A 69831-nucleotide genomic window follows, 5' to 3' on the forward strand; every position below is an offset into this window, starting at 1 on the left:
GACAATTGTGCCAGATGATCGAAATCATCCGATAATCCCAGGAGCCAATGAGAACGCGGCGAAACACTACTCCACCCTGACCACGAACAGACGAGCGGGAAAATTTATACACGCTACAAAAATGTCACACATGTGTGCTGAATCAATCTAGCTCTTTTCCATTTCCATATAAAACTCGGCTTTATTGATTTAAAAACTTCTCAAATCTAAATAACGAAATGAATAGTAATGAACTTAAGATATATGATCCATATCAGCATTCATGAATGTTGCCCGCTAAGTCTAACCCGCTGTGTATAAACCAGTTCTTCAGTATGAAATGCCACAATCAGCGAGTTGAGTTCCACCACGAACGGCGCGCGCTCAATCACTCTCCCGAAGGATGATGTTGATGGCCTCTATTTCCGCGCTTCATCTTCCTGCTTTCGGCTGAGTTGGGCTGCGCGCGGTGCGAATGTTCACTCCAAAATTTCTAACGCCGCCGTTACATAATCATGCTGGGAATTGTCTTACATCATACGATTGTGTTGCGAACCAGATTAAACCCACCGCGCGGATGGCTTCCATAGTCTGGTTGTTATGCGATGGAGCGCGATTTTGTCAGCTGAAATTTTTACTGACCGGTTAGCAGGTTGGTAGAGGATGTCTTATCTTCACAGTGTTCGGAATCAGTCGCAGGTGATAACAACCGGCAGAAAGCAAATTGTATCGGTGAAACAAATACGATTGTTCGAATTAGAATGTGATTCATTTTATATCTAGTTGACTATATTTTGTTATCTTTCAACTAAGAAATCCGCATTAAGTTGCTAATACATGCTTAATCACTAAAGTGGATGATTATACTAACTTGTTATCTATATACTTGGAATTGGAACACGTAGTAGGATGTCCAATGTCCAAAAATTATGGTGTTCAACTTGGATCGAACTTGAAACAAGAGATAAATATTATCTGACTGATGAACTTCCGCATACATTTCTTTACCATTTGTACTGATAAATCGCGAAACAAGTTTAGACGAGGCTGCACTTTTGATAATCCTTAAAGACTACATTTTATTCATTCAAAACCAGCCATTAGTTCTCTAACCGATTTTCCGTATACATAGGGTAATTCGTCAAATATTGAACGCCTGTTTATTTCTTTCTAGATGTTCAACTATAAGCATGAGTTTAAGCCGTTCAACAGCTATCTCTCCTTGTACAACTACTGTCGACAGTGTGTAAGTTTGAAGAAAAAATCAGATCATTTATTGAGAAGTAATAAGAGTACATTTATTTTTAATTTATTTTTTGGTTTCTATTGTTCTAATAATTTTAAATTATACTTCATATTCATTTCTTACGGTTTTATAATGATGTCTGGGATATGAGGAACCTATTTTGAACTACTTTAACTTTTATTCGTTATATTTTACCATGGGGGATGGTAAATATGTAATATTAGACAGCAAGCTTATATCTCAAGGCAATGGCGATCTACGGTTGACAGTAATTTCAGCAAAACATTACACTTAGTCACTGTTTTTTGTCAATCTATTTCCTGGAAATAGGCTTGCTGTCTAGAGTCAAGTCGGTGTAGTCATCCTCGTTAGCCATTAAGGGAGAATTTTTAATCATCAACCGAAGCAAGTATGGAAGTAGGGGAGTAGGGGAAGATTCTGGCCGGAGACTTAGCCGCGTTGTTAAAGATCTTCCAGCTTGTGGGGTATTCAGTCAGAACTCGTAGAAGTTTGTCCACAATCGCTCTGATCACTCTATCTTTGTAGACAAGAAAGGTGTCTGCAAACAGAAACAAGAAACCACCAGAACCTTAATCTGGCATTTCGGCTGTGGCTAGACAATATTGCGATGTTTTGATGTTTCGGATAGAAATTTATTCCGAATTTTGGTAAATCAGGTCAATAAGGGACCGACTGTTTACTTCGATGTAATTTACTTCCAGGGTGCAGCAGCCGTAAAAAGTGTAGACAACAACCTTCCGTGCACCATGTTTACGGTACTCGTCACTGAGTGGCGATACCGGCGTTTCTATCTGTTTTGTTAAACCCGCTACTCTATGTTTTGAGATTTTCACAATTTTCACCATGAGCTCATGGAAGAATGGTAGTTGGAAATCGATAAAATGTATGGAAAAATGAGGTATTTCGCAAATTTATGGAAAATGGAAGTGTTTTAGAAGAAAGTAGTGATAAGGAATGAAGTATGAGGTGAAAAGATTATATTCTGCACTTAGTTTGCACTGATTAGCAGTTTTATAGTGATGAAATTTCGATTTTACTACCATTGAAAAAACGCCATCTCTTGCATTAATCGTTTTGACTGGTACCTTATTGGTATAATCAGGCACATCCATAATCCAACTGTGCTTGGAGCAAGATGTTCATGCTTGGCAGGCTTGAAAAGCCTGTGGTAAATTGCCTTTTGGGAAGATCCACAAAGTACGTCACGCAAAAATTGATGATTTGCATACGATTCAAGTCCGTGGGGAAACAACGGCAGTGGCAACGGGTGGCAACTAAAAAATGGAATGAAAATAATGGCTCAGGATAGAAGTACAAAGAATTACAGTTCAATCTGATATATGTTATACAAAGAGTTGTCCTTAGTCTTCAAACTTAAACTAATGAATATTGGCATATGGTCCGTGATTCGCCGTGCGGCACAGCTTAGTCTTGCTCTATGGTTCTACCACATTGATTTTCGGAATTCTGCCTCTGATCCTGCTTATGAGTTGCTTTGTGTCTTTGGCCTTACAATCACCTTTGTATACAAATACAATGGAGCTGAGTGGAACAAATAATGCTATGATAATTTTTGAAACATTTTCCCGCTTAAAATGTTTGACCGTGTAGTTTTCCCATGATCTTTTTTCGCTTGAAAAATTTACAATGCACGCCGCAGTATTTCTTGTTTATACGGCATGTTGTGAGCCATGTTGAAGTGAAAGTGTGTGTGTGACCATTCTAAGGATTTATTCACATAAAGTAATATTTCCGTGAAAGCATGATTATTCTGAAAGAAAAGTATTGAAGTCATTCCAATTTTTTAGTTGCCATGCCACCCGTTAATGTGCATGTCAGCAGCAGGGCAACATCATCTAATATTTGCCTGTATGTGGATGCACGATCCTTTGAAAAAAAAAAGTCCATCAAGTGGAAGCAAATTTGCGTGCAATTTTTCGACTTATATGACTGTGCATTAGGGCAGTTCAAATTTAAAAAATGTTCGAAAATTCCAACTCCCATATGTCAAGTAGCATCATTTTGATAATATAGAAGTCCTGGCAAAATTTCAGGCAATTCGGTGGCCATTTAGGGGTGGCGCGAAGTCAATTTATGTTTATATGGAAATTTGTATGGGAAAAACTTTTATATAGATTCCATTTATATAGATTCCAAAAATGGAGGTTGGGGATGTTTACTTGAATTCATCACGATTTGACAGTTGTAGGGAGACTTGAAATTTTTTTTAAGTTTTTCCCATACAAATTTCCATATAAACATAAATTGACTTCGCGCCACGCCTAAATGATCACCGAATTGCCTGAAATTTTGCCAGGACTCCTATATTATCAAAATGATGCTAATAGACATATGGCAGTTGGAATTTTCAAACATTTTTGAAATGTGAACTACCCTACTGTGCATATCTTCAATGACTTGATCGTTCTTGGAACACGTGCAGTAGAGTGATTCAAATTTTGACTTTTTCGCTCCTCTATGCTTAAACGATGACATTTGCTGTTTTATTAATCCTCCTAAATTTTTAGTTAATTTGGATGTAACTAGACTGAGCACGAGTAGTTTGAAGTTTGTATGGAAATTACTATAGAAATCGTCACTAAAGCAAAAAACCGTTCCGTGTTGCAACCCATCAAATATTCAAATGTAATCGGCCTGATGACTTCATAGAATACTTTCTTGGTAATAGGACAGTTGTTGTTGCGAAGTGATCTGACTTTTGTAAACAAAGTTATGAAGAAAACAAAAATGCTCATTATTGATATTGATGTTATTCTTTTACGTGTTAAATTGAATTTACCACGATTCAGTATTTCCCCAATTACTTTTCTTACAAGCACAGAATCGTTTCGCAACAAAGACGACCAGTTTCATTGCAACATTTTCTATGTTGCCAATAAAGTCGTATATTTTTAGAACTTAATGAGTAACGTTACGGAACGGTTTTCCCCAAAAGTGACTGTTTTCATAGTAATTTTCATACAAACTTCAAACTGCTCGTGCTCAGTCTAGTTACATCCAAATCAGCTAAAAATTTAGGAGGATTAATGAAACAGCAAATGTCATCGTTTAAGCATAGAGGAGCAAAAAAGTCAAAATTTGAATCACTCTAACGTGCAGCCATCTTATGATAAACCGGCCTTGCTCATTATAGACGGACATTCTTCCGTCACTAAGAACTTAGCATTTACTTAGATTTTATTTATTTATTTACTACCAGACTAAGGCCGGAGTGGCCTGTGCTGCACATAAAAGTCTTCTTCATTCAGCTCGGTCCATGGCTGCACTTCGCCAACCACGCAGTTTGCGGAGGGTCCGCAAATCGTCCTCCACCTGATCGATCCACCTTGCCCGCTGTGCACCTCGCCTTCTTGTTCTCGTCCTGTTGTCGAGAATCATTTTCACCGGATTACTGTCCGACATTCTGGCTACGTGCCCGGCCCACCGCAGTCTTCCGATTTTCGCGATGTGAACGATGGATGGTTCTCCCAACAGCTGATGCAACTCGTGGTTCATTCGCTTCCTCCACGTACCGTCCGCCATCTGCACCCCACCATAGATGGTACGCAACACTTTCCTTTCAAAAACTCACAGTGCGCGTTGGTCCTCCACGAGCATCGTCCAGGTCTCGTGTCCGTAGAGAACTACCAGTCTTATAAGCGTTTTGTAGATAGTCAGTTTGGTACGGCGGCGAACTCTATTCGATCGGACCATCTTACGGAGTCCAAAGCACGTACGATTTCCTGCCACTATGCGCCTCCGAATTTCTCTGCTGGTATCGTTATCGGCGGTCACCAGTGAGCCCAAGTACACGAATTCTTTAACCACCTCGATTTCATCACCACCTCTTCCTATCATGTACTTCGACGTGTTGATGACTAGTCCAATCCTTCGCTTTTCAGTCTGATGTATGCTTCATCCATCCTCTCAAAGTTACGTGCCATGATATCAATGTCGTCGGCGAAACCAAATAACTGGACGGACTTCGTGAAAATCGTACCACTCGTGTCAATCCCTGCCCTTCGTATTACTCCCTCCAAAGCGATGTTGAATAGCAGATACGAGAGACCATCACCTTGCCGTAACCCTCTACGCGTTTCGAAGGGACTCGAGAATGCCCCTGAAACTCGAACTACGCACATCACCCGATCCATCGTCGCCTTTATCAACCGTATCAGTTTATCCGGAAATCCGTTTTCGTGCATTAGCTGCCATAGCTGGTCCCGATCGATTGTATCATATTCTGCTTTGAAGTCGATAAATAGATGATGTGTGGGCACGTGGTATTCGCGGCATTTCTGCAATACCTGACGTATGGCGAACATCTGGTCTGTGGTAGAGCGTTCACCCATAAATCCCGCCTGGTACTGCCCCACGAACTCTTTTGCAATTGGTGTTAGTCGGCGGCATAAAATTTGGGAGAGTACCTTGTAGACGGTGTTCAGCAATGTGATTGCGCGGTAGTTGCTACAATCCAGCTTATCGCCATTTGGGATACACGACACCTTCCATCCACTCCTGCGGCTGAACCTCATCCTCCCAAACCCTGGTAATCAACCAGTGCAGCGCTCTAGCCAGTGCCTCACCACCGTGTTTAAACAGCTCTCCTGGTAGTTGGTCAACTCCAGGGGCTTTGTTGTTTTTCAGCCGGCCGATCTCCTCCTGGATTTCCTGGAGATTCGGAGCCGAAAGTCGCATGTCCTGCGTGCGTGCTCCTAGGTTCATTACCATACCGCCACCGTTGTCTGACATATCGCCATTCAGGTGCTCTTCGTGGTGCTGCCGCCACCTTTGGATCACCTCACGCTCGTTTGTAAGAAGGTTCCCGTTTATGTCCTTACACATATCGGGCTGTGGCACGTGGCCCTCACGTGAACGGTTCCACTTCTCATAGAACTTTCGTGCGTTCTTAGCGCGGTACAGTTCCTCCGTCTCTTCACGGTCTCGATCTTCCTGCTGGCGCTTTTTCCTCCGGAAAATCGAGTTTTGTCTGTTCCGCGCCCGTTTGTATCGTGCCTCGTTCGCCCTCGTGCCGTGTTACAGCAATCTTGCTCATGCTGCATTCTTCTTCTCAACTAACTGCTCACATTCGCCGTCATACCAGTCGTTCCTCTGATTCGGAGCTACCGTGCCTAGTGCTGCGGTCGCGGTGCTTCCAATGGCGGATCAAATATCTCTCCAGCCATCTTCAAGAGATGCTGCGCCTAGCTGCTCTTCCGTTGGAAGTGCCACTTCCAGCTGCTGCGCGTAGTCTTTAGCTAGTCTACCGTCTTGTAGCCGCCCAATGTTTAGCCGCGGCGAACGACTCCGACGCGTGTTGATCACCGTCGAGAGTTTTGAGCGCAAACATACTGCAATGAGGTAGTGGTCGGATTCAATATTCGCACAGCGGTAAGTGCGTACGTTCGTGATGTCGGAGAAGAATTTACCGTCGATTAGAACGTGGTCGATTTGGTTTTCCGTTACTTGATTAGGTGATTTCCATGTGGCCTTGTGGATATTCTTGCGGGGGAAGAAAGTGCTTCGGACTACCATTCCGCGGGTGGCTGCAAAGTTTATGCATCGTTGGCCGTTGTCGTTCGATACGGTATGCAGACTATCCGGTCCGATTACCGGTCTATACATTTCCTCCCTTCCTACCTGAGCGTTCATGTCACCGATGACGATTTTGACGTCCCGCAGTAGACTTCCATCGTATGTCTGCTCCAGCTGCGCATAGAACGCTTCTTTCTCGTCGTCGGATCTCCCTTCGTGTGGGCAGTTCACGTTGATGATGCTATAGTTGAAGAAACCTTTAAACCGGCCTTTAATCCTCAGCTTGCACATCCTTGCGTTGATTGGCTGCCACCCAATCACGCGTTAGCGCATTTTTCCTAGCACTATGAAGCCGGTTCCCAGCTCGTTGGTGGTGCCACAGCTTTGGTAGAAGGTAGCCGCTCGATGCCCGCTTTTCCACACTTTCTGTCCTGTCCAGCAGATTTCCTGCAGCGCTACTACATCGAAGTTGCGGGGATGTAATTCATCGTAGATTATCCTGTCGCAACCTGCGAAGCCTAGCGACTTGCAGTTCCATGTTCCAAGCTTCCAATCGTGATCCTTCATTCGGCGCTTAGGTCGTTGCCGATTGTATCGAGTCGTATTATCTTCTATGTCGCTCGTAATAGTTGTTTTTAAGGCGGCTTATTGGGCCTGCGCAAACCTCCTGTCTCGTCGGTGGGCCGTCGTGTCAGGGCTGTTTAGCGTCCCACCTAACACCAGGACTTGGACTTGTGCGCTTTGAGCAGCACACGGTCGCTTTGGCGGAGCCTGCTTGCGGATTCATGCAGCTTTTTATAAAGGTTTAACAGGGCCCACTGACAAACTCCACCACATCCTAGGCAGGCGCCACAACTCGCAGATGGCCTGGGGAGGGATCGTCAAGCCCTTGGACATAGTCCCTCTTCTCGAAATCAACTCAATTGAAAATTGGAAAAATAACAGCACGCAAAATTGTGTTTTATTCGTTGCATCTAAAACAGTAAGATACTTAGCCATTTCTGCACAGTTAGAATAACTGACACCAATATCGCTTATCCGTATAACAAACGTCCATATTCAATGCAAACAAAAAATACCATGGAAATTCGCGAAAAAAAAATCTGTGGTAAGAGAAAACTTCACCGTACGCGCGCGAAGCTTACTTCGATCTCCTAAAGATCAGCGAAAGGTGCTCGAAAACTAAGCGCTAAGGATTTTGATTCCAAGATTCACGATACGGTCAGAGATTGTGTGTTTTTTTTGTGATTTGATATTTATTGACAGTTCGTAAGCTGAGAACTCCGATTCCTCGGAAACATCTCAGCCAGCGGAATCTCAGCCATCTTGATGATAATTTCGCCAGGATAGCTAGCGCCAATTCTCTTAACTTCGGCCATTACTAGATAGTGATCTGAATCTGAGCTGAGCTACTGGGTAAAACGACTAGCTGGGAGATGTAGTCGTCCATGTTGGTGATGAAGATGTCGAGTCTTGCGTTGGACCCGGGCCATGCAAACTGGGTAGGACCGTCAGGTCTTAAGATGGATGCTTTCCCTGCCACTTATATGGCTTGCGTGGGACAATAAATCACGATGAATGTAATGACGCCGATGGAGGAAGTAACTTTCACTAGGTTTACGCTTGGTCACAGATGGTAGGCGAAATTGATTCTTTTAAACTTAATGCAAAGCAGGTATGGGAAAAATCGGTTCATTTAGCGCTAATCTTTCACTCACTTCTCCACACAATCGCAAATTAGGCAACTGTACACGAGCCCTTCCAAAATTTTCAATTTCGATTGTCTGCCGTTTGAGCATAGCATAGCATAGCATAGCATAGCAGCATAGCATAGTTACGGTGTACTTCGTAGATTGGACACTAGTGATACTCATGTTTTTCTTTTGAAATCCTTATCCAGATTGCTATCAGAAATCAAGGTGGGTGTGGTCCTTGATTTCAATCTAGGGTAAAAATCCCAAAAGCATGAGGATTACTACTCCTGGCCACGCCCATCTTCACTGTAACTTGGGAGGGGAAGGAAGTGTTGATGTAGTACTTACTTAACGAGAGGCCCCCGACTCAGCGACACCCTCATAAGTACCACGGAGTTGGATATTGGGGAAGGTATTCGTTGGGTCAGGATTTGCCTGTAGCTGACAATATGACCGTGGTAGATCTTACACCGTAACACACCACGCAAAGGTGTCTACCCAGCGTTACGGGGGTAATTTCGATTGTCTGCCGTTTGACTTCAGTTAGTGACGAATCATGCCAAAAAAAACTGACAAAATTTACCACCGAATCTTTTCCACAGACAGCAAATGATGCATAGCCGAGTATTTGTTTACATTCGGTTCGTAAACGAATGGAATCGCAATTGAGTGGTGAGTGAGGATTCGGCAGAAAGAATCAGGCTGCATAACGAATCATTGAGTCTAAATTGAATTAATCTTCTGAGTCCAACTCAGTGTTTTCTGCTGCACTCACTACCCATCGGGTCATTCTCATCTCTCGATTTCTTGACGCACTATCTGTGGTTCCACTTATTCCTGCTGGGGGGCACTCAGTAGATATGAATCGTTTGTTGGTTCGCTGTTGGATTGAGTAAAAAGATATTTTAGTTACTAGATAAAGATTGTCGCTGTCGTCGATGTCCGGAACATCTTTTGCCGACGATGATAGGGGAGCTAAATGTCAAAGAAGGAAAATCCATACGATTTGAAAGCTTGGTACCCAACATGTTCCGGACAGCAGAACAAAGGGAACCGAAGCGACAATCTTTATCTAGTAACTAAAATATCTTTTGTTGAGTAGCATTCATTTTGCAATCATGTGTTCGCTGATGGATAGGAATTTTAAATCGGTGTGATTCGTGTGAGTAAGTTTTCTCATAGCTGATGCAAAGGACACTGCTCCACCTCTGGAATTTGCCCAGTCCAACATCACCATCCTGAAACCCAGAATTGTTGCATTTATGTTGGGTTTAGGGCGGGTTACGCAGAAGGTTTTGGGTTCAATCCCAGACCCGTTCAATTCCCCTACTTTGTATCTTTTTTTACATTCGTCATGTTTTAACAATCGCTAGAACTGGAAACGGACATCCTTACTGTTTCCATTTCTATCCTATACCTTCAGCTTGACTGATCTAGCAGTAACTCATTGAATTGGAAATGAACGAAAGAACTCGTTTCCTACATCCAATTACTTAAGATTTTCATCAATTCTTTTCCCATCCCAATAAAAATTCCACATGAACTCGAAGCAAAAAAAAACTATACAAATACTAAAATCTAAACTAAACTGCAAATTTCATAAATAAAACGATCATAAAAAAACAGCCAATATTTATACTACGTTTGACAAGGTAGTATTGGGTAAACATTCGAAAGTTCATCGGTTTCAGTCAGACAGTTTTAGGACTATTGCTTTCAAGTTAAATTTGAGCTCAGAAATTGGGACAGAACAATACATACTACAGTCACAAGCATGAGTTGAAGGCCGCGATCACGGCAATGAATGCTGTTGTTCGCTATCATCAGTAACGCACAGCATTTTGGCGTGATCACCCATCACTATCAGTGTTATGTGATTTGCTTTTCGAGTTTTTAATGGGAGCCTTGCGTAGCTCAGCGGTGCAAGTATACCAATCAAATCATGCTATTTGAGTCCTGCAAATGTTGGGTGTGAGGATTGGGCATGTCAAGTATTCCATAAAGGTACGGTAGTTTCATAACCGCACGTGGTCAGTCACAAGCCTACAAATGGTCCACCAATACTTGTTTTTTGCAGTCGTCTCACCAACTTCTAGCTTTACACCTGGTTTTGTCCGGCATTGTGTTTACATGTTTAGCCCACCGGAGTCGTCCATTTTCCGCGGTATAGGCGATAGTTTGTTCCTCCAACACTAACAGCTGATGCACGAATCCATTGTAGATTTTAACCACAATTGTCTTACAACATCCCAGTTAGGGTATGCGATGCCAGCAAAGAAGAAGTTATTAACTTCTGCATGCTCACCCAGCTGATAGGACTCGGATAGACAGGAAGGTGTGTCCATCGTTGCCGCTATCTTTGCCCAATCACGCAGTCGAACGACCGCCGTTCGTTCGTTTCGGCTGACTGAAAGGCCAAATACCTAGGTATTCTGATTAAAGTCTAATCGCCACCCGATAGAAACATGCTGCAATTCCGCATTATCACTGTATGAATACTTACCTATTAACTGCCAGTATACATACTACCGTGTGCGATAAGGAAACTCATCCCCGAAATCGCCGTCTGAAAACAACTGTTAAGTGATAAGCAAAAGTGGTCCGATTGATTTTTGTTTCAGCTATCGAAGTTGGATGATGAAATTGACAAATTAGGTTACTGACAGCGACCTGGTAACATGGGATTTTTCCTTCCGTTTAACAGTAGGTCTTACTTGGTTACTGATACCAGTGATGACACATATCAGATAGTTGGATTATGTAATATCGATAACGAATTCATCTATTTTTCATTAACATATTAGAGAAAATGAGGGTAGAACGCTGTATCTTCAATAAGACAAAATATCAAGTTTGTGGTAATTGTGGTAATAAAATGGTAATAAACAGTCTGTGCGATAAAGCAATAACACATAATGAACAACAAAACAACAAAACATATTACATGAACCCAATGATTACGCTCAAATCAAATCGATTTTATAGAACCTCAAATTTTCGAATTAAAAAAAAAACGACATTGCTCACAAGTTTTTAAGGCCCAAAATAAATTAAGGCATTCCAACTATAATTGCCTACCTGCGAGCACGCATCTTACCGCACGGCTAAGGATATTCAAAAATTAGTCGTTGAAATTCAAAAGATTCCCAAAAATTTGTTAGAGACTCCAGAATCCATAATATATGAAAGTTCAAAAAGAATTTGAACCATTTCGGGCTCAAGAATTCTCCTTGAAATGGCACTTCTTATCACATCTGGCACAAACTTCAAAATGGCATGCACTGTACGAAAAGTGTTGATATTTCTTGATATTAAGAATATTCGAGAAATCTAAAATGTTTCTAAATCACATAAATATATGACAAAATGCCTTCAAAGTATCATAAAACTTGTTTACAAAATATAGGGGCATGTAACACTCGTTTAAAGTTGCATATTCCCGTTGATTTTAATAATCAACATTCACACCGAAAAAAGAAACCAAAAATTTTTACCGTGCAACAAGTGATTTGACGTTTGCGGAACAGCTTTCCGACAGTCGACCGTCGGACCCCGGTTCGAATTTTTCAATCTTCTCGCAATACAACGTCTCTTTTCCATGAGCTTTTGTGATTCTGCGCATGTCCACTCACTAACTGCAACTACATCAGAGCAAGAACCACGCGAGAAATTTTCATTGGAGTGCTGCTGACGCGACGACAGCCACTGGATAGTTTGCCGCTGAACGCTACCTAAGCCGCTAAGCGATAGCTCTTCGTGCACAGTCTCCGTGACGGACGCGCTCGCGCGAAACACGGGTCTTTTCATGTCAGAGAAAATGATGCGGTGGCCCAAAAGGACCGTAACTTACATCATACTGATGTCCGTTTTGGGAATGCATGAACGGGATTGGTTAGTTCAGAAATTTTGACTGGGTATGTCAAGAATTCTAGTCCAACATTTGAAAAGGGCGTAACCGCCAACATTTATTCCTTCTGATTCTTCGTCCACATATATAGCTATATATGTGGACGAAGAATCAGAAGGAATAAATTTTGGCTGTTACGCCCTTTTCAAATGTTGGTCTAGAATTAATATTTTCAATGGTGTATCGTACATAATCGAATATTTCAATGAAATCGACAAATTGCAGAAGAGTTTCCGAGTCGATTGATAGACAAATCTCCTAAATCCATAGCTATTAACGTTCAAAATCTCACATGATTTCGTGACGGTCCTCAATGTTGGAGTCTGATTTGACACCCACTTCCTTCGAGTAAGACGTTGTCCAACGTCAAAAACTTGCCCCCCTGCTCGAAATCCTGGGTGCGTGTGCACGCTACGAAAATCGGACAAGAAGAGGCCGAGTCATGGCTTGCTGCTAACCGATTGACACGCAGAAGCAGGGAATCAATATACCCTTTGTCGTCAACAGAGTTTGTTACTGACAAACGCACCTCGCACCACAAACGCCACAAGCCTTTGTCAGAACCCAAATACAATATGTAGAGTAGAGTGGGGCAAGAGTGCGCGTGGGGTAAGAGTACGTTTTCGATTTTTTGAAGGTATAAAAAAAGATAAACTAGCAGCACTGCATCAGTTTGACAGGTATTCTGGCCAACTATTATCATGTGTAATTGTAAACGATTTGAATAAACAACAAGGGAGATATGGAGTTAGATAACTTTTTGGTCATTTTACTAAAAATAATTGGATTTCCGCAACGAGTATTTCATTACCATATATACGTTCAATCAGGTGAACATTATACCATTTCGATAACCTATTGTATAGAGTACTTTATGGTACAGAACACCAATCCGGTTGGTTTTCCAAGAAGTCAAAACCATTACTTGAATATTTTTTGGGATTGTGGGGTAAAAGTACGCAGGAACCGGTGGGGCATGAGTACGCATATGAATCTTCAAGTTATGATGTCAAACCCGTATCTCCGGCCGAAATAAGACTTCTTCCAAAGCGTAAAGATTCACAACTAAGAAAAAAGGGACAGGAATCGAAAATTATCACAAGTTTTTAGGATAAGTTGAAGTAATTCGGTGTTAGAAAGGACTTAGCGAACAAAGCACTGAAGCGAAATAATGAAATTGTATTAGGACTTGTTGTACACTTAAACGTAGTACGAAAACACAACTTCATCTCAATGATAATTTCATTTAATCAAAAGAAACATTTATAAATAACGCAACGTTTAGCCGGGAGGGGTTGTGAGATGTGTGACGATCCATATAATTTTTAGAGGATTCATACAAATAGTGTAAGATAGGGGGGGAGGGGTGATGAAATAGCCAAATTTTACGTTACGTGATTGGTGGACTTTCATTAAGGAAAATGCCTTTGTATACGCCACGCGAAACCTGGTAAGGTATACTGGGGGAAGTGGAAAAGGAAAAATCGATAGTGCATGTTCGAATTAGTATAAAACCAGTTTAAATGATTTAAATGCCTTCAATCAAAATGGGCTATCAAAAACAGTTAATTTTGCACCAACTGTGCACTAATTCGTACCATTTCGGTCGTTTGAAATTTATGGAAATAGATTTTAAAATTAGGAGTTGTTTTTCCACTTATCCTAGTGGGATGGGGTAACTGGAAAACCCATGTTACCTTGACCTTCAATAGTGATGAGTAGTTACATATAACTAAAATCAATACGATAATTGCTCTGAGTATCTTTTGTGGAATAATTTCATTACTTTAACGGAATAGATCCTCAAGGAATTCTCGTAATAGCTAGGTGAGGGCTGGTTTTGCCTTCTCGAACACTAAGTGTACGTAAAGTCTATATGTTCACCCCAAAGAGGAACTTATTAAAGGAAAAATGGGACTTACAGGGTTATAAACTAAGCAACTTAGTTTAACGAATTGAGATGATGTCTGTATGTGTGTATTTGTATGTATGTGTATGCGAAAAGCACGTACGAAATTATCAGCTATTCTTAAGCACTTGTCCTTAACCAATTTGTTCGCAAACAAAATTGCATTCAACGGCGAAACTTGTTATGAATAAAAATTAATGTTAATTATTCAATATATTTACCTATCAGTGCTATTTTTAACTTTATTATAATTTGTTTTCATGTGTAAAGCATGTGAAAGGCATCAATACCGATAGGTGGATTAATCAGGCATTTTCTCATTTATATGAGTCCAATCACCACTGGAATCACAATGATAACAAAGAAGGAACACATTAAGATTCACAGCTATCGAAATAAACCCTGGAGGTAAGAAAAAAAATTGCGTAATTAGAACAATATCCACTTCCCCCGCAGTATTTGATACCTGGGGTAAGTGTAAAATCTTTGAATTATTTGCTTTCTTGGTACAAACCACTACCAATTGAATGGGATTAGTTTAATGGTTTTACAATGGTCACCTGTGATATAAATTCACTTGAAAAAAAAAAACAATTGATGCAAATAAGAATTGATTTTATGAATGCAAAAATCAACTTTTCGCGAAACCTAAAATTACAGTTCAAGCGTTAACCGTGTTAGTGTATGTATTATACAAATTTCAACATAGTATTAGTGTGAGCATCAAAGTATATTCTTGCATAATGTTATGATGTGGTAAAAACTGTAAAGTATGTACAATTCCAATTTTTCGAGTCGCTTTTTACACTTACCCCCTTTTTCCACTTCCCCCAGTGTACCTTATATATTTTTACCTCTCTAGTTTTTTATATATAAAAACAATGGATTTTCGTATGAAAGTACATATTTTTAGGACCCCCTCCCCCTTTAAGAGTTACGTAATCTTTAAACATTCCCTAATATATGCTCATTAGACATCAATTAAATGTTATTAACTCTTATTTGTGTTAATATATACTTAAAGCGGCACGCGTACCTGAAGGAATAAAATAGACCCCATCTCGCGGTCCTTAGCCTCTTACCCAGCAACTCCTATCCCTACCTCCCCGCGGTGCTGGCCGGGATACGAGCAACCTTAGGGAAGATCGGGTAACCAACCCCGGTGGGAACTATGGTCGTATGCTGACAGGGAAGGGGGGGTTTGCTCCTCTTCGGAGGTGCAAATCTTATTGAGCGTCTGTTCTCCATGTCAGGATCGGCTCACAACAGCGTCTGTTCTCCATGTTAGGGGCGGCTGATCATCGTCCGAGTGCCAGCGAGGGACTCTAAAGTGAAACTGTGCACCATGGTCCACTGGAAATAAGGAGGAATGGTCCTCCGGAAATTTAGGGGTTTGGTGTCAGGCCCTGCAAGCCAGCCTTTAAAAAATCATAAGCAACGAACAATCAACAAGAGTGTACGGACCGGAACCATCAGCGAAGACCAGTGCGACGAAAAGGGACTAGCGATTGGAAACTCGGTTCGTGGAACTACAAATCTAGCAGCGGAGAACAACGTCGGGTATATGGGTCGAAGTCGACGGAACGATTGGTTCGACGAAGAGTGCAGACAGATTCTGGAGGAGAAGGACGCAGCGCTGGCGGTCGCGCTGCAGCAAGGTACCCGGCAGAACGTGGAACGTAATAGACGGAAGCGGAGACAGCAGACCCGCCTTTTTCAGGAGAAGAAACGCCGCCTGGAAGAAGCGGAGTGCGAGGAGATGGAACAGCTGTGCCGTTCTCAAGATACACGCAAGTTCTATCAGAAGCTCAACGCATCCCGCAAAGGCTTCGTGCCGCGAGCCGAAATGTGCCGGGATAAGGATGGGAGCATCTTGACGGACGAACGTGTGGTGATCGAAAGGTGGAAGCAGCACTACGAGGAACATCTGAATGGCGCTGAGAGTACAGGCAGTGAAAGTCAAGGCAGCGGAGGAGATGACTTCGTCAGTTCAGCGGACGATGGAAGCCAATCATCCCCCACCTTGAGGGAAGTTAAGGATGCCATTCAACAGCTAAAGACCAATAAAGCAGCTGGTAAGGACGGTATCGGAGCTGAGCTCATCAAGATGGGCCGGAAAAGCTGGCCACTTGCCTGCACAAACTGATAGTCAGAATCTGGGAAACCGAACAGCTACCGGAGGAGTGGAAGGAAGGGTTATATGCCCCATCTACAAGAAAGGCGACAAACTGGAGTGTGAGAACTTTCGAGCGATCACCATCCTTAATGCCGCCTACAAAGTGATATCCCAGATCATCTTCCGTCGTCTGTCACCATTAGTGAACGAGTTCGTGGGAAGTTATCAAGCCGGCTTCGTTGACGGCCGCTCGACAACGGACCAGATCTTTACTGTACGGCAAATCCTTCAAAATGCCGTGAATACCAGGTCCCAACGCACCATCTGTTCGTTGATTTCAAGGCGGCATACGACAGTATAGACCGCGTAGAGCTATGGAAAATTATGGACGAGAACAGCTTCCCTGGGAAGCTTACCAGACTGATCAAAGCAACGGTGGATGGTGTGCAAAACTGTGTGAAGATTTCGGGCGAACACTCCAGTTCGTTCGAATCGCGCCGGGGACTAAGACAAGGTGATGGACTTTCGTGCCTGTTGTTCAACATTGCGCTAGAAGGTGTCATGCGGAGAGCCGGGTGTAATAGCCGGGGTACGATTTTCAACAGATCCAGTCAATTTAATTGCTTCGCGGATGACATGGACATTGTCGGCCGAAGATTTGCAAAGGTGGCAGAACTGTACACCCGCCTGAAACGTGAAGCAACAAAAGTTGGACTGGTGGTGAATGCGTCAAAGACAAAGTACATGCTTGTGGGCGGAACCGAGCGCGACAGGGCCCGCCTGGGAAGCAGTGTTACGATAGACGGGGATACCTTCGAGGTGGTCGAGGAATTCGTCTACCTCGGATCCTTGCTAACGGCTGACAACAACGTTAGTCGTGAAATACGAAGGCGCATCATCTGTGGAAGTCGGGCCTACTACGGGCTCCAGAAGAAACTGCGGTCGAAAAAGATTCGCCACCGCACCAAATGTGTCATGTACAAGACGTTAATAAGACCGGTAGTCCTCTACGGACATGAAACATGGACAATTAGGGTGGTTCAAAAAATCGATTTTGCTCCACAGTGCTCATCTGATTCTTTACCATGTTCTGAGTGTCCTCTGAAAATTTGAGCTCATTTGGATAAAATCTGATTTAGCACAAGCCGTTTCAAGTTTCCATGCAAATTAGTATGGGGAAATTTATTTTTTCATTATACTGTTAATGACGCTTCCCCATCAAGCGCATGTTAAAAGAAAACCTACATAGCTAAAAGGAATACTCAACAGCTTTCACTCAGTGAAAACCGCATCTCAATTAATCCTTCCAATAATTAGTAATCGAATTCAATCTATACCATGGTTTTCTGGAGCTAATTGCATAACTCATCAACAGGCAACATTGCTGCTCGTGGCGCGAAAGATAGCACACCCAAATTCAGGCTACTATGTTGCACTGCACATTTCAGTGATGCCCTCAAAGAAGTTTAACGATCATGACTAAAGATTCGCAACCTGTCTTAAAATCGATTACTCATTATTGGGACGATTAATCAACATGCGGTTTTCGTTGGGTGAAAGCTGTTGAGTATCCCTTTAGCTATGTAGGTTTTCTTTAACCTGCGCTTAATGGGAAACGTCATTAACAGTATAATGAAAAATAAATTTCCTCATACTAATTTGCATGCAAACTTGAAACGGCTTGTGCTAAATCAGTTTTGTTCCAAATGAGCTCAAATTTTCAGAGGACACTCAGAACATGGTAAAGAATCAGATGAGCACTGTGGAGCAAAATAGATTTTTTGAACCACCCTAATGGACAATGCTCGAGGAGGACTTGCAAGCACTCGGAGTATTCGAGAGACGGGTGCTTAGGACCATCTTTGGCGGTGTGCAAGAAGACGGTGTGTGGCGGCGAAGAATGAACCATGAGCTCGCCCAACTCTACGGCGAACCCAGTATCCAGAAGGTAAAGTACTAAAGCCGGAAGGATACGATGGGCAGGACATGTTGCAAGAATGCCGGACAGCAACCCTGCAAAGATGGTGTTCGCTTCCGATCCGGCAGGTACGAGACGGCGTGGAGCGCAGCGAGCGAGATGGGCAGACCAGGTGCAGAACGACTTGGCGAGCGTGGGGCGTATCCGAGGATGGAGAGATGCGGCCTCGAACCGTGCATTGTGGCGTCAAATTGTTGATTCAGTGTTATCTGTTTAGATGTTAACTAAATAAATAATAATAATATACTTAAAGCACATGATTGGATAGATGCGTACTCTTACCCCACCAAATGCGCAATTTTACCCCACCGGTGGGGTAAGAATGCGTTTTTCACTTGCAATAAGGGTTCTACTAAAACGAATCTCAATAATTTCAATATTTTTTCCACTGGGTAACATAAAGGAAGAGTATATGAATCATCGACACTGATTTGATATGCAGAAGCTTGCTTCATAAGGGCCACATGATCGATTGAAAACTAAGTGCGTACTCTTGCCCCACTCTACTCTAATGTGACCAGCAAGCGTTCAGCATCCTACACGACACCATATACAGTGTATATGGTGTCGTGTAGGATGCTGAAGTGCAGGCAATAGGGGTACTTCTCCACACAACATGTATGTATATCGTCTCCAATTTAGCATGTTGTATTGCACCATGTGCGATTTTATGCACGCAAAAAAAACGTTCATGAATTCGTGAACTAACGAGTTCACGGTGTATTTTTTCGGGAACAACAGTCACGGATTCGGGAATACAGTCATGTTTTCTGGAACGTTCTAGAAAACGTGACTGGTTTTTCCGGAATCCATGAATTAAATCAGCGCACAAGCCCAACACGAGGGCCAACCGGCTCATCAGGATTAATACCAGTGAGATCCTGATTACGGTATACTGGTCACGGCAAGCGACACACACACGCGCGCGAAAGTAATGCAAAATAAACGACATGTAAAATGAACGTAGATTTACATTTCTATTTAACCTCAAATAGAGATAAAATAAGGGTTGCTGAATGACATTAGCTTTATGATTACTATCAATTATTTTCAATTTTAATCCCGTTTCTTTTTTACTTTTCTTACGTTAAAGAAATGATGACGCGGGCTCACTTTGAGCGATTGATTGTTTATTCTCACGAAGAATGAACAATTGAACAAATAAAGGAAATGCTAATACTGCTGTGTAGAAGTTGCATAGGTCACATCACTTTCCATGGTGAATCCCGATCTATGTTACTGATTACCCCACCCATCTAACACTACTTCCTTCCCGGGGTAATTGTGGAGATGCAGAGGTATTCTCGGTCTCTAGTAGCAACAATTACAGATGCAGTGGTATTCTCGGTCTCTAGTAGCAACAATTACCACACACTCACATTCCCTCGCTTTCCCAACTGACTGTAACCCAAGCAACACAAGTTCAACAAATCTGGTTGCAGTAACCATATTGTGACTGAATCCGGTCATATATAAGTTACTGTGATTGATGTGTAATATGTGTGCTTCTCAGGAAGGACTTGGCCGGCGCCGTTATTGATCAACATTTGCGAGCTGCTGAAACGTGCACTTCGAGAATAGTTGGTAAATCCCAACCACTATTCACTTGGATCGTAGTGCAATTTGCACCAGTTCTGTTCCATCACGGAGTAGCAACCATTGATATGTACGGTCAGTCTAAGCTAAGCTAAGCTAAAAGGGTTTCTATTCCCGCTATTGCATCATTATGTATTTTGTTTGGCAAGAATAATGGCCAGGGTGTCGAGAAAGTTTCCAACCCGAAAACATTCTAAACCTGACCGAGAATCGAACTCGTTATCTCCGGACTGGCAATCCTACGCCTTTGCTTGCAAATCAACTGGAGACCCCATCAGACCCCAGTTACATACAGCTAGTCAAATAATAAATCTGACTACGTGCCAAGGTAAAATTATTATATGCATATATGAAACATGAAATAACATTTTTCTTTGATCATGGAAGTGTGAAGATGCTTCGAATACCCATTCATTATCTGGAAGTATTCACGGGACTGTTTGTGCCTATCACTGTAATGACTTCCATAAATACGCGTGGACTTATGTTTGCTGTCCCTGTGTATAACACATTCATCAAAGATTGATTTGATATGATGCTACCCCTCGGTTTCCTTACTTACCGTTCAGAAGTATCGCCAGTCGCCCATAGATGTCGGTTCCCTTGTGCGGTAAAATAAGTGATGGGAATCCAGAAAGTTCGTGTTCACTGTTAAACATTTCTGTTCTTGAATTACTTTTATAATAGTGAGTCGCATTTCATTTAAAACTTTTGACGTAGGATTACGTTCTTCAGAAGATAAGGGGGTCATCCTGCAGGCTCAAATCTGAGACCGTCACGAAAAGTGGTCAGGAAGTATGGGTTAATAACTAATAAGGTAACGATTAGCACTTTATTTCGCCCTTTCGGATATATACGGCTATTATAGAGTCTGTGGGGTTTGAGTAAAATGCCTTCAGCGTGTCAATCGGCGAGCAGCAAGCCATGATTTTGCCTCTTCCAGTCAGACCTCCGCGGCGTGCACACGCATCCACGGGGAGTCGCCGTCATAACTTCGTTCCGGCCATTTAGGGCCACACATTTTGGCGATCCTGCCAGTCTATTTTTTGGATCCTGTCGCTGATTTCATAAGGTGAGTTGAATTCAAGTGGTTAAATTGTGACGAGTGATATATTTCAGTTTGCAAAATCACAAGACGCGTCTCGAAGACCGTCGGAAAATGGTTTGTGGTTTGCTAAATCACAAGACGCGTCTCGAAGACCGTCGGAAAATGGTTTGTGGTTTGCTAAATCACAAGACGCGTCTCGAAGACCATCGGAAAATGGTTTGTGGTTTGCTAAATCACAAGACGCGTCTCGAAGACCGTCGGAAAATGGTTTGTGGTTTGCTAAACCTCAAGACCGTCGGAAAATGGTTTGTGGTTTGCTAAATCACAAGACGCGTCGTCGGAAATTGTTGGTGGCCCGTCTGAAAGACCGCCGGAAAAATGGTTTGTGGTTTGAAGAATATTAAAGCCTCGCCTAGAAGACCGTAAGAAATTGGTTTGTGATTTGCAAAATTACAATGCGTGTCTGGAAGATCGGTGGAAATGGTTTGTGGTTAAGAAACTATAAGGCGTGTCTGAAAGGTGGCCGAAAAAATGTATTTTAGTTTGTGAAACTACAAGGTGAGTATGGAAGACCAACGGAAAATGGTTTACGATCTAGAAAATTTCAAAGTCCTGCGAGCATTGATTTTGTTTAAAAAAAATTAGGATTACATGAAGCCACTTGGCAACGTACATGAGATTACCAGTCGAGCTATTATATAACAAAATCTGAAAGAAATGAAGAAATATTCAATACTGTACTGTTCGAAACTGTTCGTAAAGCCAAATATATTATCTAGAAATTTATCTTGGAATGTACTGACTTAGTAGCCATAGCGGAATTACCTGTAGGAGCAGATATCTTGGAATTTGAAGAATTAATAAGGTTGCCGGATTTTACAAAGCTATTCGGAAGTTCGAATTCATTATGCGTAAGATTAGTTTTGAGTTATTGGCTAGCAATACTAGTTGATGGCAAATGGTTGATGGTCGCGAAACTAAAAGTTGGATTAAAAGTACGGATTTGGAACTGATTTGAATTGGATTTGGATTTGTATTAGATTTGGATTGGATTTGGATTAAGCTTGGATTTAAATTAGATTTGGATTGGATTAGCATTGGATTTGATTTGGATTGTTTTGGATTTAAATTAGATTTGGATTGGATTAGCATTGGATTTGATTTGAATTGGATTTGGATTGGTTTGGATCGGATTTGGATCGGATTTGGATTGGATTTGAACTGATTTTGGATTAGATTTGGATTTGGATTAGAGTTGAATTGATTTTGGATTTGGATTGGATTTGGATTGGATTTGGATTGGATTTGAAGAAAACAAGCATTGCAGCCTATGCTACAAATTTTTTTTTGCCTTTTTAATGAGAGAAGAAGGGAAATGTGGGGTTTGAGTAAAATGCCTTCAGCGTATTATAATAGATTGGAGAAGGGGGGCAAAATGCCCTAGCCAAGCAAACACTGATTTATTGTCTTATTTGTAACGCTTTTCATGGGTATTTTTACATTATGCAACAGTTAAACAAGATAGCTAGTTGATGCCATTCAAAAATTGTCAAGAATCTCAATCATATTGCTAATATTCACATTTCAAAAAAGTGGTGCTATTCTGTTGCCGGAAAACTCATGAGGCAAAACGCCTTTTAGCTGGCAACTACTAGGGAACAAAGTACCATGCGTCGGCGAATCAGCATTCTGGTATGGATAGTGCGTGGAGACGCAAGTACATTGTAGGTTAGCGCCACTAGGGCGTTTTGTCTCGCCAAAATGTTAGATGTTTCTTCAAAATGTGGAAATTTTCGGTTTTTCCGACATTTCCATACACTATTTTGAAACTTTTTTCACCTAACCTACATAATTTTAGATCAAGTTTTGTTACGGCCATCTTATTGACGGTAAATATGACGGAAACCACAAAAGGCGTTTTGCATCGGGGGTGGGGGGGGGGGGTGGGGCGTTTTGGGGCCTCTTCCCTTTCACACATCAGCGTGTCAATCGGCGAGCAGCAAGCCATGATTTTGCCTCTTCCAGTCAGACCTCCGCGGCGTGCACACGCATCCAAGGGGAGTCGCCGTCATAACTTCGTTCCGGCCATTTAGGGACACACAGAGTCAGTGTAAAGCTTATTAGCTATAAACGTACGTACGGCTTATTTAAATGCTTAAGGTTACCTGGGCAGTTCTTATTCAGATTTCGGTTCACATTTTTTTCAACGTGTCCAAATTCGAAATGCAATTATTGATGAAAAGTTATTCAAATAATTGATTTGAAGGGAAAAAAGTTTTAAAGTTTATGAAAAACTACACATATTCTAGAACATGTAATCAAAACAATAAAAAGGTTAGGGCTGTTTCGATTTCCTTTTAAAAAAAACTTAGAATTAAATGACTATTTATTCTAACATTTCTTTCCTGAAGGCAAAGATGGATAGAAGTAATCTTTGCTGAAGGCCATCTACTCTATATTGTTGTTACTCCTCAATAGCTCTGTTCACAAGGGCAAACAAACATGCAAAACGGAAGTCACGCACTACTGTCATTTTTGTTATTCCAGCTTTGCTGCGTCGCAGCTTGCGTCGAGTAAAAACATACAGTTGTGCGTGGCTTCCGTTTTGAATGGCGTGCCCTTCCTTGGAAACGCAAGAGCATTTAATTTTGGATGCTGGAAAGCTTGTCAGCTGCTTTGTTAAATTTGATTAATGTATAAATACTTCGTGCTATTTATTTCGCAAACTGTCCACTTGGTATATGGACCCGAACCTCATTGTACATCGTGCGAAAAGAAGCATATGGAAGGCGCATATCAAAGATCACCGAAATGTTTATCGCAACGAAGGTTCTCCGCATGCTCTCAACGCATTCCTTTAGCAGCAAGAATACCTGCAACAGTTTTTACAAAGTCTATCTAAACTGCTCCAATTAGCTTAGAAAGGCCGCTTTATCTTTTGAAGCAAAATACATCTACTCTTAATTTCTCTTGGTTTTCAAAGTAAACGAGGAAAAAAACCAACGAATTAAAAAAAGAACAGATGAATCTACCTAGCGGCGATGATGCCTTTCTCGTGCATCGTAAAATGTATTGAAAAAATCACATAAGAAAGGTAAAAAGAGCACTTTAGGGGAATAGATCGCATTTTTCCTATCATTTTGCATTCTTTTGCATTAATTACTATGCATGCCACCATTCTTTAAAACATTTTTTTTCGATTTTGAATTTGGAAAAATTTGGGAAAAAAACAATGATTTTTTTAATAATTCCGAAATGCAATGTCCGATCGAGTCAATTTTCAATAGCAAACAATGGGACCGCATTTCCCATCGAATGCAACTTGTTGCGAGTAAATCGGGTGATGCTGAGTTCCAAAAAGTGTGTCCACCAAATTTGTACACACATATACAGACATCACCTCGTTCGTCGAGCTGAGTCGATCGGTATATAACACTATGGGTATCCTGGCCTTCTATCAAAAGTTCATTTTTGGAGTAATCCTATAGCCTTTCGATGCAATTTTGTTGTACGATAAAAGCAAAACCTAGAGAACTGTTCCAGTGGATTTTATTTTCAACTTCTTAACCACGTTAAGTTCATCGGACATTTTTTTATTATTCTTTAAGAGACTTGCAGCCCTAGGCTAGCTCACCACTTCATTGGAGAAAACAACAAAAACTGTTTTGAACAAATTGGCACCAAATCTTTCGATTTCTTCGATACAGATCAATAGTTTTCTGCATAACTTAACACTGTGGGACACTTCCAGTGCGAAAACTGTAAGCAGTACTTCATAATTTCTCTTCAAAGTGCGTGCACATATGTAGTTTCTCAAACAAACGAAAAAAAATTCATACATTCCTGAACAATTTTTTTTCGTATTTTTTGCCAGGATACGTAGTTTTGGACGAGGATTCAGAATATATAAAAATCTCATTCTGGCCAAAAATGTTACATATGCAGTTTCTCAAACAAACGGTTCAATTGTTTTGCTATAATTATAAATCGTCGATCACGTTAAAACAAACACTCCACCAGCAAGTATTTTAGATATTTTTATTATATAAATTACAAACATTCGATCAACATAGGACTTATCAGACGTAGCAACTAGTAACTAATATTCATAGATTATGGCAACGAAAGATTAGCTGCTCAATATCAACATACGATCTTTGACCTCAGATTGTGGGCATCAAATAGGAACTGACGAACCTAGTGCCCATCAGTCTTGAGAAACTCCGTATACTGCTGCTCGTTCATCAACTTCGACAATTCTTCCGTCTTCGTTAGCTTTAGCTTGAATAGCCAACCTGAAATAAAGATTAGAGAAGGTAATTTTTGAACCACATCTACCAGAGTTTGGAACGAACCATCTTCATAGCACGACGTATTCACCAAACCGGGCGTTTCCTCGACTGCGGTATTCTTCGCTGTGACCACTCCGGACACCGGGGAGTAGACTTCACTAGCCGCTTTCACACTCTCCAGCGCACCGCACTCGTCCTTCCGTGATAGCTTCGTTCCAGGGTCCGGTAGTTGCGCGAACACCACTTCACCGAGAGCATCCTGCGCGATCGAAACAAAGAAAGAATGTGCACAACGAACGCATCAGCATCCATAAACAAGGGCGCATAAAGATTGCGCGCGCTTACCTGAGCAAAGTGCGAAATGCCAACCGTGCCGACCTCGCCCTCGACCGAGACCCATTCGTGTTTATCAGTGTATAACCTCTCTGAAAGCGAAAGCGCAGAAAGAAAATAAATTTTATTACATTTGCTTATCAAACATGGAATGTTTATAATAATTTGCCTATGTCAACAATTCACATGGGGCCATTCAGAAACCACGTGATCCTCGGCTAGAGATTACTTAAGTTCTAAATATGTACAATACATGTGTAATCCACTGTTCATCTCGTATTCCGAATGCCTGCATTTATATTAATGAAAAAGGTAATTTAATTTTAAAGTATTTTTAAACCAGCTCGTTTATTTGGCAGGCTCAGTCACGTGTGGCACTTGGCGGAGCCAAATTACTTAAGTATGATATTATAGAGTTTAAATCATCTTGATTCTTCCGGTGGCCTTATACGACCGTGAAACTTGAAAGGGATGATCGGAAAGCTTTTAGAGTATTTGAGCGTAAAGTGCTGTAGACAATAGTCGCTATAACAAGTCGCTATAGTCGGTATAACAACAGAACAGCATTGGGAAACGGCACATAAATAACGAGAGATATTGCGCATAAATCCCAAAATTTTATTCCCACCTTTGGGTTTCCGCGCCGAGCACTCAGCGCAAGACTTGGCGACAAGGGGAAAGTTACAAAGTTGGTAACCCTGATTTTTGATAATTAATGTCGATTGGTTGTGTGAGTGCACCAATGTAAAAAATAGAGCTTTTAGCTGAATTTTACATTGTCAAATGCAAGTTTTGACAGTATTATTCATGTATGAGTGAAAAACATGTATAAATCGGGGAAGCAGTCACTGGAGACAAATGCCATTGTCTTCAACGACGAAACAAAAAATTTCAATGCAAACAGCAATACCAGCACTAGGTGTACACAGGATTTTTTTTCAAAGGCAATGATTTTTCAATAATTCCGATATGCAATGTCCGAACTGGCCAATTTTCAATAGCAAACAATGGGACCGCATTACAGTAATTCTATAGCCTTTCGGTATAACTTTGTTGTACGACAAAGGCAAAACTGAGTTTTACCTTTAAGAAAAAATCTGAACTACATTCGAATGGATGAGGAATTAATATTTTGATCCCCTATGATAGAGACTATTTTGTAAGGAAATCGAGGATCCAAATTTATTTAGACTATTCTCAAGTAACAATTATATATACTCAAGTAAAATTTTAGGTTTCTCCTAATGAACGAATGTTAATGTTAATCTCGAGTAGGAAATTCCTTCACTACACCCTGATGTGATGCTTTTCAACTCATTCAGTCGCACAGCACAACACACTACATCCGTCACGACGTAGATCACCCAACAAACGGAAACGATCCTCGTGGCTTCCATACAGTGCCGGTGACAATGATGATAATGAGTTCAACTGGTGGATGTAATGGTAAGCTCCAAAGTGTTGTAGACTCATAAATCCCCTTGAGCCGAAAAGATTATTCGTGTGAACTTGCGGTCAGGCTTTAACTACTGCAAGGTTATCGCTGCCATTATTTATGGGTCGATAGAAGTGTGCGAAACACGTCGAGCGACAGAATTGCTCACGATAAGTACGAATCATAATGTCGACCAATCTTGGGCGCTTGGTCACGGGCAACGGTACAAAGGTGGTACGGGGATCACTCTGCACCACCTGTGTGTTGTTCACGCAGCACGCTACTTCTTAGCTACCAAGTGTCTGGGAACGATGTAACGTAACTGCCCTCTCTATAACTTCCATGGAAAATTTGCTCAGTTTCTATGTTTGTACTACGAGACAGAGACTGCAATAGCAACGACTCTCTTCTTATCTCTTTCTCTGGATTTTTGTTTTTACGAAAGGTCCATGGTAACAATGGGAGAATTCTCTTTGGAAGCCCTCTCCTTCGGTATTAATAAATAATTTTCCGTCTAAACAATCCGAGACGAGGGCTTATCAATGCAAATCGAAAATAGACTTCAGGTCGACAGAGCTGTAAAAAATATTCGGCGTTTCATGCCTGTTATTTGAATAACATCTGTAGCATAAACGAATAATGTGGCTTACAGGGTTTGCAGAAATCGCTCTCAATATATAACGAACACACGCTTAAAATGATTAACACGAATTGTGTGTTCCATTCACACAAAGGAGCCTCTTTTAGAACAACACTTAGATGAGCAAAAGTTACACAGCCACAAAATGCCTCGTACGGTCGTGTTAACGGTCCTTTTTGCCTTTCTCGTATACTAAGTATACGTAAAGGCTATAATTTCACTCCAAAACCAAACTTTTGATAGAAGGCTCAGAAATCCATAGTGTTATATACCAAACAACTCAGCTCGACGAATTGGGGTGATGTTTGTGATGTGTGTATATATGTGTGTGCGTGTGTGTGTGTATGTGTTCAAAGTTTTGTAGATACACTTTTTGGAACTTAGCATTACCCGATTTAGTCGCAACAAGTCGCATTCGACGGGAATGCGGTCCCATTGTTTGCTATTGAAAATTGGCCCGATCGGACATTGCGTTTCGGAATTATTGAAAAATCATTGTTTTTTTCCCTTGGAAAAAAAAAATTCAAAATCGAAAAAAAATTTTTTTTTCAAGAATGGTGGGAATGCATAGTAATTAATGCAAAAACATGCAAAATGATAGAAAATATGCGATCTATCCCCCTAAAGTGCTTTTTTGACCTTTCCTATGTGATTTTTTCAGTACATTTTACGATGCACGAGAAAGGCATCGTCGCCGCTAGGTGGATTAATCTGGGTTTTTATTATATAATCATATGTACAGATTCCTAGTTTTATGACGAATGAAATGCTGTTGATAATTTTGAGATCCGATCTTCACTAACATCACACGAGCCATTTTTGTGACTGTGTAACTCTCGCCCATCTAAGTGTTGTTCTAAAAGAAGCTAGTTTCATGTGAATGGAACACAAAAGTGTGATAATCATTTTAACCATGCAACGATAAACGAGGGGCAAAAACATGTGCGAATAATATCAAGCTTCTTGAACTTGCCTACAAATTGAAAAAAAAAAAACAGTTTGGAAGAACCCACCTACCACAAACCATGCTAAAACGCTTCGTTCTCGCTTATATCCTTTTCGCACAGCTATGTAAATCATCAGAACCGGTGCCCCCGCAATTATTGAAGCTTTTTAAAGTAATTTATAATAACGTATAGCACCCTGAATCTGTTCTTTATCGTAACAGCTTGCGAAAAACGTCTCTGCATGGTGTCAGGCCATTTGGCCGTATGCCGATTGGCCAAAAAGTTAAAAAAAATTGGCCTCAGATTTCAAGTAGTGAATCGTGAGTAATGAGAAGTAGGATGTGAGAAGCGAAAAGTTAAAAGAGAAAAGTGAACAGAGAACTTCTTAATTCGTTCTCCTTTCTTCGTCCTTCTTACTTATTCCTTAGTTCTTCTTCCTTCTTCTTTCATCTTTTTTCTTCCTTTTTCCTTTTTCCTTCTTCAATCTTCCTTCTTCCTTCTTTTTCCTACCTTCCTTCTTCGTTCTTCCTTCTTGATTCTTTCTTCTACGTTCATCCTTCGTCCTTCTCTCTTCTTCCTTCTTACTTCTTCATTCTTCCTTCTTCCTCCTTCTTTCTTCCTTCTTCCTCCTTCTTTCTTCCTTCTTCCTTCTTTCTTCTTCCTTTTTCCTTCTTCCTTCTTTCTCCTTCCTTCTTCTTTCTTCTTCCTTTTCCCTCTTCCTTCTTTTCTTTTACAAATCAAGCACATAGTCCAAAAACCAAGCATTCCCATTTGTCAGCAAACCTCTTAGCCACTTGAACTAATTTATTGCTTACACATTTTCTGGCATAACACAGAACGATAACCCATGTCATATTTAGTCACATAGTCACATTTATATAGTCACCCGGCAACTAGAACAACACCTAATATAATTCCCACACCGAACGCTGTAACCTAGCGTAATTCGACTCCTTCGGCACCATACCACATGGTTCCCACAAAAGTGCTTGAACTCAAACCAATATTTCTTGCGCAGGCATCAATTTACTTCACTGTAGTCAAGTGCATTTTTATCGTACGCCTGGATGCAGTTTCTCGTTCGCTCGCTCATTATTTTGCTATTGCATTTCTGCTTTCGCCTTTATCCATATTCTAAGAAACGTTTGCAACACCCACCAATTCTTTTCAGTTAAGTAGACTTAAGAAAACTTTGTAGAATTAACAAAATTTCGTAATGTAAACATTCAATAAAGACATTCAGTACACAACCATCGTCCCGAGTGGTTATCCAAGTAACCATTGAGCTATATATGCTTGCAAATGATACAGCCATTAAAGTTGACTTAAAGTGGAAAAAGGCCCTTTTACGATTGAAATAATGCTTCATTACTTTGACATGTTGAAATAAAACATAAGTAATGCATTTCTGCATTCGTAACGCTGAACTAGTGTATCGTTGCTTGACAAGCGATGAATAAATGCATCTTTACATCGGTAAAACTGATCTAATGCAGTTAGCATTTAACATGCTGATCTGTGATTTATTACATGCATTAATTAATGCTTGGTGGTTACTTGGGTATTATTTGAAGAAGCCATCATTCTCCCTTCTCTGTCTTCCTTATTACTTCTTCCTTCTTCATTATTCTTTCTCCCTTCTTCTCTTTTCCTTCTTCTTTCTTGATTCTTCCCACTTTCTTCTTCCTCCTTCCTTCTTCTTTGTTTATTCTTCATACAGAGATAATCTTGCTTCGTATTGCTTACTACTCGCTATCTCATTTCTTGCTTCCCACTACAAACCCTTTTTACTTCACACTATTCACTTCACACACTTAATAAGGAAACGTATTTCAACTATTCGGCCAAACGGCATTCGGCCAAATGACCCTAAACCATGCTACATACCGTAAGTTTGTACAGAGAGGATAAGTTTGAGATCTTTTCATTATTATTATATATTCTATTACCCCGGAGACGAGCCAGCCTCGGGCTGAAAGTCTCCTTAATAAAGACAAAAAAAAATATATTCTATTATCACATTCAATCTTAGCTCACTTATTTTAAGGATAGGGTTTCTTTTCAGAAATTACGTTATAAGGGTAATGACGGCTTTGGCAGGTTTTGTTCTATTATTGGCAGGGGGGTTTTTTATGATTGATTATGCTCAAATTTGGCCTAAACATTCTTTGCATATCAAAGAATATTGTGGCCAAATTTCATAAAATTCGGTCGACAAAAACCCCCCTGCCAATAATAGAACAAAACCTGCCAAAGCCGTCTGTTCCCCTATTTGATGATTTTGGATCTCCATCCTCTCCCTCGAAACACCTTTTGTATGGAAAATTTAATTTTTGTGTATGGATCGTAATGCTCGGTCCGACCTTCACGCTCCTCCTAGAGCGTTACGTAATTTGTGAACGGCCCCTTAGGTTCGATTTCGGCAACCAATTATTTGTTTATTTTTTCTTGAAATTGTTTATAAACCGCGTAAAACTTATTTTCCGCTTGAAAAAACTAATTATATATCAGAACCACTGCTAAAAAATTGCGATTACAAAATCACTTAAGGGGATACGGGAAGCACGAACAATCATCAAATCGTCATCATTTTCATCATTGAATGATTGATTTTTTCTACAACAAATGGGCAAGATGTACCAGTCGTGGCTATAACTCCAGTTGTCGCACTAGTGCTTTATATGCCAAATGGCCGATCAAATCACCGCAAACCAAGTTTATATCGACAAAGGTTATGCATATGATACAATAAAACCTTTGATCACCTCCAGAACAAGCAAAGCATAATTGTAAAAATTGTTTTTATTTTTTATTTTTGACGTCCTTTACACCAGTTGTTGCACTAGTGGTCCCTATTTGGCCAATCCCATAAGAAAACAATGGGATTTGCCAAATAAGGAACCAAAATTAAAAATAGTGCCACAACTGGTGCATGCGTTCCTGCTATGGATTAATCAACTATAACAAATACTATAACTATACTATAACAAATCGTATTGTGGTTTTCACAGCTGTTCTAAGGAGCAGGAAGTAAAACCTTTCGCTTGATATATAAAGTCCACCCACATGCCTTTTATTTATTTATTTTTTTAAAACAGTTGTTCTTATGTATGGCGACAATTGGTACACCCACCCTATGATTTTGAAAAAGTATCAGCGGCGCGTGCTTACTCGCAATCTACATGCTGATACATTTACTGATACATCAAACAACTGAAAACCGAAATACGCCAAAGTTACGAGGTGCTAATGCTAGAAATGGTCGGGGTTCAGCCAAACCACACCAAGCGGCTTTTCGACTGACTTGTGATATTCTGTTCGTTCAAGGACAACGGAAATTGTTTCATATCAATTTAAGCATACATTTCTCGCTTAACTTTTCAAAAGGACCTAAGTAACATTTTTTCATGAATTAATTTGAATACTGCAATCAATAGCTTTCATGTTGTTCTATTGATTGCGCTATTCAATTTAATTCATGAAAAAAATGTTACTTAGGTCCTTTTGAAAAGCTAAGCGAGATTTGCAGTAGGATATCCCAGCCCTGCCGTCCTTCTTAGTCACACTTGGTCGACAACTAAGAAGCTTTGCCCAAATCCAAAAATTTCTATTAGTCTCTTTAGGCTATATGTGTGGATGTGAGCGTGTATGTGTGTACAAAAAATAGTGTGCCGTACGGCCGAACACCTTTACAGTCTCTTTAAAATGCTCCCACAGGTGCGGATTCGCACTGCTGCCGCCCTCATGGGTTCCAATGATGCACTGTTGGTTACTATCAACCCCCCCAAAGCCAACATTTTGCGCTCCCGCAGGTGCGGATTCGCACTGCTGCCGCCCTCATGGGTTCCAATGATGCACTGTTGGTTACTATCAACTCCCCTCAAAGCCAACATTTTGTGCTCTCGCAGGTGCGGATTCGCTATACCAGCACCCAGACTGGTCCCAGTTTCGTATTGGAAGTATTGATTTGTTCCCCTAAAATACCATTTTCACACCACATGAAAAAATAGTTTATTTTGGGATACTTGGGTCATACAGCCCTGCCGTCCTTCTTAGTCACACTTGGTCGACAACTAAGAAGCTTTGCCCAAATCCAAAAATTTCTATTAGTCTCTTTAGGCTATATGTGTGGATGTGAGCGTGTATGTGTGTACAAAAAATAGTGTGCCGTACGGCCGAACACCTTTACAGTCTCTTTAAAATGCCCCACCCCCTTCCCCCTCCCATGGCTGTCACCAGGATTCGAACCTAGAGCATGAACAAAACCGTCAGAGAGATGCGTTGACGCTATGCACTCCTCTATGGTTACTGTTTGAAATGTTTTTGTTATTGAATTAAGCCTCTTCTGACTGAAACCACACGAAAGGAATATGAGAGTGTGTTTTTGTAGCCTTTCCTTTGTTGTTCGTGATATGTGTGGATGTGTCAAGTAGTTTAATTGTAGCTGAAAATGCAAAAAAACAAGCAACAAAAGAGAATAGCGATATTTCTTTGTTTTCATATGCATAGAATAGAGACAATCTTGTGTTCCATTTTTATCTGCAGCTAATATGGTGGCAGTGTTGCGATAGATTGTATGTTTCGGAAGTAAAACAGAATTCCTCGAGTAGCACATGGACTAAACCACGATGGCGTCACGCGTCGATTTTCAGTAAGAAGAAAACCTCATCTGAGGGCAAAGTTTACAAAAAATGAACATCAACGTGAACATCCGGTGAACTAAAAGCTCCGAATTCACTCAAATGTTCATCGGCCCGCAGCGGATATCATTTTTTCGAGCGAAAAGAAGAAGAATCGTGAAAAAAGAAGACGCTCGTGGTTAAGTCCATATGTTCCAAGTCAGGTGTCGCAACTTATACACTGAGTATACTGGTCGTAAGTATTTCATACGACCAAACTTATGAGAATGTTTCATAAGAATTGAACTATGAAAATATTAGGATCATATTTCGGTCAAATCAATCTTTTTTATTGTGCATCCAACAAGACGTTTCCCTAAAGCGTTGGTGGGCGTGTGGTGTGATCTCACGCCTCCTAATCACGACGTCCACGGTTCGAAACCAGGTTACACTTTTTTTAAACGAACATAAAATTTTCCATAAGATTGTCGTATAAAATGCATTCCATTAGTGAATCGTATGAAAATCAAAACATTGTCTTGTGGCAAAATTTCAAAAGAGAATAGTATGATCGTCTTACGACCAGTATCCTGAGTGTACCTATATGTCTGAATTTGGTCACAATCAAGTAACTGTAATCAGATTTGATAGAAATGTGTTACTTGAGTCAATTCAACAGATTTTAAGCTCGCTCCAATTTAATTGCAATATTATACTTTTATATACTCGTATCCTCAGAGTTGAACAAAAAATCTCTGGAGTAAGGTCTCAGTTTTACAAGAAATCTGTGGAGAAAGACCTCGGGTCTACACGCGTAACCAAAGTTCTATCGACTAGAATCGAAGTTTCAAAAGAGGTACACGCTCTTTGTGGATTTTAGTATAAAATGGGATCACTACATATATCCTGCACTATTCTAGAAATATATGGAGTGAGGTTTAAAGTCAACATGCATAATCAAAGTTCTATCGACTTGTTTCAAAAGTGGTACAATCTCTTTACGGTCCTTGTTATAGAATATGACCACAGCATATGTTCTGCGATATCCAAGAAAATTTCGGGAGTGAGATCTTAAGGCGTACACCCGTAATCAAAGGTCTTTCGATAAGTTTCAAATATGATACATGTTTTTTGTGGACCTTAAAATACTATGTATCATATTTGAATATATATACTTGTCCCATTCATTTCCTGGGGAAATCTATCACACATAGGAATATGTACCATACTTGAAACAGTCTGGTAAATCTTCATTTACGATTGAAATCTTAAAGGATTCCTTCAGAGATTTCTTGCAAAGTTTTGAACACATGATAAAAATACATTCTATTAAAAATACAAGAATAGCTTGTTCAAAATTTTAAACGGGCTAATAGACCTCTGGTTACGCATGTAGACCGTGTAAACAAACGCAACACTGATGGAATTCCCATCGGCCATGCTCTAAATGGTTGTTTTAACCCTTAAATGTACAATGTTGTTTTAAAACAACAAATATTAAATGACCAAGGAAATGATCCATTTAAGTAAAGCATTCCAATAAAACAGCGATAATATTGCACTATATCGGTTGTGTCTAGCCATTCGTGTATATATTGGTAAATGATTCATTGCGCTCAATGTTTCACTTGCCAGAAAACGCAATGAATCATTGTATTTGGGGATGCGGGACGCAAAGTCTGTCAGAATAAAAACTGAATAGAATTTATTACCAGTAACAGTAACACAGATGAAACATTGAAATCGTTACATCAAATGCAATTCAGAAACCAAAAAACCCCACCCCCTGACCATTTATCTGGCTACACCACTGATTCTGGCAACTTGTATTGTCATAACGGCGCCGGTCAAGTCCTTATAGTCAGTTGGGAAAGGAGAGGAATGCTATAGCATAGTATGTAGTAGTAGTAGTAATGTTTATTATTTTTGTGATCTTTTTCAGCAGTGAGCACGCATGTTGACAAAAAGAAGCGACGAATTTGGTGCCGTGGGAGAGCTATCAGATTCGTCAAATTGTCGTTTGAATCTTTGTTTACAAAAGCAGATAAGTCGTTTTGAAAATTTTGTCTTGAAGTGATAGATTTTTTCTTTGGATTCAAACCATGGTAGGATGCAAACATACGAAACCATACCGCATAGGTAGTTCTTCAAGGCAGCTTCAAAATGCAACAGCAAACTTTTTTTGTCATATCACGTGGTATGAAAACTAAGAAATAGTGTATACACACCACAATGAGTTCGATACCATATGTTTGTATTGTCAAAACTCAAAACATGTTACTTTGAGCGATATTTGTTTCAAAAAGTGGAAACAGTTGAGCGTTGACGAAAAGGTCTTACAATTTGCAGACCTAAGTTCGATTCTCAGGTTGTTTTTTTTTAATTAAAATTTTATAAAGTACAACATGTAAACTAAAACACATGTTTTTAGATTACGAATGAAATAAAAATGAAATGTTTTTGAAAACTTGCTTTCAATAATGCCATTTATTATTGTTAAAGGTTAATCAGTAATAAAACACTGAAGAGTTTTTCTCAGGGATTTTTTTCTGAAATTCTCATTGGAGTTCCTCCAAGTACTCTTCATGAATCACTTCGAGAATTTCCACAAAACTCCTTTTGAATGTCACATAGAATTTCCACGTCCGGAAATTTATCCAGATTTTTTTTTCTGGGAATGCTTACGGAAATTCTATTGCGAATTTCTCCAGAAAATACCTCCACTTAGTTTCCGAAACATTCGTCCAAGAATCCACCTGGAAAATCGTTTTCGAAATTGTCAGTAATACCTTCGGAAATTTCCTTAACACTCCTTAAAAATCTTCTGGAATCCACATGAAAACTCCTCTGTAAATTATAAGGCATTTTATGAGACAGATCGAAGCAGCTGTTTCTCTCGTGCTTATCTACTTTGACAAATAGTAGGAGCCCGTTTTTTGGTTAATTCACGCTGAACATTCCAATGGGTCGGATCATCAATTCTACCTAGTTTTTCTTTTTGGTTTCTAGAGCTTAAGAACAAAGCTTTTCATACCATTTCCAATATGTGTTGCTAGATTATTCATACTATTGCATTCTTAGCATAAAATGCTGAAGAAAACATTATAAAAACAAATGAAAAGTTAGAAAAATTATTTTGTGTTTGGACATAACGAGATGTTCACGCAGAATCATACCAAAACAAAACATTAAATTACATGTAATCGGGCCGCCGCGAAACGTCTCATAAAATACCTTATATTCGGTTTTCCGCGAGCGGGGAATTTTTGACGAAATTTCTGATTCATTTACCATTGGACATCATGGAAAAGTTACCGAAAAAAATCTGAAAGAATTGAAGTATTTCTAGGAGAAATTCGAAAAGAATTTCCTGTTTCGAATAAGATTTTTTTTAAATAAATTCTTGAAATAACTTCGGGCGGATTTCTCGATGGGCTTCTATATTCTCGACGGAATTACTAAAATTTGAAGTATTTTGAAATGGAGTTCCTTAAAAAAAGAATATTTTCGAGTTTCCAAACTAAATTACTTGTCATAAGACAACACCAATGAAGAAGAAGAATATGAGAATATGTTCAGTACGAAACTCGTTAACTTACTGGTGTAAACTCGTTCAATAGCCATCGGCATGGTGAAAAATATTCATGCGGCGGCTCGCCGATTAATTTTCGACGGCGGCGGCGACGTGAGAAAATCACCGGCTGTGGCGGCGGCATGACGCAGTGGCGCACAGGTCTTCATCATGCAGTAATACATGTGGTACCATACGGTACAATCACACCATACTGCTAAACCACTGAAATAAAAATTAGCCTTACTAATCTTCTTTCACTTTCACTTTGTGAAATCCTGATTTAGGATTTAAATAACACTTTCTTCTCATTTCTTCACTCCGCAGCAAAACGAAGTGCACATATAAATTCAATAAGCCCCAATTCACTGAAAAAAAAGCCCACCACACGACCGCAACTACCGTCACTTGCGCGATAAATTCAATTCAACACTACTAAAGAAGAAAAAACAGTCAATATTCAGCTGATGTAACTGTTATTTCTGTTTTTCTTCAAAACTATCACGAAATAGTTACAAACAACGCGAACCGCACGCCCGACCGACGACCGTGTTGACAAGACTTGAACTGTTCCATTCTATTTACCGGCCGTGGAAGGCAACACGAACCGCACGAAGACTCTGAGCGGGTGGTTAGTTTGCACGCTTAAGTTAATCAACATAGTTTTGTATACACATAACGGGCATTTCATGAGATAAAATTATTATGTGAATGGTAAATTAACCAACAATGGATCTCCTAGCACCTGCATTTCACTATTGCTACTATTGTGGTGTCAAATTGTTGATTCATTGTTATTATGGTTCCAATTGAAATTAGAATGGACCGCAAAAACCGCCGCTATGAAATGAACAGATCGTGCCACCGTAGACATGTTCTGTCAAAAGCACATGAATAGAAATTATGCGTATACAGTGCCGCCGTTGTTTTGATGCGGTGGGTGCTAAATGAGATACCTTGATTGATCCATTTCGATCTCGCGAAAACTGATTTTATTCGCGTTCAACTTATAGCGCATCATTGCGCATGTAGTACATATTGTTTGCAACCAGATGCGCTATACAGCGCACCAGATGTGCAGTAATAAAACTTGCGACTAATAGGAGAAACATTGATTTTCGCGAGTTCAAAAATTCGGTTTTCAGCTGCACAAATAATATCTGTTTAGATATTGCCGATTTCACCAATTTGAAGAGTTATGTGTAGATTGTGATTTGCCCGCTTCTTTTTCACACACACACTTACTCGTTAGTCACATGTAAGCGTGTACACTAAATCGATTCCCGCCATGATTTGACGTCTATTTGTTTTCAGATTGAGCACTCACACAAATATTATACTCGGAAAATCAGATTTTTTGAGTATTGAGTGTGAGAAAAGATCACTGTGAGAAAAAAATCTCGCAAAACTCTTATAAACTGCCAAAAGCGCAATATATAGAAGCTAAATAAATGAATGAATATCTCGCAGAACAATCTTCAAATTCAATTGAACGTTGGAATTGCTTAGAACATTTTTACATGAACGGTGTTTGGCAATGAAGTCACCAATAAGGGTTGCTGACGTTTAATCACCTTTCTCTTTCAAGTGCATAGAAATAATAGGATTTGTTTTCACCGGGAAACGTTTCCCGATGAAAACAAATCCTATTCTTCCCATGCGCTTGATACAGAAAGATGATTAAACGTCAGCAACCTCTATTACGATTTTTTTTTATTTGTTGCAAGTAAGAATTTGAAGAACAGCTTTCAAAATTTTGTTGCTGCTCATTGCATTGAAAAGGAAAATAGGTAACGATGGAGGAAAATTGCCCAAAGTTTGTTTCCACAGAAACAGGTTTAAAAACTTTGAAACGAATTGAATAGTGCATGTTTGATTCGTCTATTAATAATGACAATCATTAAAGGATACCAGCAAAATACAGCAGTTACCCTTCCTGGCAATCTGAAATGAAACCTTGGGCCCCGAAGGTTACACAAAAAAAAAGCTAAAAACTCAACAGCGCAGATACCACAATTGGCAAAATTATTTGCTTCGTCGCATGAGTCAAATCTCTTAGGCTAGAGCTAGACCCCTTTTGCTTTATTTTATTATGAGTAATCGAACTGATTGCTCAATTCAATATGAGGAGAATTATTGAGAGGAAATGGATAATTCAAAGATTCTACCATCCTTTTTTGTTAATGCTCAAGGTATAGCAACGTGGAAACGAGACCTTCTGAAGGTTTTTTTTCCAGAACGGTGTCCTTGCAGGCAGAGTGTATTTAATTAAGAGTGGCGGCGATACTGTCAGAATTGGAACAAAATTCATATGTCATTCCCATATGAAAATGTGTTTGGAGAAGGAGACCTGTCAAATGCGGCACACTCTGCTTGCAGGATCACCACCGCTTGGCGGAATTTTACTTTTGCAAATGGGTCCAACGTAAAACGGAGGCACATGTAACGGGATCAATAATAGGTACAAACAGCTCTGAGAAGTGCTGTTGAAATTAAAATAGCATTGGGTAGCATTAAAAACTTCAAGACAAAATTTTCAACACGACTTATCTGCTTTTTTAAACAAAGATTCAAACGACGATTTGACGAATCTGATAGCTCTCCCACGCAAACCAACACCACCAATAGGTAGGTGAAGGTTTCCGCTACCTGTTGATGGTGTTAGTTTGCGTGGGAGAGCCATCAGATTCGTCAAATCGTCGTTTGAATCTTTGTTTACAAAAGCAGATAAGTCGTTTTGAATTTTTTTTCTTGATTTCCTGCAGCATTGTACATATTGCACAGAGAGAAGGGGTAACGATGGTAAAGTGACCAGGTGGGGTAAAGTGGGTAATGGGAACGGCTTGTTTATTATTTATTTATTTATTTATTTATTTATTTATAGAACAACTAGGATTTAGCTAGTTGCGCTGCAGCAAGGTACCCGGCAGAACGTGGAACGTTATAGACGGAAGCTGAGACAGCAGACCCGTCTTTTTCAGAAGAAGAAACGCCGCCTGGAAGAGGCGGAGTGCGAGGAGATGGAACAGCTGTGCTGTTCTCAAGAAACACGCAAGTTCTATCAGAAGCTCAACGCATCCCGCCAAGGCTTCGTGCCGCGAGCCGAAATGTGCAGGGATAAGGATGGGAGCATCTTGACGGACGAACGTGTGGTGATCGAAAGGTGGAAGCAGCACTACGAGAAACATTTGAATGAAGTGAAAGTGAAAGTCAAGGCAGCGGAGGAGATGACTACGTCAGTTCAGCGGGCTATGGAAGCCAACCAGCCCCTTGAGGGAAGTTAAGGATGCCATCCAACAGCTAAAGACCAATAAAGCAGCTGGTAAGGATGGTATCGGAGCTGAGCTCATCAAGATGGGCCCGGAAAAGCTAGCCACTTGCCTGCACAAATTGATAGTCAGAATCTGGGAAACTGAACAGCTACCGGAGGAGTGGAAGGAAGGGGTTATATGCCCCATCTACAAGAAAGGCGGCAAGCTGGAGTATGAGAACTTTCGACCGATCACCATCCTTAATGCCGCCTACAAAGTGTTATCCCAGATCATCTTCCGTCGTCTGTCACCATTAGTGAATGAGTTCGTGAGAAGTAGTCAAGCCGGCTTCGTTGACGGCTGCTCGACAACGGACCAGATCTTTACTGTACGGCAAATCCTATAAAAATGCCGTGAATACCAGGTCCCAACGCACCATCTGTTTGTTGATTTAAAGGCGGCATACGACAGTATAGACCGCGTAAAGCTATGAAAAATTATGGACGAGAACAGCTTCCCTGGGACTGGGAACAGCTTACCAGACTGATCAAAGCAACGGTGGATGGTGTGCAAAACTGTGTGAAGATTTCGGGCGAACACTCCAGTTCGTTCGAATCGCGCCGGGGACTAAGACAAGGTGATGGACTTTCGTGCCTGTCGTTCAACATTGTACTAGAAGGTGTCATGCGGAGAGCCGGGTTCCTACTGCGGGGTTCAGAAGAAACTGCGATCAAAAAAGATTCGCCACCGCACCAAATGTGTCATGTACAAGACGTTAATAAGACCTGTTGTCCTCTACGGACATAAAACATGGACAATGCTCGAGGAGGACTTGCAAGCACTCGGAGTATTCGACAGACGGGTGCTTAGGACCATCTTTGGCGGTGTGCAAGAAGACGGTGTGTGGCGGCGAAGAATGAATCACGAGCTCGCCCAGCTCTACGGCGAACCCAGTATTCAGAAGGTAGCTAAAGCTGGAAGGGTACGATGGGCAGGACACGTTGCAAGAATGCCGGACAGCAACCCTGCAAAGATGGTGTTCGCCTCCGATCCGGCAGGTACGAGACGGCGTGGAGCGCAGCGAACGAGATGGGCAGACCAGGTGCAAAACGACTTGGCGAGCGTGGGGCGTATTCGTGGATGGAGAGTTGCGGCCTCGAACCGTGTATTGTGGCGTCAAATTGTTGATACAGTATTATTTGTTTAGATGTAGACTAAATAAATGAATATACTGAAAATAAATTCTTTTCCTAGTCGCTATAATCAAGCTGGTATCTCAAGCATACCACAACTATATTGCATGATTGAGTGTTTGGTTTGATAAAATATCGAAAAAAATGTATGCTTTAAAAATGTGGTAGAAAAGATATTTTAGTTACAAGATAAAGATTGTCGCTGTCGTCGCTGTTCGGAACATCTTTTGCTGGCGAAGATAGGGTGCTAAACGTCAATGAAGGAAAAATACATACGATTTGACAGATTGGTACCACACATGTTTGGGACAGCAGAACAAATGGCACCGAAGCGACAATCTTTATCGTGTAACTAAAATATCTTTTGGTAGTAGTTAATTAACACTGTTGTTTACATTTAGAACCAAATCCAGATGACGCACATATCGGGGTAGGGTTTTACTGTTGTCGTGGTTCATTCGCCTCCTCCACGTACCGTCCGCTATCTGAACCCCGCCATAGATGGTACGCAGATCTTTCCTTTCGAAAACTTTCAGTGCGCGTTGCTCCTCTTCGAGCATTGTCCAGGTCTTGTGTTCGTAGAGAACTACCGGTCTAATTAACGTTTTGTAGATAGTCAGTTTGGTACGGCGGCGAACTCTATTCGATCTTAGCGTTTTGCGGAGTCCAAAGTACGTACGATTTCCTGCCATGATACGTCTCCGAATTCCTCTCTGGTATCGTTATCGGGGTCACTAGTGAGCCCAAGTACACGAAATCTTCAACTACCTCGATTTCATCACCGAGAGACCGATAGAAACTCGTGATGGGTGGTTTACATTGACCTCTCTGGAGCCTCTTCCTATCACGTACTTCGTCTTCGACGTGTTGATGACTAGTCCAATTCGTTTAGCTTCGCTTTTCAGTCTGATGTAGGCTTCCTCCATCCTCTCAGAGTTACGTGCCATGATATCAATGTCGTCGGCGAAACCAAATAACTGGACGAACTTCGTGAAAATCGTACCACTCGTGTCAATCCCTGCCATTCGTATTACTCCCTCCAAAGCGATGTTGAATAGCAGACACGAAAGACCATCACCTTGCCGTAACCCTCTGCGCGTTTCGAAGGGACAAAAGACGTTCAAAAAGACTTAACAAGGGCCCTACGAATCGCCACGTTTTGCCTTTTGACAAAGTTATACTGATCTGATACATATCTGATTACATTTACACTCTATTTAAACATTGAGTCGGATAACTTTTGTAAAAAAAATAGGACAGAATAGTTAAAGATACTTTTTGTTTTCTGTTAGATATTTCTAACAAGCCACTGAAGTCGTAGGGGAAAAAACTGGCCACATTATTTTTTGATATGCAAAGAATGTTTAAGCCAAATTTGAGCATAATCAGTCATAAAAAACCTCCCTGACAAAACAAAACCTGCTGAATGTCGACATTATATAGACAATTATATTATATAGTAAGCGTTAACAGAAAAATGTGTATAACATAATGAATTGAAAATAGCTTTATGATTTTGTTCAGCGGCTCAGCCAAAAATTTTGAGTTCACTCTTGCATTTAGAGTTATAATTTTTTTAGGAGAAAAATTATCCCAAAAACACTAAATCGATTTGAAGCGCAGCTAAATTTCAACCAATTGAACTGAAATTTTCACCAGAAGTCTATCTTAGCATAAGAGTTGTGAATACCAGTAGACCGGTCGATTTTAGGAAACTTTTGAAATTTGAACAGATCTAGTGGGCAGGTTGTATTCTTGGCATTTCTGCAAGACTTGACGTACGGCGAATACCTGATCTGTGGTAGAGCGTTCACCGATAAATCCGCCTGGTACTGCCCCACGAACTCTCTTGCAATTGGTGTTAGTCGGCGGCATAAAATTTGGGAGAGTACCTTGTAGGAGGCGTTCAGCAATGTGATTGCGCGGTAGTTACTAAATCCAGCTTATCGCCCTTTTGTAGATGGGAGACACGACACCTTCCATCCACTCCTGCGGCAGAGCCTCATACTCCCAAACTCCCACTGCAGCGCTGTAGTCAGTGCCTCACCACCGTGTTTAAGCAGCTCCCTGGTAGTTGGTCAACTACAGGGACTTTGTTGTTTTCAGCCGGCCGATCTCCTCCTGGATTTCCTGAAGATTTGGAGCCGAAAGTCGTATGTCCTGCGCGCGTGCCCAGGTTCATTACCATACCGCCGCCGTTGCCTGATCGCCATTCAGGTGCTCTTCGTAGTGCTGCCACCACCTTTGGATCACCTCACGCTCGTTCGTAAGAAGGTTCACGTTCATGTTTTTACACATATCGGGCTGTGGCACGAGGCCCTTACGTGAACGGTTTTACTTGATTTGTAATTCAACGAACCGAACTTTCAGTTCCAAGTTTCACTGAAATTCGTAGTTTTTAAATATGCGCCCTCATAACCACCTTGTTGTACCAGCGCCCCCTTTAAAAATAGGCGACTAAGTAGCTCATATTTTACGACGACAGGGCTGGGATATCCTCAGTTATGGGGTTGAGGGATATCCAATACGATTTGCGATCAATTAAAACTGATAAACGAAAGTTTGAGCAGAAAAATCGGTAATTTTTCGTTGGCGCTTGGTGTGCTTTGGCTGAACCCCGACCAAATAGACAAAAGACAGGAAAAATAATACGGTGTGAAGTGCTTCCCCGAGTCACCTTAAACAGATTTTTTCAAGAAAAATGCTTGGATTTCAGAAAACCCGCGCATACGAAGCAAACGAGCATATCATCTTTCTGTTTCTTTTCCTTCATGCAACATCAAAGCGCCAATTGTGTATTTCGAAACCTCTACACTACATGTCTTACGAAACTATGGGGACTATTAATTTTCGACATTGCAACATTCGAAAGGGAGGAGTGTGGACAAGGATTGAAATCGTTACTCAGAAAATGAAGACATAAACATCAAATGATGAAGCTATTCGGAATTGGGTTTTCTTTAAGTGCAACACACTGTCTTACGGCTAACAAACAGCCGTACCTTTTCAATTATATCTGTGGAATCCTTTAATAAAATACATTTTACTAGTTTTTCAGCTTGGATTTGTTCAGTTAAGTGAGCGTTCATTAGCCCCACAGTCATTTAACTTGGATCTATGGTTTATATATTTCCCAAGGGTGATTACTTCACTCGGATCCATCATTTCAAGAGAATAAGATGCTGATTGCTTACTTGAATATTATAATTTTTTTTTCTCGTTTTTATGCCCACTCTACAAGAAACAGAATAACTCTAGTCAAATAAGGTCAGAAAAGTCAAATGATACTCCGAAACATTCGGGTGACAATGGTAGAAAATTAGAAAATTAGAATTCCCGAGATTTCCTAGTAATAGCACTTGAGTAACGTTCAAGTTAAGAGTGATCATCCGTTTTGGTTGAGTTCGAGTTATTTTCCAGGAGAGAAAAAACATGATAACGGTATTGATCAATATTTGAATCTGAAGGATAGGCAGAAAAAATTGAAAATGAGTTCTATTGTAGAATCAATAGTACCTAGTCAAAAGACATTGGCATGCATTTCATGCATAAACCTGAAGTGGATTTTTGGAGCCAGAAAAAGATGTGCCAAGAAAATAGGATGGATTAAAGTTTTACAAAAACCGAATTGAGGATTACTTCAGATGGTTATTCGGATTCCGTATCGTTTTACGTGAATGAGGATTCCCTAAAAGTACGATGAAGCTTTCATACACATATAGTAAGACATACCAATTTTTGTACGGACTTTATAACTGAACTCTTTTTGCACTAAAGGTCTACTCAAGTTCGTAAGATCCGGGTCCATCTAAAAAATAAAAATAGTGTAAATTCACGCCTGAATGTCTAAAAGCATATAAATATGCATCAGCAAAGTAAGAGTTAGATCTGAAAATGAAAATATGTTTTGACGTGACATCTATGAATCTAACTATGATTGTACTATAAAATCTTAATGTGTACACAGCCTATACACAGCTAGTGTCAAATTTCAATTATAATAGTTGATCGGGAGCCATAATAAAAAGCTGGATAACATGCTTAGGTATTTCAATGTTTTCAATTCGGTGTCTTCAGAGAAGTTGTTTGTAATGAAAGAATATTTTTTTGGTAAAATGCTGATTAGGGTGGACCCCAATGCAATGAAATAAAAATCTGGAATATTTTTTTAATGAAGATTTTAGTGGTTGAATTCTTCAGCAAACTTGTAGAAAACCTTATTTCGAGAAACTTTGCCGAAGACACCATTTATCTAGCTCATCATTTTAGCGCATTAAATTAAAGTTATGTGCAATTTTGATCAAAAATTATATCTCAGAAAGTTGGTTCACAATTTTTTTAAAAGGTGGCATCGGATAGGGCATATATGAGGTAGCATTCACTGCAAAAGCTATGAGAACTTTAATTTTTAAAATTTATAAATTAATTAATTAATTAATAATTTACTTATTAAATTTTAAAATTCTCATGAAAATAATGATTTTTTTAGAAAATGTCACTAAAAATAAATCTATGAACATACTGTTTTCGGAAAAATTACAGGTGTTTTGAATTTAAAAAATAATGATTACAGTTAGCGGCGTTTAAAAATATGGATTCTTTGGGAAAGTTGACCTTAAATAAATCAAAAGAACCGAATGAGTGAATAGAATTTTTTGACGGGAAAGGCTAATTCATTTTTATTTCATAACAATCTGCGTCTAGAATGGTGTTTTATTGAAATAGTTGATATTCTTAAGCCTGCTAAAGATCCATCATTACTATAGTCGTAGATCAATTAGCTTGTTATCATGTACATGTAACCTCATGGAAAGCATGGTTTTGAACCGTCTAGAATTATGGGCTATAAATAACCTTTTTTTTTATTGTTCCCTAAATATGGTTTTAGGAAAGATACTTGTGATTGTATTGCACTTTAATCTTTAGACATTCCTTGATACGTTCTTTGATGTTGATATATTGATAATTGACCATGGTTTTACTGAGAAAGCATCTTTATCTACAAAATATCACTTGAAAAGCCATTGGTTTAAAAATACCCCTAGATTTCCATTTCAAATGGTGTTTTCCACGGTAAACAATACAAACTTATCCAAATTTATTGTTGATGAAAAATGTATGTATTTATGTGGTCCATATTACCCTCAGAAGAACGTGTTCGTTTTACCCTACCATGATCTTATTTTTTATTAAATTCCCAATTCGGGTTTTGTGAGACAAATTTATAACTTAACTCATGCGCAATCTTTAAATAGAATAAGATTAAGAGCTCTGAGGATCACACAGATTCATTTTGACGATTTCTGTTGAGGAACTTAAAATACTTTATATTTTAAAATAGATCATCATGGCATTTAAGCCATAACCCGCATAATCATTTGCCGTTCTTCGTACAGTTACAAATATAATACGGACAATGTCCATTGGACATAGTTGATATCGTTACAAATCATATCTATGGTAATACAATTACCTCAACCTGAATCAATGAGGTTTACGGTCTACGAACCACAATAAATATAATACTTATAAAATCTTTCCTCCAAAAATGTATAAAGAAAATCGTTTTTTCTTACGGTAAACATACTTGCTCATACAGTTCGGTCTACAAAATCTGTAGCCACTATGGTCAAAACGTTATTAAATTACAGTACGATTATAGCCCAATACCATTATCATTATGATAAAACGTGGAACATAAATCGTTCTAATAATCGTTTGGACTCATGCGGGAATTTGCATTTAATTTCATATCACTTAACCAAGATCATCAAAAATAATTATACAATAGTCACTCCACCCACAAAAGTGCAAAACAAGTTCATTTTTAAATTATGAAAATTTCAATTACATATTACATACCAGGAGGGGCCCTCCTTAGCCTTGCGGTAAGACGCGCGGCTACAAAGCAAGACCATGCTGAGGGTGGGTTAGTTCGTTAGTTCGGTCTAGGCAATTTTCTGATTGGAAATTGTCTCGACTTCCCTGGGCATAAAAGTATCATCGTGTTAGCCTCATGATATACGAATGCAAAAATGGTAACCTGGCTTAAAAACCTCGCAGTTAATAACTGTGGAAGTGCTTAATGAACACTAAGCTGCGAGGCGGCTCTGTCCCAGTGTGGGAATGTAATGCCAGTAAGAAGAAGAAGAAGAAGAAGATGATGAACCACACGAACTATCTACCAACACTTAAAAAGACAATATCCTTTGCAAAGACATTAGACGTAGAACCACATTCATGATTTTTCCCCTGATGAAGGCTACAAAAACTTGCCGAAACGTTGGGACAGATCTTAAACAGCTGTTCTAAAAATATTCAGCCGAAACCTCGCAAATAGATTAATATATGCAGTCGAACTCTCAATCTACTAAATTAATAATAAATAAAATAGGTTTAATTATTTAAATTATTCTCTGAAATTAGATGTTTAAGAATATTTTCGAAGTCTTAATACTGGAAAGCTTTTAAAAAGTTATTGATTCGTTTAAGTTGTTGATGTTGAAAAATATCAGAAATCATTAGAAAAAACAAAAAATAATTCCCCCAGTTACAGCTCAGCTCCGATTAGCTTCAAACTTTTGACGTCACGAATGAGTGGCCTCAAGCAAGAACTCGCATTTATACACACTTCATAACAAATGTGCACAAGTGCGTACCACTGCGGTGTCTTAATCACACAACATATTGCCTCGTGCAAACAGTAACAGGCGAACAGCTGGAAGTGATACGAGAACAAAAAGTGCAATGAACCTTTATTGGGATAGCAAACAGTTTTGGCAAAATAAAAATTTTCACGAGTGTAAGATCACTTCGCGATCTTCGAAGAAAAGTTTGGTGGTAACGATTGCAGGGTAAAGTTTGATTGATTTAAGATTAGAGGCCAAAGGGTCAACTAGGGAAATTTTTCTTTGTAAAAGTGAAATTCCCCATAATAAAACCTATGCAAAATTGAAATCGTCGGCGCTAAAATATAGATTTTCCGGTCGAGCTAAAATTTCGTACAGGCATCATATGATTCGAAAGGCTTCAAAAAAATCATAACGGAAATGAGATTTTGTCCCACCCTAGTAACCATTTATAGGAGTACATCTTCAAATGATACAGTTCTGGCGATTTGTGTTGGGATTGACGAGAAAATTAAAAGAATTTCTGAAATATTCTACATATATGGCATTATATAATTTCAGTGCGTCGCCTAAATCTTACATACCTTCATTTGTATTTTCATTAATTACTAAAAACAATCGCTTTATATCTTATTGATATCAATTTTCACAACGATTTTGTACCGCAGGCCAGCCCATTGTAATCTTTCAAGGACGACATAAAGCCTTTTGTTGACCTGGGTGCTGCGGATAGAGCCGCTTTTTTGCTCTCAAGCGAGTAGAGGGATGTTTTGAAATCAATTCCATAAGCAAAATTATTTTGCAGTTGCTTGGCTGTCAAAAATTTCCCGCTCTTCGAATTTCTCTTTCCACGCTGCATGAGGGCGCACAAATGCGCGAGACTCTACATGACTTTACGATGGTTTACATACATTCCTGCTCCAATCAGCTGTTGTTTCTCGTGAAAATTAGTAACGAGTGCTTTTTAATTGCATTCCTACTAATTTTCCACTCGAAATATAATGTGAAAATATTTGTTACAAAGAATAAAAAACTCAATCTAAGTTTATTTTTATTTTTTTCCCAAATAATAACAATACTTCTCAATATAGGATCTGAAACGAACATAACCACAATCTTCAATGTTTGGCTCCGGCACAATAGAAAAGTTTGGCTTCAGTTTGACAACCAAATCGATTCTATTCGCACCACCCAGTTGTTGACTATGCTCCACTTTTTTTTTTCGTTGTAGAACGTACTAAAAGATATTTTAGTTACTAGATAAAGATTGTCGCTGTCGTCGCTGTCCGGAACATCTTTTTCTGGCGAGGATAGGGGAGCTAAATGTCAAAGAAGGAAAATCCATACGATACCCAATCCATACCCAACATGTTCGGGACAGCAGAACAAAGGGAACCGAAGCGACAATCTTTATCTAGTAACTTAAATATCTTTTAACGTACTGGAAGGAGTCTGGACAATTTTCAAAATAGGTTGTTACAAGAAAACGTTCTAGCTGTCACGTCTGTTCTACTTGTCTCATTACATAATCAAACAGTATGAAAAATTATCACTTGGTGTGATGCAATGCAACATAAAGACAAATTGATGAATTAGAGGGGCAAAAAGAAGAAGGAAGATTATGATGATAATCATCAAAATTTGCCATGATATACCTTTATAAAATTAAAAACTAATTTATGGAAATGCGAGAAAAATAGGAAACTAAATTATAGGTGTTGAGAAGAATTATAACGTACGTTACGAGAGAAATCGGCCAATTTTAACACCGTCCTCTCTCTATCACACATTTTTGTATAAAAATTCTAATTTCTGTATGGGTCGTCACACATCTCATGGAAAATCATCCCTGAACGCATGAAGTAATCAATAAACCTAAAATAGGGAATGACATGTATTTCAAAATAAATCTGGAACTGGCGAGAATAATTCTTGGCTCGGTCTAGCATGTTTTCAGCTGGAAAACATTCTCGACTCCCTGAGCATAAGTGTATCCATTGTGCTGATCATTCAAATTCACTGTGGGATTGCTAGTAGAACACTCAGATGAACAGCAGGCAAGATTCAATAAGAATATAGAGCCATTGAAGAAAAAGAAGAAAAACATTAGCTTTTCATTTCATTCAAACTTGGAGGGGCGATACACTAATTACGTAAATTCCTAGATTTTTTAACCAATCACCCCCTTAGTAAGATTATTTCATACATATTTGTGTGTATGGAGCGTTAGAATATGGTAGGCCTTTTCGCTCCACATTCAATCTTACGTAATCAGTGCACGACCCCTTACGTTTTTTAATGGTTCTTTTCATCACTTTTTTCTTTTTATCTTCTGAATTCGTCAACTATACGGATGATGCTTCAAAGTTCAAAATGATGAAATAAAATTCAAGAATGAAAAAATACCTAACAGATCTTCTAGAACATCACTAACAACGGCTCCAAAATTCCTGTATTGCTTGTTAAAAAGCGGATAGAAACAAAATGGCGGTTCAAAAACCAAAAAACCGAATTTGATGCGTTTCAAAATGGTGAATCAATAAAGTTACATATGTGAGTCAATACTACAATTTATAAATGTATTGGTAAAATATTGAGCTACGAATAAATAAAATTTTCGAATATGATATCTCTAAAATATGTCTTCAATATGAACAATAGCAACAGTGGAAAGCTATGCGTGAACAAGCAGTTGGGAGTAAAATAAACTCATTGTTTTTTTTTCCAACGCGTATCAGATAATTATGCCAACATTCATAAATGCAATTTTGAATATTGTTAACATTTTTTTTAAATATGATTTCTTGTATTGTTTATGCGTTTTTTTGTTAATGTAATTGTGTTATAAATATCGCTTCCGAAATCACCAAAAAATTGGCCGTCATTTTTTAACCAGTCTAACAATCACTCGGCCGAACGTATGATTTTTGTTCTAAGCGCGTTTTTACTGCTACGAACACGTGGTTCAATCACGCAACACTAAATTTAACCGCCTCTACATTATTTTTGTATCTTCTTTTATCACAGTGACCGTCACTTATTTGTTGCATCAGCTTGCGACATCTTTCGTTTTTGTTTTTATCCTCTTTGCTCTTATCGACTTTCGTGGAGGTATTTTCGGTATTTTCAGAACGAAGATTCATTACAAAAACTTTTGTTATCACTTAACATAAATGCATTCCACTTCAATTACCTTTCAGTAGTAAACTACTGGTACTGAGAAACCGCCACTGGTACCCGTAATGTGACTTCACGGCAACGTTCACCAGCTGGCCGAACCGCAGGGACGTACGGATATGACATAACACCATCTTGGGCACTGAAATGCAGAGGTGGATCCTTCTCAACCCGAGAGAAACGTGTACTGAACTCGATGAATATGCTTGTTCTACTGAACCCACGAACGTATTCACAATCAACAACTCAACTACGGGGAGTTGAAAATCTCGCTTATCAGGCCGGCGAACGAACCTCCGCGCACTTTAGTCACAGTGGAAAATGCTGTGTAGAGAACCGTTCGCTATTTCATTCCACACTGTTATTGTCGTGTTATTTCCCACCGGGCACAACCACTGAAGCAAACACAAACAATAAGAGTTCAGTTTGGCACCCTGCTGCTTCTCGAAGTGATAAGAGAGGTCACTTGAATCAATAGTAAACTAATTGGCAACTTTATGGTAACACGAAGGAAGCAAGTCACGTCATCGAATCACATCGCACTGAAATCTTTGTTTTTCCATCTGTCTGTTGTCAAAACAACTTGATGCCTGTGCTTTGATCCGCTACTCGTACAGGGTGTATCGTGAATCGTGATGCGTTTTATGAACGACGACGTACTGATTTCGGTGGCATGGATAGAGCTTCTACTTCTACCGTACAAATTCATTCTTCATAAGCTTAAGCACTATACAATCAGGCTGTTAACAGACATTTTAAGCCACGTGTGTTCTCAAATCTCTATTGCAATCATAAATTACTTAGAGCATTAATTATTGAACTACGTATTAAATATGTGCGAGCTATTGTGTGGAATGTTTACAGGTTTACAGTTTATGAAAATGTGCGGCTTCCGTTTGATTTAAAAACACCGTTGAAAGAGCCATACGATGGCAGTCAGTATGGCATGGCATGTTGAAAAAAAATTAAGACAGTTAAAAAAATTTACTTCGCCACACCATTGGATTGGCCGTTTCAGGTTTGTATGAGGGTTGGTATGGGGTGGGGAGGTTGAATTATTCATTGTGCTGACTGCCCAAGTAACAATTGCCAGTTGAATAAACATCAGAATTGTCTGATTTATTCAGCCAGCGTTGATTAAGAATTAGACTATTAGACATGATATCATTTGTTCCATCATTGTTCGCCAAAAAATGGAGTATTTATTAAACAACAACTAGCAATCTCTTTTCAACTTTACTTGAATAGTCGATGATAATGTTTATTCAACAACTTTGTTCAAAAACCAGTTATAATGTTAGTTCAACTTGTTTGCGATCATGTTGTTTGATTTTGCGTTTCTAAATATGTACGTTTATTTCATTACAATGCTGCACTTATTAAGGCATTGTTCAACATACTGGAGATGTAATATGAAAAATAAATTGGAAACAGGATACCGGTTTCGATCTAGATTTTTATTGCAAATTTCTTCAATAATTTCCCAAGTAAGTATAAATGTAATAATTTATTACCTAGTGAACGGAAAAGTTCAAAATGTTTTTTATAATAGTAAGCCGCTAAAAATAAATTCATTTGTCGAGTGGAATAAACATTCGTACAACGTTTTATCATAGGTATTTTTGCTATTGCAATAAGCCTACCAATAAGCGAATTGTCAAACGTTTATTCAACGTTTCAAGATAATATAAATAAACAAAATTGGAATCGGACACAGAAGCGATGATGTTTACTGATCAAGTCAATTATTAGACTTCTTAATTAGCTCATGCTCGTGCTCGAGTTTTCAAACGTTTGTTTGATGCTTCAAAAGCAAACTATTCAAACATATGCATCACGATTAATAGAATCAACTTTGCAAGTTTAAGTTTTTTGTATTCAGCTAGCTGTTCAATATCCATTTCGATTTAGAAAGAAATAAGTCGATAACGTTTATAAATGTATTTTTGAGAAACATAGCTAAAAGTGGAACAGAAGCTAATTACTGATGTCAACAATGTTTGTTCAATTCGTTATTCAATACTACGTATTGTTCGACTACGAATACTTCTATTAAACCTTAATTCGACAATGATGTCTATTTGTGGTTACTGATTTTTTCTTGGGTCTTGGGTGTGATGCTTCCATGTTGAGCCAATATTCAGGATATTTCACACAACCAGGATCGCATATCACAGCAAATAGTTTTGAAAATTCAACGACGTGTAAAATTGCAGCTGATCTCATCAAAGGAATTAACATTCGATATTCAATTAAATTTGACTGAATTTTACAAACCAGCATAGTTTATATTTATTTCGATTGAAAAGAACAGTGGGATCGATTGAATGTTACGTTTATTTCCATGCTCCAAATATGTGCATGAAAATACATTTAAAATCACAACATATTTTTATCTGTGATTGATTGATCGTTCCAATAATTATTAATCGTTTTTATTCCAGGCTGCAAAATTTTGGTCATGGTCATTAAACTCTTAGATCACTGTAACGTGCAATGCACCAAAGTACCCTTAAATTGTCTTTGCTATTTTTCACACGAGGAACATTGTTGTCTGTTTAGTAGTTACGCGAATCGATTACTGATTATTGAACGATTACACAGCTCAACAAGATGTTGTCCCTATGGATCACAAACATCTAATCTTTCTAAATGTGGTGCATTTTGAGCAAGTTAAACATAATAAGTGTGATTTTTCTACAATTTTAGTGAGTGAAAGTTATTTAAAAATATGTTTTATGCAAGCCACTTTCGAAGACTTGTATACAAGCCTGGTTATTTTCTGTGGACGGTTTTGAGAGGAAAGTAACAAGAATTCAATATAATAGTTTGTCCAAGCAAAAAAAAAATATGTTTTAATTGAAGTAAGTTCTATTGAATCTAAATATCATATTGTATTTTCTCTGGCGCGATAAATTTTTAATAATTGCTTAAGTGATATGTGGTGTATTTATTGTCAATTGAAGCTCATTCATTCGAATAAAGCAAGTACGAGAACTGTACGCAGTTCTATATATTTTGATTATTCCTGCTATTTATGATCATTCCAATATTCCTACGATAGAAATTTGGGCTGAAAACTATTAATAAGCAAAATCAATCATCGAATCGATAAGTTGCATTCGATCGTTCTTGTGTATGATTGCATACAAGCTGAAGCGACGTTAACGGCTACGCATCAGAAACCAGAAAATGTCAACAACCACCTACTCGTGCCTGGTAATAATTATTTTCAAAAGTTATATAAAATTCAGATATTTTGATGTTTAAAGTAAATTTAATATCACGGAATAGCATGAATGTCATTATTTGGCACTGGCCAATTCCAGATTTCATTCCCAGTCTAACGCTTGAGCTAGTCGGATCGTTTTTCTTGCTCAACAAAGTGATTTTCCTAGTGCTTTTTTCTCGCAAACGAGTGTTTTTGCACCGGGTTTTTTTCACCGCGTTCACCCTGTGACCGGGAAGCAGCGTGTCCTGGCCGAGTCCTTGGCACGGCTGTAAATACCATCCGATCCATTGGCAAAAATACTGGTTTTCTGCCACACCAATAAGCAGCCAACGAATCAGATTCATCAGTGACGCTTTGTTCAACGTTCCCGTTCTGAACAGAAGGAAGCAAAGACGATCAACAACAACGCTACTACCTATTTAGCCGTGTGGGAGCCGCCGTGCCGGGTGCGCACATACAGGCAGAAAGTGGCTGCCGGCAGTAACAGTGAGAATAGGTAAAATCGTTCAATTCTGTTCCTTTCTCTGCCGCTGTCTGTGTTTTGGGCTTCCCACAGTGGATCTGCCGTCTGATTGAATCTTTCGTTTCCCGTTAAACTTTGTATCTTTTTGCTTTAAATTACCCAAACCCATTTTTTTTTGTTTTTCATTCTATTATATAAGTATTAGAACTACCCTGATCCCGTATTTTTTTTTATAATTCACTAGAATTAATACCCGATAAGCACATTTTTTCCAAACTATTATTATTTTTTTTTTTATTATTATTGGCTTTTATTATTATTATTATTACCGACATTCTCTTTTCTTTTTTTTTTTTTCTTCGATCTAATTATTATATTTTATTATTCTCTTGTATATTTGATACCCGCTTTTGTGTTTGTACCATTAGCGACGGTTGATGATCCACCCAAGTGATGGATGCAATAGATTCAGGCGGGGGAAAAACGCAGTTTGATATTTCCGATGACGATTCGGTAGATTCGCCATCGTTTGAATATTTGGTGGAGTCTCTCTTCGCCTCACCAGCAGAGGCCAATCAAAACAAACAAACAGCTTCACATTCGCCAAAAGTGAAGCAAATCGATATTCCGACCACATCGACATCAACTGGCACTCCTATTAGCACATTCCCTGAACTCATGGATACCAGTACTACTCTAGTGGCAAATGAAAACAACTCCATTAGTTCCCCTTCTACCATTGGAAACACTTCCACATCGACCCCCCGCCTGAAAGCGTACCCACCCGGATCGAAAGGACCCTTTCTGGTTTTCTTTCGGCCCAAAGGAAAACTGCTGAACAAATTGCAAATCGAAAAGACCTGGCAAAGTCGTTTCGGGGTATTGAAGAAGTGAATGCACCGAGTCGTAACAAATTGCGAGTTACAGTTAGTGATCGGGAGCAGGCAAATAAGATTGCTGCCTACGAGCTTTTTTCAGGGAATATTACGTATATATACCGAGTCGAGAAGTTGAAATTGCTGGAGTGGTCACCGAACCGTATCTGTCTTGCGCTGACATTAGAACACTTGGCGCTGGTGGGTTCAAAAATAGGGCCGTCCCAGCTGTCCAGGTGATCGATGTTAGGCAAATGAACCACGTGTCATCTGATGGCACGAAAAACCTTCAGACTCGTTTCGGGTGACCTTCTCTGGATCGGCTTTGCCGGACTATCTCGTGATCGGGAAGCTTCGTTTACCTGTTCGACTCTATGTGCCGAGTGTAATGCATTGCACCAAATGCCAGCAGATCGGGCACACTGAGACTTACTGCTGCAACAAACCGCGCTGCAGTAAGTGCGGTGAGCAACACTTGGAGGGTCTCTGCAGCACAGAACAGAAATGCACCTGCTGTGGAGAAGCTCCACACGATTTGTCCACATGCCCTCGGTACATAGAGCGGGGGAAACATCAGCTGCGATCTATTCAACAACGATCACGGCGAACTTATGCAGAAATGCTCAAAAAAGTCGCCGCGCCTGCTGTACCATCGACCCAACCCATTGTTAACAACAATTTCTACTCGTCCCTACCCCTCGATGACCAAGGCTCTGACTCTGGGGACGGTGAGGAATACGCTGTAATTGAAACAGGTACAAAGAGGAAGCGAATGAGAACTAAACCTCAAGCCCACAAAGCTACTCTAAAAGTCCCTGTCATTCGACAGGGTATCCGACCTTCCCCTGGAAAATTAGTAAGTGTTGGAAAACCCCCAAAAATTTCCTCATTGGGGTTCAAGTTCGTGGCTGGCGAATTTCCTTCACTTCCAGGAACATCTAAAACCCCAGGTGTTCCGGTTTTTCGCCCAGAACAACAACAACAAAATAGTCAGCGAGCACCTCAACACAATCAAGTTGAGGTCTCAGATAAAATGACTCTTTCTGGGATTGTGGATTTCATCTTCAATACTTTAGAAATCTCACCCGCAGTAAGAAATATTATCAATATGATTATTTCTCTGGTGAAGCCCTTATTGAAGCAACTGATTTCTAAATGGCCTGTTCTTGATTCGATCTTATCCCTCGATGGCTAATTTAACCAATGAGGTCGGGGATAAGATCGTAGTCCTGCAGTGGAACTGTAGGAGCATCATAAAAAACCTAGCCGCGTTTGAATATTTAGTTCACACTTCGTGTTGTGATGCATTTGCTCTTAGTGAAACATGGCTAACTTCTGATAAAAATCCCTCTTTTCACGATTTCAATATTATTCGCCGAGATCGAGGTGATGGATATGGAGGGGTGCTCTTGGGGATCAACAAGCTCCACTCCTTTTACAGAATAGATCTTCCCTCGATGATAGGCATTGAAGTAGTCGCTTGTCATGTCACCATACGGGGCAAAAGCTTCAGTATAGCCTCCGTGTACATACCGCCGAATGCGAAGGTACGGCACAGAGATCTTTCGGCTATTTGTTCTGCTATGCCTGAGCCACGGTTGATTATAGGAGATTTTAACTCACACGGTACTGCCTGGGGGGAACTGACCGATGACAACCGTTCTTCCTTGATTTATGACATGTGCGACTATTTCAATATGACATATTTGAATAGCGGAGAAGCAACACGTGTGGCACCTTCAGGGCTCGAAAGTAGAATTGACCTCTCAATATGTTCGATTTCACTAGCATTGGATTGTATGTGGAAAGTAATCCAGGATCCCCATGGTAGTGATCACCTGCCTATCGAAATATCAATTGCCAATGGATCGCGTCAGACTCATCCGATTGACAATGCATACGATCTCACAAAACACATTGACTGGGTAAAATATGCTGAAGCGATCATCGATGGCGTACAATTAGCCGAGATACTTCCTCCGTTGGAAGAATACCGATTTCTCGCCGGTTTGATACATAACAGCGCACTACTTGCACAGCGTAAACCAGTACCGGAGTTTCAAGCACGTCGACGTCCTCCATCTCCTCTTTGGTGGGATGACGAGTGTACTAAAGTATATCGTGAAAAATCCGACGCGTTCAAGGATTATCGGAAGCGGGGTTCGCGGGTTAATTATGATCGGTATATCTCTCTTGAGCGCAAATTCAAGAGCCTCGTGACTGCCAAGAAACGAGGGTACTGGCGCCATTTCGTTGATGGCCTATCGCGAGAAACGTCGATGACAACTCTCTGGACCGTCGGGAGAAGAATGCGAAACGCGTCGTCGGCTAACGAAGATAGAGAAAGCTCCTTTCGGTGGATCATTGCATTCGCCAAAAAGGTGTGCCCAGATTCCGTTCCAATACAAGGGTTCACGCGAGACGTAACACGCGGTCGAAGCGATATAGATAGTCCCTTTTTGATGGTCGAGTTCTCTCTTGCCCTCCTTTCTTGTAACAATTCTGCCCCAGGAATAGATGGTATAAGATTCAACCTGCTTAAAAACCTCCCAGACGTCGCGAAGAGGCGCTTGTTGAACTTATACAATCAACTCCTGGAATGCAACATAGTTCCAGATGAATGGAGACAGGTAAGAGTGATCGCCATTAAAAAACCGGAAAAACCTGTTTCGGATCATAATTCGTACCGACCAATTGCGATGTTGTCGTGTATGCGAAAGCTGTTTGAGAAGATGATTCTTAATCGGCTTGATAAATGGGTTGAATCAAACGGCTTTCTATCAGATACTCAATTTGGATTCCGCAGAGGCAAGGGAACGAACGACTGTCTTGCGCTGCTTACTACAGAAATCCAACTGGCCTATTCTCAAAAAGAACAAATGGGTTCAGTTTTCTTGGACATTAAAGGGGCTTTTGATTCAGTTTGCATTGACGTCCTTTCAGACAAACTCCACGAGTGTGGGCTTTCCCCAATACTAAACAACTATTTGTACAATTTGTTGTCTGAGAAACATATGAGCTTTTCTCATGGAAACTCAACAACTTCAAGAATTAGCCACATGGGTCTCCCCCAGGGCTCATGTTTAAGCCCTCTTCTGTATAATTTTTACGTTAGAGATATCGATGCGTGTCTCATGGATAATTGCTCGCTAAGACAGCTTGCGGATGACGCTGTTGTATCCTTTACGGGTACAGGGGCTGGCGATCTGCAAGGACCATTGCAAGATACCTTAGACAATTTGTCTACTTGGGCTATACAGCTAGGTATCGAATTCTCTCCTGAGAAAACCGAGCTGATTGTCTTTTCTAGGAAGCATAAGCCACCCGAACTAGAGCTTCATCTCAAGGGTAAGAAAATCGCTCAAGGCCTTTCACACAAATATTTAGGGGTCTGGTTCGACTCAAAAGGCACCTGGGGAATGCATATTAGACATCTGTTTCAGAAATGCCAACAACGAATCAACTTCATGCGTACTATTACCGGAACATGGTGGGGAGCACACCCGGAAGATCTGATAAAGCTTTATCGGACAACGATTCTGTCGGTCATCGAATACGGTAGTTTTTGTTTCCAATCCGCCGCGCAAACGCACATATTAAAACTCCAGCGTATACAATATCGTTGTCTTCGTATCGCGTTAGGCTCTATGAACTCGACTCATACAATGAGCTTGGAGGTACTTGCGGGAGTACTCCCTTTATCAGATCGCCTCGCGGAATTATCGTCCAGGTTTCTCATCCGGTGCGAGGTTCTAAACCCATTGGTTATTGAAAATTTTGATAAGCTAATCGAACGAAACTTCCAATCAAAGTTTATGACACTGTACTACTGGTACATGAGCCTGGAGGTTGGCCCTTCTTCGAATGTTTCTAATCGTGCTTGCTTCTTAGACTCCTCCAGTTCAACTGTAGTTTTTGATCTGACCATGCGAGAAGAGATCCGTGGAATACCAGATTCGCACCGATCGGAGTGCATACCACCAATTTTTGCAAGCAAGTACAGCCATGTCAGTTGCGACAAAAGTTTTTTCACCGACGGGTCAAAAACAAATGGATCCACTGGATTTGGTGTCTTTAGTGAATTTCATAGCGCCGCTCATAAGCTTCAAAATCCTTGCTCCGTATATGTTGCAGAGTTAGCGGCTATACACTATGCATTAGAGCGAATTGCCTCTCTTCCCTCTGACCAATACTTCATTTTCACGGATAGTCTCAGCTCCCTTGAGGCTATTCGTTCAATGAGGCCGGTACAGCACTCACCGTATTTCCTGAGGGAAATACGCACCATATTGAGTGCTCTATCGAATCGCTTTTACACTATCACCTTGGTATGGGTCCCTTCACATTGCTCGATTCTGGGTAATGAAAGAGCGGACTCACTTGCCAAGGTGGGCGCTATGGAAGGCGATATTTATGAGCGCACAATCGCCTTTAACGAATTTTTCTCAATTGCTCGTCAACATGCCATGGTCAGCTGGCAACGAAAATGGGATGAAGGAGATTTGGGTAGATGGTTACATTCCATTCTCCCACAGGTATCGAAGCAGCCTTGGTTCAAGGGATTGGGTATTAGCAGAGACTTTATTAAAGTAATGTGTCGGTTAATGTCCAATCACTACTCATTAAACGCGCATTCCTTCAGAATAGGGCAAGCAGACAGCAATCGATGCGGCTGCGGTGCAGGCTATCAAGACATTAACCACACTGTGTGGGACTGTCCCGAATACGGTGTTGCCAGGTCCGATTTATGTGTATCCCTCCGGGCCCGAGGAAAATCAGAAAAGGAAGATATTCGAGATGTGCTGGGTAAGCTTGACCTAGACTACATGGTCCTTATATACAAATTCTTGAAAAGGTCCAATATTTGCGTTTAATCCAATGTCTGTTGTAAGGTCATATCCTCCTGTCTAAGCACCCCACCCCCCTTCGCTCGGAAAACAGTTTGCTTGTATCATTACAGTTATGTCCTGAATAATCTACGTCAAACAACAAAAGCACCTCTACATCGCTGCTCAGGACAATGAAACAACCCTTGGCCCTATCCCACCCCTTTTTTTTTTCATTTTTTGTACACCCTAACCTCGACTAAGCCGCGAGTTTTTCGGCTCCCCAAAACTAACATTAAAACCTAAGACGCATTGATTGTAAACAAAATCAAAAGTATAACGGCTCCGTTATGCCTGCTGGCGATTGAGCCTTTAAATAAACGCAAATTAAAAATTAAAAAAAAAAAAAAAAAAAAAAAAAATTCCAGATTTAGAGCAATGACCCATTAGAAAAGGTTATAGGATCATTTAATAAGAGCTACATGTTTATAGGGTAGAATACGGCTTTGGCAGAGTGCCACGGTTGTTGGCAACCTTTACAATATTTGCGTAATCCAGCAAACTTACACTATTTATGAACATAATTTAAATCCAATCACTGCCTTTATTTGAATTAGTTATTTGTGTGAAAGTAGAACAATTTTTTAAGGTATTATTAGCTGTAACAGGGGATATATCTCTTATGCTTTTTAGCTGTGGAAACTGATCGATAGTTTTTGCAAAATAGACATTTTTCAGGGTTGGCCAAATTGGGCCTAAAGTGACCAAAACCGGTACACTTACCCATATTAAAACACATACATGTAGGGTTTCTTACCCCATTCCCGGCCTAACATGCGTACGACTGCATTATTCAATTGATATTTATGACAGGAAGCAACTTTTCCTGAATTTTGTGGGCTGTATAATACTGCATTGGGGTTCACCTCTGCTTAAAAAATAGCTATTCGTGCTAAATATCGTTCAAGAAAGCTTTTATTTGATTTAAATTAAATTAACGAGGTGCAGCACTCATTTCAGTCATAGCGATTTCCATTCGGCATATCACAAAAACCAGTTCCCGGCCTAAGCAAAATTTCACTCAATCTCTCAACATTTCTCTCTCATTCTCTCTCGGGACGGTAGAAAATGCGACGTAAACAAAAATATGCACGTTCCACGACAACAAGATGCCAGATGTTATCATTCATAATCATTTTTATTTGGTTGAGAAGATATATTTACTCATCCAATTTTTTTCCAAATACTTAAAAACAATATTTTTTTCACCTTTTGAAATCGAGAAAATTATAAATAACATGATAGCGTCAACATATTAAACAGTTTTCCTATCAACGATGAAGGATCATTTTCATTCTCCTGGCCTTTTGGCAGCACGGTGCGGCTAGAAGTTTTTGGGCCGAGGTGATTTTTTGTTCGGTTTGAGAATACATTTTTAAATGTATTCTAATTATGTTTATATAAGTTCTAGTGATACGTTCTAGTGATTAGATTGAAGTGCGTGTGTGGAGCATTATGGTGTGGTGATTAAAAGCTTGAAGCAATGATTGTAACGAGCACTGTGACGATTTTCAGGTAGGTGTTTATTTGATGATACCGTTTTGTAAAAGTGGAAAGAATCACTCCGGCTCAGTGGTGTGGCATCGGAGAGTGAGATTTTGAAATCTACATTTTTATTTTCTACAATTGGATCAATTAGGAGTAAAACAAGTGATTGAAAGATATTGAATATTGTGAAAAATAAATGGGAGACTTTTTAAAAATTATCAATCATAAACCTACGGCTTCCAAATAGTATAAATCATTAGTTTTCTGTGTAGTGAGCCGGGAACCGGGTCCATAGGCCCAAGTAGTGATTTACCCTACATATTAAAAATATTTTTTTTCGGAAACTAGTTGTTGAGAACAGTTAAAGCTCAAATTTAACTTTAACTGTTTTCAACAACTAGTTTTCGAGAAATGAGGGTTTTAAAATAGGTGGACGAAAACTGGGGTGAGGACGATTTGTAGCTGTCTTAACCTAAGTAAATCACTTTAGCCACTCTATCATCACTTAATTATCACCAGAAGAACCAATATATACAATATTTGCTTCATATTTTACTAAATAAATCCGGGTCTTAAAAATAATTATCGTTTTTCGACGTTGGACAACGTCTTACCCGAAGGTACAGGGTGTCAAATCAGAATCTAAAATTGAGAACCATCACGAAATCATGTAAGATTTTGAACGATAATAGAGCCTTTATCTTTTTTTATTTTTTATTTTTTATTTTTATTTTATTTTTTATTTTTTTTTCAGCCTTTATCTTAACTTTCAATGGATTTTGGAGATTTATATATCAATCGACTGGGGCCCTCCTTTGCCGTGCGGTAAGACGCGCGGCTACAAAGCAAGACCATGCTGAGGGTGGCTATATTCGATTCCCGGTGCCGGTCTAGACAATCTTCGGTTGGGAAATTGTCTCGACTTCCCAGGGCATAAAGATATCATCGTGTTAGCCTCATGATATACGAATGCAAAAATGGTAACTTGGCCTAGAAACCTCGCAGTTAGTAACCGTGGTAGTGCTTAATGAACACTAATATGCGAGGCGGCTCTGTCCCAGTTTGGGGATGTAATGCGTATAAAAAGAAATCGATCGACTTGGAAACTCAATTTGAAACAAAATTTCATTGATTACGTCATATTGACATTATTAACGATGAACTATTGAAAATTTAAATGCTTGACTTATTCAGTAAAAATATCAGAACCAATCAATCCCGTTCATGCATTCCCAGCACGGACATCAGAATGATGTAAGTTACGGGCCCTCTGACCCACCGTTTTATTTTCTCTGGGTTTAAAAAGACTCATGTGCGTCAATTCGGTTCTAGGATCCACGGTGAGTGGTCACGGAGAGCGGATAGAACGATGGCGTTGGTAGCGGTCCCAGCATCGATGACGGTAGTTTCTGCAGAATGTAGCAGTTCAGCGGTAAACTATCGAGTGGCTATCATTTTCTTGCATGTTTCTGGATCTGGTTTGGTTGCAGTGGTTGGTCCGTAGCAGAATCAAAAGCGCGCGTTGGAGGGACATGCAAAATTTATTCGTCGGATGACATCAGTATCTATAATGTGTAATTTGATCTGTTTGGTTTTATTGCTGTTAGTAACTGAAAGGGCGCATTATGGAAAATAGAAGTGGAAAAAATACTCCCATCAAATATTGTGTTCAAATCTCCTCAATTGTGGCATCTTTTAATAATTGGAATTCAGTGGTGCAGTGCATCAGGGAAGAAGCTAATCAAGAAAGAAATCAAGTCATGGCCAGAGCCATTCTACTAGCAGCGATAGATCGGCGATAGCAACAGTCTACAGCAAGACCAGGGGAAATTCCAAGCCCTCTAGCTCAGTTCACCGGTTAACCGTTTCGGCTATGGGAAAGCTTGTGGCTTAAAGTTCACTTTTGGCGCCATCATGTGAAGTTCTATTTTCAATCTTGGTATCTATTTTCAATTCTTTTTGTAGATTTCATTTTTCATCAATTGTCAATTGATGTATTTGGTATAGTTGTGGTATTGGCAAATGCACAAAAGAAAATCATCTTCTTCGATAGGGTAACGGTACCAATAGTGGAGGTATTATTAGATCCACAAAAGAAAATATTTGTGAAATTTACTGCTTTATTATCTTAGTCAATAGATAAACTAATAAATTTGCTAACAAAAATGAGATAGATGTCATTTAACATCAACAATTACCAAATATTGCTTACACCATTATGGGTGCACTGTTCCTTTAGTGGCGGTAAAAATTAATTTTGGTTTTTATAGTGGTGCTATCCATTGGTTTCTTATGAGACTCGCCACTATTGGTACAGTTGCATCACTATTGGTACAGTTGCACCACTATAGGTGCAAGGGAGTCAATTTTGTTAAAGAAAATCATTGTTTTCAATAGTTTTCTAGTGATTCTTCCAGCAGTTCTGAGTCGAAGTGCGAGGTACGCCATCCTAGATCAGCTTTACTGACCCGCCTTGTGGCTCTGGTGGGGGTCTGGCTGACTATAAAACGTATTTCCTGAGGGTCACTAGCATTATACCCTTCGTAAACCCTCTATCCAAGGGAGTTTAGTCAGTATTACCGGCAGAGCATAAAATAATCACCTTCACGAAGCAACTTCGGGCCGAATATGGACAAACGTCGCATGACTATTCAAAACGTAAAATGACATACTCAGTTTTCTTTTTCACATATTCATTCATTTGATTGGTACTGAGAATGGTCACTGTGTTTAAAGAAAACATAATTAGCCTTGATTATGTTGCCTTTTGGCACTAAAATTGTCCCTCAGTTTAACGTCGGGGTCAGATTTATGTGGGTAATTGTTGAAATCATCATTTAAGTATTTAGTTCTACAGTAATTTATTAGTTTACGAAATTTAAATAAATATTCAGTGACTGATATTTGATTGGAAATTGTCAATGTTCAGCCGAATATGAATATGTACGAAGTGAGGGTGACAAAGAAGGCCGATGGGCTTCACCAAAAATATTCGATTATTTAGCCCTGATTACCGGTACGGTCGAGTTCGACACTCCAGCACACTTCCGTGTGATAGTTTGGCAACTACAATGCACGTGTGCTGGGTTAGTGTGTGAATGCATTCTCCCTTGTAAGAAAAAAAAACCTCTATTCAGGCTCCACCGTTCATCCCGCGCTGCAGAAGGTTACATCGATTCATGAGTCGCCATTCGGTCCTCTTAACGTTGACGCTAGGCCCTCGTTTATCAGGACTACGATCAGTATCGCTAGACTCTAGCAGGATATGACGTTACAGTTACAAAAGTAAACTCCATTTACCTTTGCTATAACAAAACCCTCATCATCAGGAGATGACACTATCTCCTGGATGGGGTACCTCCCACAAGTCCAGATTGTCACTATTCCGGACCAGTGTTGTAAAATGTCATTTGCATTCGTTTGTATAATTTTCCCAGAATTTTTTTCAGAAGTTAGCTATTGATTCTTGATGTATGACGAACTTATAGCGCTTGAATGTGGCTACAACTTTGTCCAACAAGACATTGCTGTAAATATGTAATCTGGGGCGTGGGAGGCAAAATGTCATTCAAATGACATTATGTCAAATGACACGTGACATTTTGGAGAGTTTTCACTCTCCAGCCTTATATGTTATATTTAGAGTAATGTACCCTTGACCAAAAATAAAGCCCTACTCAAGCTTTATAAGTACATCTAAAATTATGATGTGAATTTTACTTCTGAAGAAAGTTATTAACAAATTAGTCAAATGACATGCAGATGACATTTTACAAGCCTGTTCCGGACTTATCCGCAACCCAACTGCTATGTTTAGCAGGGATGCGGTACGGGTTGAACATCATGGCAACATCAGTCTTATTCTCGCGCACCGACTGTTGTAGCAGTAGTGGTTGAGATTTAGCTGAGCTACTTGCATGACCAAATTCGTCTGGAGGCCGGACAGGCCTGCACACCGGATGGGTGTTTGTTGTCTGTGTCAGGACCACAGATCAAACACCTCGGTGCGGCTTAGCAGGTGTGAGCCTTGTGACCTTCAGCTCCACACCTCCGGCAAACCCGACTCCGATCAGGACCTCTGCGGTCATATGACTTATGTCCGTAATCGAAGCACTTGAAGCAGGCCTGAGGTTGTTGGTTTGCGCTCACCAACATTTGAAAAGGGCGTAATAGTCAGCCCTCTGTATACCTCCCGTGAACATGAACAAGAGGTGAGAAAGAGCGATAATTTCACAGTGAACATCGTCGTGGTCTTTTAGACTTGTATGATCCCAAAGTCCCCTACATATAATTCAATACATTCAATGAAATATATGATTATTCGTTATTTTCATTATATCATTGGCAAATATAATTTAAATTAATAGTATTGTCAGTTTCGCTGGTAACAAATCGCGTCGATAACTTTTTATCTCTATGATGTCTCGACTGTTAAATATAAGTGATGGGATTCGGCTTTACAGTCTCAAAATTGTTCAAACAATAATGTTTTAACTGCCCGACGTTTCGGCTGTGTTTGGCAGCCTTCTTCTGGGGGAAACTGAAAGGGTTTTTTATTATTAGCGTCGGGCAGTTAAAACATTATTGTTTGAACAATTTTGAGACTGTAAAGCCGAATCCCATCACTAATTTTTTATGCACCTTTAAAATCGTCGCCAATATCTTTAATTATAATCTGTGTTAATGCAAAGCCAAATCATTAAAACATGCAAAAAAGTACTCAATTTCTGGAAATAATCTGATTATTGAAATCAAACAATTTTGTTCGCAGTTGATCTGACAGATCTTATGGCCATGTTTGCTAGCGACGATTTCAAATTGACGCGGCCGGAAAATTCAAATAAAATGCATTTTGACGTTTATTAAACACCAAAATCCCTGAAATTTCCAACTTTTTCCAGCAAAATATGTGTAGTGCCCTTCTGTCGATCCACAGTGAAGAAATAAACACAATTTTAGAGCAATGTCCTAAAGATAAAAAGACAAAAAATATGTAAACTCGTGATGTATGGGACATTGGGGCAAAACGAGCCTCATAACTACATACAGAAGTGTTCCACGTTCTTGATTCTTAAATTCTTCTTATTTTTTCCTCTTTTGAAAACGGATTACCTAGTGTGCAATGAAGGAAAAAATCATTTTTTTTTTGTGTATTTCTTACAACACCATCATTATTGTTCATTTATTATAATTTGTTCATTTGCTTCTTTATTGAGTCAATGATTTACTATTAGATTACTATTATTACTATTATTATTAGATTTTTGAGTGATTAGTTTTTTAATTTTTAATTTATTAATTTACTGTTCATAAAAACATAAATTTTCCATATAGATAGCAAATCATGTAAATATTGGACAGTTATGCTTGCAGCGGCAGTTTAGTAATTTATTAATTATGAATTGATTAATTTATCATTTTTTTTATTCATCAATTTATTAATTGATTATTTCATTGATTTATAAATTTATAAATTTGTTTATTTATCAATTTGGTAATTTAATAATTTATTAACATAAGTTTATAAACTTATTATGAATTTTTTTATTATTTTACTATTTTATTTTTGATTATTTTATTATATTTTTTTTTATTCAATAATTTATAAATTTATCCATTTCTGAATTTATTAATCTAAAAATTTATCCATTTATTAGTTTTTCAAATCAATAATTTTGTAATTTAATCGATTGTTCATTTTTTAATTTATCAACCCATTAATTTGAAGTAATTAATTATTAATTCTTTTGTTTATTCAAAGTCTCAGCTATATTAGTTATAAATGCTTGGTATACTTTTTCTGCTTTGCTACTGCTGAATCATTTGATATGCTTCTGATATGCTTGTGCATCGTCTCTGTCGTTCACGGTGAACAGATTTTCAGAATGGTTTTGGCATTCGAACGTGAACGAGCTCCGTGGATTTTTTTTTACCTGGTTTACCAGAGAAAGCTTCTCTCCTCTCTGATATATCCACCATATACGCCATATATCCACCACAGCAATACAGGGAGAATGAAGAATCTAATACTATCGACAGACATATGATTTCTGCACAATGATTTTCGTATCACGCTGTACGCGAACAGTGCCAAGATGACACACATCTTTTCTTTTCACCGTTGTATCTATTTGACAGCTTGTTTTGAAACTGATTCTACAGCTTTCCAAAACTATATTTTTCATCAAAATATATAGAAGTCATAAACTGTTACTATAGTTTTTATGAGTATTACACAATATTTATCCATATTTTTTAAATAAATTGTGAATTCGCGTTAGCAGTTCATGGATCGATATGAAAACGTCATAGTTTTCTAATTCTTCGTATAGATATTTTAGCAGAAATATGCGCAAGACAATTATTTCTGCGAACGTTAATCACTCTAATTTATGGTTTGGGATGATTTCAGTGCAAACGGCACTGATCGTTTAATTCATTCGAACATTTTGAAGGATAAAGCCAGCACCGTTCAATTGGGTAATAGATCCTGTAACAGGTTTATTCGGACACGGAACTCCGGGTTTTTCAAACACTTATTTATTTCGCGCTGACTATCGTTTATTTCTGCACTCCAGTTTTACCTCTACGACATCCTCCTCTCCTCTCCTCCCTCCCTCCCTCTCCAAATACTACAGATCCAATTTTGAATTTGTCCAAAACAACGGTATAAAACATTCTTCCCATCTAAAAAAGTAGATGCTGACTAATGGCAAATCAAAGAGCCCGCATCCTTCCCAATCCTTAGACCTCATTCCAATTAAAACCCATGGGATCCTTGCACAAAATGTTCGAAATCACACGATACAGAACTCAAACCATTGAATATCATGCAAAAGTGACGGTAGATCTTTCCCGGAAACAACCCAAGAACTGGCAAAATCAATGGGAAGACATGTTCAGAGCAAAGTTGTATCAAATAATGGGCTTACGAATAATTATTTTGCCAATGTTGTGAACAATATCATCCGGAATTGCAGAAAAACGAATTTTACTCAGTCAGCTTGCAAATGTTTGTTTTTATTTCATATGTCAAACGGCGTATTTGACATTTCAAAACAACAAATTATGTTCTGTTTCGTACAATACAACGGTCGCAAGGCAGGGTACGGAAATCATCGTGCTATCGTGATACCAGCGTGATTCTGGGTGACAGACATATGATTTTATGCTGTACAGTGATATTGGTATCATATATGTGTCACAAGTATAACAAGATGTGCAGATTGCCTCTCTGTCGTTAACATCCTGCCTGTCTGTCCTCTTGTTTTTTCGGTACACACATGCTCGTATGCTCTTTGCGTTATGACCATCCACGAGGTACAGATATTAATAATAATTATCATTCAGAATGGTTGTGATTAGGTATACCTATATGAGTTTATTCAATAAAGTTGTTTATTTGAAACAGTTTATGTGAGTAATTTACATAATTTGGATATTATGACTATCAACAAAATCTTAGCACAGCAAAAATTATTAAATACATATTAAGACTTTCAATAGTGAATACAACAATTAAATACGGTACGGATATACGATACGTGATCAATTGAATTTTATACACGAAAACTTGAGCAAAAATTGGGATTTTTTATTGGCGAACTGGTCAAATATTCGAACAAATGAATAATTAATTTAAAAAAAATGAGATGAAGAAAAGTATTAAACAAATGTAAGCCAAAAGAGAAAGTCAAAAATTATATCTAGCAAAAGTAAAAAAAAAATAACTCCTCATCAAATAAAACTTGCTACTACATGCCAAAATCAA

The 69831-nt window shown here is 39.4% G+C and overlaps 1 protein-coding gene across 1 annotated transcript; it reads right to left on the reverse strand.

The window, feature by feature from the left end:
* Window positions 1-25053: 25053 nt before the first annotated feature.
* LOC134215046 (glycine cleavage system H protein, mitochondrial) lies at window positions 25054-51636 on the reverse strand. The gene is made up of 4 exons (XM_062694304.1): window positions 51133-51636; window positions 25667-25746; window positions 25385-25580; window positions 25054-25324 (listed from the first exon to the last, which is right to left on the reverse strand). The coding sequence occupies exons 1-4, from the start codon at window positions 51248-51250 to the stop codon at window positions 25227-25229; spliced, it is 492 nt and encodes a 163-aa protein (XP_062550288.1). The 5' UTR covers window positions 51251-51636; the 3' UTR covers window positions 25054-25226.
* Between the last annotated feature and the right edge of the window lie 18195 nt (window positions 51637-69831).

The sequence above is a fragment of the Armigeres subalbatus genome, chromosome 2, assembly GCF_024139115.2.
Source record: "Armigeres subalbatus isolate Guangzhou_Male chromosome 2, GZ_Asu_2, whole genome shotgun sequence".
NCBI classification, from domain to species: Eukaryota; Metazoa; Arthropoda; class Insecta; order Diptera; family Culicidae; genus Armigeres; species Armigeres subalbatus.

Excerpts from the sequence above, each read along its gene's own strand:
- LOC134215046 (XM_062694304.1), bottom strand. The coding sequence starts at position 51,250 with ATGGTGTTATGTCATATCCGTACGTCCCTGCGGTTCGGCCAGCTGGTG. Across the intron at positions 25,581-25,666 it reads GCATTTCGCACTTTGCTCAG|GATGCTCTCGGTGAAGTGGT; the intron begins GTAAGCGCGCGC and ends TCGATCGCGCAG. Across the intron at positions 25,325-25,384 it reads TACGTCGTGCTATGAAGATG|GTTGGCTATTCAAGCTAAAG; the intron begins GTTCGTTCCAAA and ends TCTTTATTTCAG.